Source organism: Myotis nattereri (assembly GCF_964212035.1).
Source record: "Myotis nattereri genome assembly, chromosome: 1".
In the NCBI taxonomy this organism is placed as follows: domain Eukaryota; kingdom Metazoa; phylum Chordata; class Mammalia; order Chiroptera; family Vespertilionidae; genus Myotis; species Myotis nattereri.
In genome coordinates, this window is record NC_138075.1 from 220,781,221 (window position 1) to 220,853,309 (window position 72,089).

Here is a 72,089-nt window from a genome sequence, read left to right on the forward strand (position 1 = left end):
TTTAATTGAGTGGAAGGGCTGGTAATTAACTGCTTATCTGATTTTAATCATTTTCTTCCCCCAGTCAGTTTGTGTGTAGAAAAATACTCAATCTAACACATCACAGAATATCCCAGTCAATTATTTACTCAATTTTTATAGTGGAATAAGCATTGTTTAGTAATCAGAAAAACATCTGTGTGTAGTGTGCCTGCGTAAGTTTAGGCAGGTCATTAAATTTCTCTTGGATGCATTCTCTTTATGTATTAAAAAGCTGGAATGAATACCAACATCCTTTAAAGATTTTGAGGGTTAAACAGAAAAGAGCAAAACATTTCAATATTACATCCATTCCTAAAGCTATTATTTTGCAGACACTGCTAACCTTTAGGAATGTAAAGCTGAACTAGGCCTTTTCATTGATTTCAATCAACTCACAACTTAATGGATGAGACACGTACAAACAGTGACCACAATCTGTGTCAAGGGTGAATCAGCGTTCTACCTGGCCAAGGATGGAACAATTTCCTGGGCGAAGGACTTTCCATGTTAAAACAAGAAAGCCACATGAAATCAGAGACAGGTGGTCACCCTAATGATATGTGCTTCCACTAGATTTTGTGCGAGCAAAGAAGAGGAGCATATTTGACTTGGTCAATAGGGTTTTAAGGATTCACCAAAAAGATATCACATTTGAACTTGAGATTTTGAAGATGAAGTTTGGATTTGAAGGAAGCAGGCTTCCTGGAAAAGAAAGGGGCAGATACTGACCACCAAGTATTAGAGCATATCAAATAGTGTGAAAATAATCTTATCACCGCAACCCAGGCTGCTAGTAGCAGAGTTGGCAGAAAGAAAATGTCAAGACATTGGGTAGGGTTGGCAATGGAAATCTAGGCATTTAACCTTTGGGCTGCAGACAGTATTTACTAACTCTAACCTGGAAGTAACATCGTCAAATAGGTTTAAGGAAGAGAGTTTTGACATTAAAATATAGGATGGGTTGGCATCAGGCAAGTTAGATGACTCAGGACCCTATTACATATAAGTTTCCCAGGCATTGTGAACAGAAAAGTATGATGAATTTAGGAAAAAGATGGAGGTTGAGGTATACAATTGATAAGGCGTAGTGACCTGTTTAATGTAAAACACAGGGGACAAGAAGCAGTTGAAGATAATGTCTAAGCTTTCTGATGATGGCTAAAATAGTGAATGGTAGAGCCATTCACAAAATTAAAAATATAGGAAAAAAATGGAAGTGATTATGGGGTGCAGGGTGGGTAAAGACAGTCAACTTATTAGCTACATTGAACTTGGGGTGCATGCCTGATCTTTATTTGGTCAATGATGTTTAGTTGGTAGTCACAAATGTAGGTTGAAGCTGAGCTTGAGGCTAGAAGTGAAACTTTAAATAAAACAAAATATCATGTGCACAAAAGTCATTGTTTAATCTGTGGATTTATGTGAGGTCACCCAAAGAGATTCTGAGGGTTAGAAGAGGAAAGCGCTGAGCACCGGGCTGCTAAGGGAAGGTTTCTCTCATTCTTTGTGGCTTTTCATTGACTTATTGTCAGGAGAGACAGATTCTCACCCACAAACACTGAAGGATTTTGAAATATCTGGTTTTAAAGAAATTGTCTTTGATGTTAATTTTGTTCTGACTTCTCAGATTTGTTTAGGGGCAACTTTATTGTTCTCATATTCACTCTTATCCAAAAAAAGGAAGAAAAAAAAAAAGATTTGATTAAAGTTAGTGGAGCTGGAGAAAAACATACCAGCAACTAATTATGTCACACTTTCCTAAAAGTTCCCTGAGTTCATTTCTTGTTATTTTGGGTCTGGGTGAAAAGAGACAGCAACTGAAATCACCTTTTGGTTGCTTGGCCAAAAACTCAGCTTCCTACGTTTAACTGAAATAAGTGTAACTCCTTTTTGAGCCAAGAATTAAGGCAGTGAATTCAGCCATCAATTCCCATTGCACGTGATGTGAAATCTAACAAATTTTTAAACAAGCACTCTGGAAACAATTAAAAGTAAGCAAGCTGCCCTGATCAAAGGCGGCTGATGTTTCAAATGGCGTTTTTGGTCACCCACAACTAGTCTTCCAGAATGTGCCTTGCCCTGTTGGAGCCTGGAGCACACAAAAAGAAAGTTTTTGTCGTCCTGCCCAGTGTGAGTGTAAGGCTGTGGGTCATTAGGAAGCAAACACATTAGGACTAAAAAAATAATAATAATTGTTTGGTTTATAGTCCCTTGGGGCTTCAGCCTGAATCAGACCTTAGCTGTGGTGTGATAACATTACATGCAAAGCTCTATGAAAAGTTTGCTGATATGTTACTGTCAGAAGCACATGGGATATTATTAAGTTCCCAAACAAACATGCAACTTGTGCTAACTTCAGAAAGACAAATGCCATCATACTTACAAAACATACTTTGTGTTTCCATGCAAACCTGGGAGATAGAAATAAACATGTTTTGTGTATCATTTCAGCTCTGCAAATCCTCTTTGTTCTGGACACACAGTTTGGGTCCCTGGGTGATCTTGATCTCGCAGTCAGGAATCCTCCACCTTTGACAGTGCGTGGCCAGAGTACGGGGGTCCATTTCACGCTGGGTCCTTCTAAGGCAGCCGTTCTCAACCTGTGGGTCGCGACCCCTTTGTCAGTCAAACGACCCTTTCACAGGGGTCACCTAAGACCATCCTGCATATCAGATATTTACATCATGATTCATAACAGTAGCAACATTACAGTTATGAAGTAGCAACGAAAATAATTTTATGGTTAGGTCACAACATGAGGAACTGTATTTAAAGAACCAGAAGGTTGAGAAGCACTGCTGGGAATGTTTAAATGCTGATTATGACTTTGACAAGACCCCAACTTTGGATTACACATGTATAGTTGGTGCAGGGAACTCTTAATATGATGCAATAATAATACTTTTTAAACAAAAAGAAGGATGAGGCAAGGCCTTTTGGCCTGCATCCATGTCAGTAAACACACTTATGAACTTGTAGTGGTGGAAGGAAGTGTAACTATCGAGCTCAAATTCTCACTTTACGGAAGAGGGGAACATGGCCAAAAGAATTTGAGATGACTTGCTGAAGGTCAGAGTTAGTCAGTGGCAGCTACAGGACTGGAGACTGGGTGTTTGAATTTCCACTAACTTTCTTTCCAAGGCATCCTATTGCCTCCATAATAATAATAAAAACCAAAGTCCAAGAAATATTTTCTATGCTAAAAAATACTGTACTATATATAAGCAAATTAGAGTTCACTGTGTTAGTACTTAAATTTAGTCTTCAAAAGTTCTTAATCCTCAGGCTTAACCACAAGCACTGTCACATTGAATGACCCCTTGAAGAGAAATGCATTATGTGGTAGATTGAAATAGTGATCCTAATCCCACCTCCCCCCCCCCCGAGTATTATTGCATATCCATGCCCTTGCATCATTCTTGGGGTGGATGGATTATTCTTCTCTCTATCTTGACTTGGGGCTTGATGTGTTTTAGAGAGTTAAGGATTGTCCAAATGTTCAGATGTTAGGAAACATGATGGTAGAGGCTTGAAGTGCAATTGCACAATCAAACTTGCCCTTCTTTTTCCTGCCTTTCCCCATGAGAACATTCCCGGGGTAGCCATTGATCTTACGCAGAATCAGAGTTAAGTACAGTCAAGTCCAGCCTAGATTAGTTGACCATAGATGTGTGAGTGAGAAATCATTGCTTATTGTGAATGCCTTTAAGACTTAGTAGTACTAGCTGATTAAAGAACATTGTTATGATAATAGTGACTGATGTAAACTATTTTCAGTGTGAATTCACATATGGGACACTCTTCTTTACTTTCTAAGGCAGGAAATAAATGAAGCCTTGACTTCAAAGACCCAGATCTAGGTAATAGATGTTGCCCAATGGAGTGATGCTAAGTGTTCACTTATTCAATGTCCCCTCTTTGCTTTACATTCCTGAGAGATTAAGAGTGATTTTTAATCATTCTTATATATAGTTCTCTTCACAGGGAGTTTGTTATGGACAGAATGTGAACCTCCCCTCCCATATCCTGAATCATACGTTGAAATCCTAACTCCCAACATAATGGTGTTTGGAGGTGAGACCTTGAGGAGATAATTAAGTTTAGATGAGGCATGATGTTGGGACCCCCTGATGGGATTGGTGTCTAATGTAAAAGAAATGGAGATAGGGATATATAGATGAGAGAGAGAGAGAGAGAGAGAGAGAGAGAGAGAGAGAGAGAGCAAGCAGAGCTCTCCATGTGAGGCCATTGAGAAGTCAGCTGTCTGCCAGCCAGGAAAAAGCTCCTCACCAGGAACTGAATCTGCTGGCACCATGCTCTTGGACTTCCTAGTCTGTGGACTGTAGGAGATAAATGTCTTTGTTTAGCCACCCAATCTGTGGTATTTGTTATAGCACCCCATGAGGATGATGTTGAGTTCAATGATGATCAAGTGTTAAAAAGCATGATCCTCGAGGGTGTAAACTTCTACTTCTTTACAAATTGAAATTTCCTTCCAAAAAAAGAAGAAGCAGAAGAGATACATTTTATCCAGAGTTACATTTCAAGTGATGTTTTTGTACCCCATTATGGATTGGCAGCCTAGCTGCCAGCAGCTGGAGGGTCAGCTGTGTCCCCATTATGGATGGGTATCTCAGCAGGGTGGGTGGAACCCAATGATTAGGAATCCAGACCAATGTATAGAAAAGATAACAGTGACTGGTGGTGGGAGTGCCTAGAAAGTATTCTAAGGTCAAACAGGGCCTGCCCCTTAGGGGGTAGCATGGCTTTGATCAACAGGACAGTAATAGAGTCCACACATATGAGTTGGGCATATTCTGGGCCTGGGCTAAGCTCTGGGGGGTAGGATTCTGAGCAGACATCTCCCCTCCCTTTGGAGGACTTACAGTGTGATGGTGATAGAAGGAAATGACACAAGAGTAGATGATATTGCTATAATGTGGTTGGTGATAATACAGGGATAGGCATGGCTACCCCTTCACTTCCTCTGGTCTTTCCTGAAATGCCACTGTCATCCTGAGTCTCTCCAGGCCCCTTTATAGAAAATCGCATCTCCCTGGATATCCCCTGTCTTCCTACCAGCTTTACTTTTCAGTTCAGAAACTTTGCAACACATTTTTATTTTACTTATTTTTCTAGTTTGCTCTCTTTCTCCCCTACCATAATGTAAGGTTTCTGGATAGAAATATTTGCCTGTTTTACTTTGTTGATATTGTTATTATTGTTTTACATATACAATAACAATTATTGTTATTCAAACAATTATTGTCTAAAAGAATGCCTAGCATATGTAGTTCTGGGGGAAAAAAAGTCAAATGAATGAACTCATAAGAAGTTAGAGGTATGTAGAAGACCATCCTGCTTGCCTCAATTGAAACTTGGAAGTTTCCACAAGGGAGTGATGCTGAAACTGAAGCTTGAAGTGTATTTAAGTATTAGATTTATGTAGAAAATCATGGCCTGTTCTAAGACAATCAGCCAGTCCCGTGATGGGATTGTGTGCGCACAGTCAAATTCCCATTATTCGTGATGATGTTGTAAAGGTGGAGAATTTTTTCATCCTGGGTATACTTCGAAGCTTTTTCTTTATCTGGATTTGTTGCAAGAGCAAGTAGATACATAAATGACATTGTTTTCCTTAGCCAGATATTTGATGAAACTTATTTACCTTGGCATCAAAAAAGTATTATGTGATAGGCTACAGATTCAGGAGTTAAAAGTAGAAATGCTCATTATCAGAAGGATGGTCCTGAAGGGCAGAGGAAGCCTTGGGTTTGGGGAAGCACGTTAGAGAAGTGAGGGAGAGAGTGACAGTCCATGCTACAAGTCCTCAGTACTGGAACCACATGTGGGAGTCTGTACACCTTCAAAGATGGGGGAGGTAGATTGTGGTGGTGCCCTGCTCCCTTGGAAGAGAGGCCATACATTGAAGCAGGGATGGAAGTATCCAAACAGAATGATTAGACCAAAGCTAATTATATTTTAATTATGAATGCAGAGTATTTTAATAATAATTCCATAATCATATTGAAAGCTTACTCTCTCTGGGCATATGCAGGCTCATTTGATCCTTGTAATGATCCCATGTGGCAAATGATATTTTTAAATTGTTTCTTAAGAGGGAAATGAAGTTAGAGAGGTTAAGTACCATATCTGACATCACTCAACTAGAATGCAGAACAGTAGAAAGCATTTATGTAGTCAAGATTTTTTTTCCCCCATTTGGTAGCAAATAAATAATGAGCATCTGCTAGACTTCAGCTAGCTCTAGGACTATATTGTGAATAAAAATGACACATATTTGCCCTCATGGATCTATACAACTAAGTGAAGTCTAAATTCCTAGGCTGTGGACACCTTCAAGCCATTAACCTATGCGCAAGAGGGAAAAGAAAGGGATAGATAGGATAGAGTAGAGGGGAGGAAAGAACCATTTGCGGCTGCATTTCTCCAGACAGGAAAGACATGAGAAAGTAAGTATTGTCTTGATTCAACAGCTAGTAGGGATTCATTAATTTATCTAGTCCATTGATTCAACACATTTGTATGGAGTACTTACTTGAGATGATTCAGGCCCTGATCAGGATGCCTAGGATATAGTCATAAACAAGGTGCTAAATCAGTAATTCAGCAATTTCAGGTAGTAATAGAGGCTGTGATGAATAGTGACTAGGTTTTCTGAGAGCAGCATTAGAAAAAGGATCAGGGGAAGCTATCTCAGAGCTGAGATCTGAATCCAAGAAGTCACCCAGGAAAGAGTTTTTCCAGGCAAAGGCTGGGAATTAGGGAAGATTTATTCCAGGCTAAGGCTCTATGCAGAAAACGTTAAGGCATAGTGTTAATAATAGAAGTGGGCTCTGGAGTTCAGGGGGCATTTAAAGGGCAAGGGGGTAGCCTGGTATGACAGGGAGAATAGCCTTATCACATACTACTTTGCTGATGAGAGTGAGGGGCCATCAATGTAGGGAGATGATGGAATATTTTTCTCTTCAAATTATTGTGGCTTCTCTCTCTGAAGGCTTGTACCCCACAGGAACGGACATAGGCTGTATCTCACCTTTCACAGATAAATAGGAACATCTCCTGTTAGGCCCAGGAGGAGAATGTCCTCAAAGGCCTTATTTTTCTGCATTTGAAATACTCTAGGTTTGGTCAATAGTAGGGGCGTCCACAGCACTGGCTGAGGCCAAGTGTTCTTTTTGGTGTGTTGTATATGATTTTGCAATTGGAGATTACATAGCACATTGTTGATAAGATCATTAATGGTTTTTCTAGTAGTTATTAATTGTTTTTCATCCATTTATAAATTGTGCCTCTGCAAACTGGCCCCAGGGTATAAGTACAGAAACTGAGCTTTGATTATTATAATAAGTAAAGTATTATTAACGAAAGCAATTACAGTTAATAGCTTCAACGAAGGAAAACAAAATGATAGCCTTTAGTGCTTTCCCACTGGGTAAACTAGATTAAATTACTTGCAGAAAAGAAAAATCTTTATTCCTGGTCCCACCAAACATTATAACTAGATGTTGCCTGTGGATATTTCTATCTCCTTCATTCAGAAGCAGAAACTAAGGCTGGAGCTATACAAGGTTATTGCTAAGTAGTTGCTCTGATGAGGCTAGAAGGCAGCAATCGGGATTGGAATTGGGTGTTCTTTTCCCCATGTTATAGATGGATTAACTGGGTTTCAGAGAGTTTGTCTAACTTAACCGCAATCTTGAAACTTAAAAAGTAACCCAGTGGAGATTAAAAACCTAATCAGTCTTCCTTCGCTCAGGATTTTTCTACTGTTTTCTTTGATCTGATCCAGTAATAATATGTGACATTAACATTTTTCTAAAGGATTAAAAATGGACATTCTCATGTATTATGCTTCTTATTTATTATAATTTTCTACAAATGGTAATGCAAGGTGTTTACCTTTATGGTGTTTATCAGTGTGATCAGAGAAGGCTGCGTGTGATTTGAAGCTCAAATGTTCTCTAGGAAAGTGAGGCTCAGAGAGGTTATGGGATTTGCATCTGATCACATAGCTGTTAATGAGAGACTTGATATTTGAACTCAGATCGTTCTGCCTCCAAACTTCAGTCTCTTGCCAAGAGAACTCAAGGTCACTCTTTGCACAAGGCTTCTTTTTTCACAAACAGAGTATTCATTCTGAAGGCAAAGGCCAGCTCAGAATATCTGCCAGCTCCCAGCTCTCTTTGGACGTCATATAATCTGCATTTCCCAAGGCCCGACCAGTCGTTGGCTATTTATGGGAAACTAATTCTAATATAATAACTCATGCTTTGATGACTTTTGCTCCTGCCTGTTCACATAGTTCCTGACAGTCTTCTTACTTGTGTTTGGAAGTCCAGTTCATGAGGGGCTCAAGGATGCGTCTGACAGCTAGATTCCCCTCTCAGAGTTTGCTCACCTGCTCCCAGGTCCCAGGTAAACATCCTCTGATATCTGAAGGTGGTCCCCCAGCACCACGGGTACAGGTATCCTCTGTGCCTGATGTTCTCTGTGTGAGGGCTCCATGTGCCAGGAAGGGGGTCCTCTCCTTCCTCCAAATTCTCATCTGTAGAATTGTGTAGAGAGCACACACAAGTGCCAACATGGAATTAAATTATAAACTTGTTAGCATTTTGATTGCAGCGTCCAGTTTTCACCCAGGGCTGAAAGGTAACCTAATCCAACATTCCTATCTTGAAATACCAGGTGCCCAGTGAAAGGCTGCCTTATTACCCATCCAGTTTTAGGTGGAGAAGTCTGAACAGAGAGAGCAGAGACCAACAGCGACCCCTACTCAGTCTGCTTATCACAAGGAAAAGGAGGTTAAGGTGACCCCATTCCTCCCTGAGCATAGGCAGCTCACGCCAAAAAGAAGATGAAAGAGAAGGAATGGCTCGGCTGCCTTTCAGTGAGAAACTACATAGTGGAGATCCCAAACCAAGTGACATCAGACTGTCCGCATTCCCAGCCAACAGATAGGTGGCCCAGTCCTAACAAGGAAGGCAGTGGAGGGGTGGTGGTGGAGAGACAGAGACAGAGATAGCCCTTCCAGAGAGGATACAATTGCTACTGGAAGGTCCTTCTTCAGGGAAAACATGAGGGCATTTTCAATCCTTTCAATACCCACATCGCCGCATCCCTGCAGGTGCCAGACTCTCATCTTCAACTGAGTGTGGAGAATATTCCTCTTCCCGGGTCACCGTGCATTGCCCTGCAGATCAGCCCTTGAAAATGGCGCCCTCCCAGAACTGCCCCTTGCCAGAAACCCGTGCTCCTCACAGCCTAGCAACAAGCAGAGACAACACACAGCGGCCAACTCTGGATACTCTGCCTTTTCCTGCCTCACAAGGTGCATCCTCTGCCCTTGTTTTCCAGTCTTACGTCCTCTTCAAGTTCATCATGAGATTAGCATTCTTTTACATTTCTCTCCTCTCCTTCCTTAATTCTCTGCCCTGGCATTTGCCATGGCCTCTGTTTCCCTTGGGAAAGCACAAGCAAGCATACACAGACACAAAACCAGCCCAGCCCTCACATCAGAGCGGTGCTGTGTTCCAGGGTGAACTTTCATCTCTTATTTCTACCTCAGCATCTCTCCTCCTAGACTGAAGTTTTCTTTGCTTGCTTGCTGGCCATTTCATTATCAAGGTACGTACTGCCTACAGTTCCTGCAATAAGTGCTCAAAACACAAATAGATGTAGCTCAGCTCTGGCCTTACGGCCCCTACACATAACTGCAGAGACAGGTAGGTCAGCAAACATTTGAAACAAAATGTGATTTGGGATATAATTGGAGTATGAACCCAGTGAAGAGGCAGCACAGCTGGTGGGTAAGGACAGGCTTTCTGAGTCACATTCCAGCTCTGTGATATACGTGTGTATGGTTTAAGGCAAATCACTTATATCCCTGTTTCCTCAGTCTCCTCACCTGGAAAATAAAGTTATTATCAGTACCTCCCCCAAGGGGTCATGGTGAAGATTAACTGAGTTAATTTATGAAAACATGTCTTAGAATTGTGCCTGGTACAGAGTAAGTGCAGGGAGGATGCGCTTTCATTAACTGACGATGGAGGGTGGGGAGAGTGATAAAGTGGATGGTGTGGGGGGCTGCCCGTGGATGTCTTCTGTAAGAAGAGAATATTGGAGCGTGTTTTGAGAGGAGAGTTTGGTTTTGCCTGGTGGGTGAGGTGTGGAGGGAATGCTGGTTAGAGATGGACATGAGCCCAAGGATGCAGTGTGAGAAAGGCTCCTGTGAGCATTGCTCCTATTGGATGTGGCAAGAGGACAAGAAAGGTGTGAAGAGATGCTGGCAGGAAAGGAATGCTGGGAATAGGCTGGAGCCAGATGTGGGTGGTTCATGCATGTCATAGAGAGACATTTGTATCTCATCCTATAGAAGACAGGGAGTTTGGGGGAATGTTAAGTAGGTTTGCTTCATCTGACTATGACTATGGCCGCAAGCAATGGCTTTGCTCTTTAAAGTCTTGGAGTGGTGAGGAAGGGCACTTTCTAAGGATTCTTGACCTTCGAGGTGTGTCCATTCTTTTGTTCAACGACTGGCTCCTTCAAGCCAGCCAATTCCTGCCAATCACCATGGGTTACAAAAATGAACCAATTTTCTGGATTGAACTAATGTTTCAGATTGTTTTTCCTCTCTTCCCTCAAAAACTCTGAGGGATTTTCATGCAGCTCTTTGCCTTGGTCATGTTCTTCCTTGCCCTTCCTTTTTGGCGGGCATCCAAACTTCATGGTAACCAAGCAGAGGCTATGATTTTTGGATGTCTTCCCTTCTGCAAAGTGACTCACAAGTGAAATGTGCTTTTTCTCCAGTGGAAGTATTATGACCCTAACATTTGATCCAGGACTTGAACTAGTGCAGATGACTGGAACTCTGAAAAACTGCATGTGAGTCCTCTCCATCTTCCAGGGAGTGGAGGCGTCTATGTCTAGCAATGAGAACTCTGACTCCCTAGGTCTCTGTCACTGGATCTTGTTTTTTTTTGGGTTTTGTTTTGTGTTTTTTTGTACCTTATAAAGACTGATCATAGATTTGTTGAGCATGACTCATCCCACACAATGCATCTCTCTGCTGTAATGCCCCAGTACTTCCAGAACAGCCACGTCTTAGCAATAGCAAAGGCCATTTTACACAGTCCGTGAAGGTATTGGAGAAACACTGAGGGGTGATCTCATTGTTCACGTGCAGATGGGCCCCAGTGTTAGACCTCGGTGTGAGTCCCTCACGTGGCCCAGGCTAGGGTGATTGTGTGCATGCCTGCATGCACACATGTGTTTGGCAGCAGAATTATGGATATGGATGTCATATTCTCAATAAGAGTTATTTCTCTTTCCATGTGTTGCAGAGCTCTTATCTTTATGAATTCTCAGTTCTCTTCCTATTTTGAACTAGGTGTTTTTCTTTCTGTGAAACGTCCTCCCTCTAGCTCAATGCTGCTAAAAAGAAGTAACAAAATGCAATTATTTCTCTTTTTTTTTTTTTTTTTTTTTTTTTAGTAAGTGTTTATCAGGAAGAATCTTAGTGTCGTTAGATACTATATTTATGGATACGATGATGTGATCCTCTAGAAAAGATCATATTTTACTTTCCTAGTACTTGGCACAAGGCTGAATATGTAAATTAATTAGTGATTACTTCACATCTATTAAAAATTTGGAGCTTATCTCTTTAAAATATAAAATATACATTTTTAAATTAAAAAAATTATTTTATCTATTGGGGTAATATTGGTTAATAAAATTATATATGTCTCAGGTGTACAATTCTATAATGCATCCTCTGTATATTGTATTATGTGCTCACCACAAAGTCAAGTATCCTTCCATTACCTCTTTTCTATCTCCTCCTACTCCCCCGTCCCCTCTAGTAATCACCATACTATTGTCTGTGTCTATGTTTTGTTTTGTTTTGTTTTTCTCTTTGCTTAACCACTTCACCTTTCTCACCCCTCCCCTAACCCTCTCCCTTGTGACAGCTGTCAGTCTGTTCTCTATATCTGAGTCTGTTTATATAAAATATCTTTCTTTTGCTCTCAAGTTTTTCTCTTGAATATTATGTATATGTACTATAATGTCTTAGTTTTCTTCTGAGAATGACATTTTTATATTTTTGACATGAGGAAATAACTCATATTTTTGTGATCTACCATCCACACTAGAGCATGCAAGAATATTAATATTTCTGGATATTTTAGTTGATTTGAATTGCATTGGCAAGCAAAGGGAAGCAGTGGAGTATACAAGTTAAAAGCTCTGGTTTAGTCTGTCTTGCTTAAAAACCTTGCTCCTCCTCTATCAGTGGAAACTTAAGTAAGTCATTTTACTTCTCTATCCTTCAATGTTCTAATTCATAAAATGTTTAAAACCCACTACTGGAGCCATATTGTGAGCATTAAGCAATTTAATTCCCATCAAGGGCTTTTAAGAGGAACTGGTCCAAACTAAGCAGTCTGTAATTGCAAACTGATATTTAGTGCCTCGACTAAAATCCCGTTCTGTCATCTGTCATTTGTATTTCTTCCCCTAATTCTGTAATGTCTAGACTAGTGCCACTACTAGGAGCTACAGATAACAAAATCTAATGAAATCTCTAGTCAATCCTTCTTTAACCTACACACCAACCTTTCTTCTGGCCTCCAAGCACAGGATGCAGCTGCTTATGAAGAAGCCAGATTTCTAGAGGATTAAAAAGACTTTCTCTTTAATCCACATGATCTTCTCATCTCATGACCAAACCAAGCTGATGGTCTGCATCATAGTGTTCCCTGGAAAGAGTTATAACACTAACATTTATGGAGCATTTACTGTATTCTGGGTACCAACATACTGCTCTAAGTACTTTACATGGGCTTACGAGCTTTATTCTTGACCCTATATGTTAACTAATATTACTATCCCCATAACATAGATGTATTTAGTCAAAGCACACAGGGTAAATAGATACCAAAAAATGACTGCTGGGAGATGGAGATTATATTTGGATTAAGCAGTGTGTTGGCAGTTTGAGCTTTCTACTCTGTTTCCACCCCCATTCTCACTCCCAGAGAACAAGGTAATCATCCCATGAGAATCAAGAACATGTCTGGTTGCTTGACAACCCAGTGATTTCCACAGTGCCTGGCACATAGTAGGTTCTCTGTAAATGTTTGCTCAATGAATGAGCAAATCAGGTATAAATATCTTTGAATTATTTTATGAGATTAAGTAGTCGAGATACAGATTTAAGGTAAATAATTGGGTAAACTTTGCAATGGGTCTGGTGAAGGTCATGGAGAAGAATAAAATATTGAGTTTATTGAAGGTCTACTGTGCTCTAATCTCTGTGCCTGACACGTTTTTGTTCATTATGGTTTAATCCTCAGAAATTTATGGGATGAAGAATAGAATCTCCCATTTATATCACGCCAGTCCTTTATTACCCTTGGCTTATGTTTCTCCCAAATAGGAATAAGAGCAGAGCACAACTGTGTCCTCTGCTTTAAGCCTCAAAACCACAACATGACCAATTGCGTCATACTCTATGTGATAGGATAACAAGAATAACAGTAGTGCTAACCAGCTATGTAGCTTTCAAAGTTTCACAAACCAATTTTCCAGCTCCTGTGGGGTGAATGAGAATTTGCCCCGTGAATTGCTGTTTACCATGCCCTTGGCTGACGTGTGTTTTGAGGAATTTTTGTTTTGTTTCAGGCTAGATTCTGAGAAAAGCTGACATAGTCATATACATTTAGGGGAACCCTCAAATGAATTTTAACTACACTGTGTAGGTCCATAACAAAACAGTACAACCACGAGTTGTTCAGATGGCCATTAAACCCACTTGATCTTACTCCAGATGTTTCCTGTATCGCATGAAACAAACTCTTGGAGAACAGTGCATTTCCCCAAATTTTCCTGTGTTTAAAATTTAGGTACTAAACAGACATGGTCAGTGAAACTATAGAAATCAAAATTCAATTTATCATCCCAGTTGCCCCCCGCAGATGTGTCTCCTTGCCAGGTGTCAGATCCATTACTGCTGATACAGTGGCTTTTCAAAAGACCCTCTTTTCTGTTTTTTCTACACTCTGATAGAATTCCTCTCTCTTCATTTCTGGCAGCTGCTTTTATGACATCTTGAATCATGCTTTGGAGAGGTTAAAAGATGGGTCGGTTTTACTTTTCCTCCTGCCTTTCTCCATACAAAATTGCTTATGGATTAACCCTGGAGGAGGAAAACTAAAAGGCTATTGATCAGGTTGTCTTCTGGTCTTGGCCTAAGTACCATCAACATTCCCAAGCCTGAGAAAACCATGACCCTGGCCTGAGATGATGACTTTGCCTTCCGCTGTCTGGAAGCCTCAAAACCCACACCCATTTCCTCCCCAGCACAATCATCTCATTTCAAACCTCACATTTCAGGTTTGGGAAATGACAAATCAGATTTTTGGAAATGCCAGACTTTCAGGGTTGAGTTTCATTTGATGGCCAATGATATTCACTGTTTGCTTTTGCCCACCTCTCACCCACAGCAGGAAACACTTTTTTATACTTCTCTAACATCACAGACTATATCCCCCCTCCCATTCTGTCCCAAGAGTTGCTTTATATACTATTTAAAATTTGTTTTTAAACACTACATTTTAAGTAAATATTTTATCTGTACAGTTTTCTCAGAGTGGTGTTCTGCAACGATCTCTAGAATAAATGTTCGTATCTCCCTCCAAAAAAGTATATGTTGAAATCCTAGCCCCCAGTGTGATTATGTTAGAAGGTGGGGCAGGCCCTCATAGTGGGATTAATGTCCTTATAAAAGAGATTCCAGAGGAATCCCTTGCCACTTCTGCCATCTGATGACACAGCAAGAATATGGCTATGAATCAGGAAGTAGACTCTCACCAGATACCAAATGTGCCTGTACCTTGATCTTGGACTTGCCAGCCTAGAAAATTGTGCAAAGCAAATATTTATTGTAAAAGCTAGGCTGCATATGAGCCCAACTGGTGTGGCTCAGTAGTTGTGCATGGACTCATGAACCAGGAGGTATAGGTTTGATTCCCATGCCCAGGTCGCAGGCTAGATCCCCAGAGGGGGATAGTCAGAAGGCAGCTGATCAGTGATTCTCCGTCATCATTGATGTTTCTATCTCTCTCTCCCTCTCACTTCCTCTCTCTGGAAAAAAACAAGGCTAGACAGGCTATGATATTTTTGTTTTAGCAGCACTAAGTCACAATTCCAGACAGACTTCAAGACATGGAAAAAGGATCTATATCCAAAGTAGTGAAGGTGATGCCATTCCCCTTGTAGACTTGGGTTATGCTAAATAGCAACACACTGTACTTTTACATGTTTTACATGTTTTAATTTATTTGCTCTATTGGTTTCAATTGCTTTTTAAGACAATTTATTTGTATTATTTTAAAGCATTGTGGTGTCAACAGAGGAAACACACGGAGCCCAAACAGAGTCTCTTTAAAAGTAGCATCTGAAAGTATTAGATATCAAGTTTTTAGAACATAACCTTTATTTTCAACTTCTCACATTATTTCTCTTAAGTAGATTAAGATTCAACTGGCTTATGACAAAATGAGAGCAGGGCTTGTTGTGAAAGAACATGAATCTGTGATATAAGACCCACTGGTGTACTTAGATGGCTTATGACATCTATTGAACAAGAGAAATGATATCATAAATACTTATGACTCTTGATATTAGAGAATTGTTTAAAGAAATGTAAGATTTTTTTCTTTGGGCATTTTTGTAACTCAGTAAAATAGGGCCAAGCCAGTAAAAGCCATAATTTGATTAAATTGGTCAATGTAGGCATTCTGGCTGAGTGGTGCTGATTTCCCAATGACTATAGGCAGGCTTGATACTTTTATTGATGGAATCGAATAGAAAATGCTTATGTCTTCAATTTGGTTTTGATCTTGATTTTATAATATAAGGTTATTTGAGCAATTGGAATTAATTCAGGGAGTTTTACTTGCCTTCCAATATTATTTTTTACCACGTATCTAATCCAGCTGTATTCTCCACTTACCAATTTCTTTAAAAGTCTGTCCACACACTGGGTTTTCCATGCTCTATTTTGTTACAAATGTCTTTCCCTCTGTAAGTACCACCCTTGCCCTGTTTATTTGCACAGAATGTCTTACCACACTGAGAAGGTGAGGAAAGCAATCTTTTATTTGAAAGAGATGAATAGGTAATATTTGAGATCATAGTGCTTTGGTCTCTGTAGATTCATTTCATAGAAACATTGATATATGAGTAGGAAAATAATCCATTGGTTATTCCTTCCTACCTGAGCCCTGCTTGCTGGCTGATATAAAGTGCCATGTGATCAATTTAGTTTTAATTTGTTCAGGCAACTGAGTTCCTAATGTTTCCTATGAGAGATTCATCTCTGTGCTTAGTGACTCAGTAATTTCCTGGTTAAATTTTTTTTCCATATCATGTATGTGTTCTGTATACATGGATCACCCTTTTTAATCTCTTTATCTTTGTGATAGTTGCATATCATATGCTTCAGATGATGTTAAATGGTTCTCCCATACTCTTTTCTCATTGGGTCATAGGCAATGTATACTTAGCTCTGTTTCTCTACTTTAGTAAGTTAGTTCCTAAAGATACTCATGGTGAGTTTGAGTTCTCACTGATTTAAAAACAGATTTCTCCAAGAAATTACTCTGTCCTCCATACTGACATTAGGCCTTTGCAAAGTCTGTCTTTCTTTGCTGTGGTAAGTGACCTCCTGCCATGTAGATTTTTTTCTTACCCTTCACCAGACAGACTCATAAAATTCAAAGTTTAAAAGGAACCCAGTGAGCAGCTTGCTCAGTGGTAAGAATTTAGTTGTAGAAATGAGAGAAAAAAAAGATTACTGGTGAAGTTGAACTCTAGATTAAATTTTTTAACCATTTCTCATCAAGGTTATTTTGACAATTAACTGAGTCAAATATCTTTTGATCAAATACGATTGTCATTTAGAAAATAAGTAACTTAGATAGAGAATCTTATTGTTCAGTTGCATCATACATGGGGAATAGATTATAAAATCAGTGTTTAGAGTGAAAAATTAATCCAAAATTTCTATTGAAAAATTCCATAGGTTATCTACAAAGTACAAACAGTATTAATGATTGGGGAAACTTCATACAAGTATTTGTCATAGGTTTGCTATAATGCATTGGTTATATATATGCATGATGGCTATATGATGCAATCAACACACAGGAGTGAATTCCAACCAAATGGTCAATTTTAGGCAAGTAAAATGGGCATATTATATTACATATTATACTTACTTTGTAACCCATATAGCAATTAGCACAAGCAGAGGACTTTTAAAGCCAGTGTACAAACAAATGCATTCCTTTCTTATTGTGTTAGAGTTACTATAGTAACAAAGAAAGCTGGATTCTCTGTTCATCTTGGATCTTTGAGTGACTGCAGTGTGAAAGTCTCCCTGCTAACCTATGCTGGTCATTGTTGAAATGAGCATAAGTGAAAAATACATTTTGTATTACAACTGAAACCCAGGGGTTATCTGTTACTTCAGTGTTATATGGTATAATATATTCATAGTGACCTATGAATATAGGGCTTGTTCAGTAGCCCAGTCAAGTCAATAATGTTCCAGGCTTTCCAACCCATTTTTTCTCAGTTATTATGATCATTTTGACTTTTCCTTCATCCAGGTCACTATACATAGTTGATAGAGCAGCTCTAAGAATCATATTCTTGGGTTATTTTCAAGATAAGAATGAGAAGATCTTTAGTTTTATCAGATAGAACAATACTCTTTCATTATATTTCTGCAAATATCTCCTTGGTCATAGCTAGCTCCCATAGCCTCTTCTAGCTTCACAGGAGGCTACATATATCAGGTAAAGGGAATGAAATTGTTTTGATTGACTTAGTTGTATCATACTTTTCTTTTCTTGCTGGCCACATTATAATTCCAAATGAACCAGGATTCTGTTAGCAAGACTCTTTGAGTAGGGAACTAGCAATGCCCACCATACTTCTCATCCTTTCCTCCCCATTCCTAGCTATACTTGCTTATTTGAGTAAGTCACAGGACTTACACTGGGATTACTGCGAAAGTACTATCTGTGTACTTTCTGAATACCAGTTTGTCCTGCCACTCACTATCAATCCTCTCTATTTGTGTTATTGCCTCTTTGTTCTCACCCACCCCAAACAGTCTTGATGTTATCTGTCTATATATGCATATCATCCACCTTATTCAGATGTATTCTTCCTTAGTATTTGACATATAGAAGATGATCAATAAATATTGTTGCAGTGAATGAATGAATGGTTATATGGTTTTCAGAAAACCGTTCTGAAATGTTGTGTTATATCATAGCACTTCCCTGTGCAAATACACCAATATCTCCCTTTTCTCTGTGGTAAACAACACACATGTTATCTGCCTTTCAGGAAATCTAAAACTCAGATCTACTCAACTTCAATTCTTATTACTCTTCAGTAAGTCCCCTAAATTTAATCCCATGATGGTCTTATCACAGTCCCATATGAACTACTCTATTTAGTGACATTTGATATGTGAAAGTGATTTATACAATATAAAATAATACAAAAAAGAGTGATTCTTTTGAGTAGCTTCATGTCCTTGTACATTCTTATGTTTCTGTCATTTGAAAATCCTTTCTTTTCCCATTCCCTTTCCCAAAATATTTGTCTTTTGGCCCTCCTATTGCTGACATTATCAGCAACCCACCTACACCTCATAGCACTCATCTCCACATACTGAAAACTGATATTTTTAACATCCAGGACTCTCTACCAAGAACAGATTTTTTTTTTTTCTGACTGAGGGATAACATCCCACCTGTGTTAATGCCTCTGGGATCAGCCCTTAGCTAATGACATATGGGGAACTTGTGTATAAATATCTTAACTTTCTCATCACATAGATGGCATAACTGTGAGGTATGCTGGACATGATCTGCCAGAATACCCATTGGGATTAAACTCAAAGTTGTCCACAGTAATAACCTGTGTTTTGTCATGTATTATTATTATTATTATTATTATTATTTTACTTTTTTTACTTTACCTGACTCTCTTCCTTTTCTCATCTCGCTTCTCTATCATTACTTTCTGGGTGTCTTTCAAATAAAGCCCTTAAAGTCAATTCCTTGTCTCAGTGTCTGCTTCCAAGATAACTCAGATTAATATATTAGATCAACCCAGACTCATAGCCAGGTTAATACACCTCCCTTGAGTGACTTCATTCATGTGACTTTCACTGATTTTTAGGCCAGTTTTCATTTTCTCTCCCACTTGTTGTTACTTATGGTCACTCATTATTTTTCCTTCCAAATATTTTTGTACCTGCTTATACTTACAATATTCTCAAAATGTTCTTTGTACCATTGTTTATTCTCTTCAATAAATTCTTCAGCTTCCCTGTGGAAGTTGTTATGCTTTATGGAAATTCTATATGACCTTAAACTACCTGGCCTAGACTTGACCACTGAGAAGGTACCCCACAAGTGCTCTCTGGTTAATTGGTTATTGCAGGTCTATGAGATATCATGAACTTCTGATAATTCAAAAGAAGCTGTAACCCAGGATTTTGTACAGAAACTGTTAAATCTAGTTTTGCAACTCATCAATGCTTCAAATTATATCTGAGTTCGGATGCTGACTTTGGCAACTAATTATTGGCCAGTGAATTTGGAAATGTCAGTTAAGTTCTCGGAGCCTCAGATTTTACATTGGATAAATGGAGCTAATTACCTCTATCTTATAGACTAATCATGCCATCAGAGTATATATAAAAAGTAAAAAGGACAGATATGATCATTGAAGGAAAGACAGAATACAGCAATGGATGGTATAGACAAGGTCGTGAGAACAGCAATAATACAGAGATATGTGACCAATGAGATCATTAAAACTATCCAAACAACAGTGGAGTCCTTTACAGGATTAGGAAGTCTTAAACTTCTTTTCAAAATTGGTAACTACAGGAGGGGAGTTCCAGAGGGCAGCTCGTTAAGGGAACTTAGTTTAGAGACACAAAGGACAGAAGAAACAGAGGAAGAGCAGCCACACTCAGAGAAAAGAGATTATGACAAAGATTACAGGTCTTGATCTGCTCTGATCAATAACTGGGCAAAGCCTGAGTCTGAGAGTCCCCCTAACTAACTCGGAGTCTAGTTTTGTGAAAGTAGAAATAAATATAAGGAAGAGAACCAGAATTAGGACCAAGATTCTGATTCCAGCCACCTGTCTCTAGGGTGAGGAGAGAGGAGTACATAAACAAGACCATGTGTGATTAAACATGTCTGTGAATTATTATAAGCATGCCACAGAAAAGACATGTTTTGTTTTTTATCTCTTTTGCTGTATAATTTTGCTTGTTTATATCACAAATATTTATGGGAAAGAAACATTAAAAAAACAGATCTGAATTTATTATTCAGAATCTACTGTATCAAAGGATATTCCCATCATTTTGTTGGTCTTTGACTAACTCTTTAAGATCACTGTTTACAGAGTCTCTATTGTCACCTAGGGGAACGTAGTCTTCCTTTGGAAAAATCTGTGGAGACTATCTCTCTTACTACTTTCCTACAATTATTATGAAAAATACCTTAGTATATTCTAAATGCTAAGCATAAACATTATGCCAAATATGGAAATGCAACAGCTATATTCTGATGATGATGCCACATATTGATCAGTGAATATTAGTCCCAACTGATTGCTGTTTGAAAACGATAGAACATTTAATGAACATTTATGGTTAAAATCCCTTTTTCTTAATATATATCTTGAAAATCAACTTCAAACTGAGCACTAGGAGTGAGCTATTACACCTTTTCTGTTAATTCATTGTTCAGAAAAATGTATTTGGGCAATTCTCTACAAAGGGACATTTGCTTTCTCTATATTCTGTTGGAGCTACATTCTGATGACCTTCAAGGCCAGTGGGATTCTGATAAATGGTAATTGAGATGGGAGTGGACTTTAATTGCATGTCTAGAAGAGGACTGCTGGATAACATTAGTGAATATATTATCATTTTATGGAAATGCAAAAATATCCAAATGATTTAGTTCTCAGGACTAACAAAAACAAATCTTTCATTTGAAAATCAGCCTGATAATTTATGTTAATAGAGTCAATTGACTCCTGTACTCTCTGAAATAAACTGTTATAAAATGTTTTGCAAAAGACCCATGAGTGCACTATAATGTTAACTTACAATTAAATTCTGACATATCTAAGGAGGAAAATATATCTTTCAAGTAAAGAACCTCCTATCTATTTAATATTGATGCCTTCCCTTATCCAGTCAAATATTCATTATGTCCTGTTATGTGCCAGATACATTGTAAGTTATGGGAGATATAGAGAAGTGAAGGAGATGAGTCAGAGCCCAGTACAAGAGACATATAATGATTGAATACTGTTTGATAAATATAGTACATATGTTTGGAGTGACCAACTCTATGGCCTGAGACTAAAGTTGGATTCTGAGAAGTCTTCTCAGCAGAGGTGACACTTGGGCTGTGTCTTGAATTTTAGGGTTTGCCTTCCCAGCCAATAACTCCTACTCATCCTCAAAGACATAGTTCCTTTCTTATCTTTGGGGCAGATTTCTCTTCTCCATATCCTAGGCATGTCCAAAGAATACCTGCCCTTGGGAATCAGCCTTTTATCTGAAAGGTCATCTTTGGCACCCATTAAATCTGTTTCCTGTGTTTCTTTTCACATAACATATTATATATATTTTTTCTTCATAGTCATAATAATCTGATTTTAAGTAAGATTTCTGTTTATCGGAAAACTAAGATGGCGGCATAGATAAACACCAGGAAATAGTCGCCTCCCACAACAATTGAAAATTAGCCCAAAGGACGGAGCAAACATCGTCCAAAACAACAGGAAGGCTGGCTGAGTGTAATTTCTACAACTAGAAGAAAAGAAAAGCACGCTGAGAGCCAGAGGAGCTGCGGAGGCTGAGTGCAGAGGTACTGCGGCGGCTCGCGCTCTCGGAAAGGGGGTGGCACCTGAGGACGCGGCTGTCTTTTTGAATCACAAGCTCCCGACTGCTCTGAACTCCGGTTCTGGGAAGTCTCTGGGGACCCAGGACTCATACGGGCAGAGGCTGCTCTCTCAGGCGGCAGCGGGCGACTTGGGGGCGGATTTTCCTCGGAGGTGCTTGCAGCCATTGCCGGGACACTGAGACGCGCGACTCCGGGCACAGAGAATCAGCCATAGCTTCTTTCCCCGCCCTTTGACTCCCTGAGACCCCGCCCCACCCGGGCTGCAGCAGAGGCTTTTGCATGTGAATGCCCCAGAACTTTGCAACCTGATAATTACCTAACTGCAGCCGGGCCAGCCAGACCTGCAACTTCCAAGAGAAGGCCCAAGGCCCCACAGCGGCTTGCATTGCTTCACAGCTGAGCCTCTTCGTAGTTCCTGCTGTGTGGCCTCAGGCAGGGGCTGAATTAGCACCTCCTTAGATCCAGGAGCCACTGTACCCAGTGGTCAGAGGGGGTCCATTCTCCCACTTCAGACACAGCTGCTTCCCACAGCCAATTGGCCTGGAGGTCAATTCCTCCCAGTGATCCTACAACAATCGAGGCACCAAGAGTGCACCAAGAGTGTCCACCCCAGGTAACTGGGGAGGCTGAGCCACTGGGCCCTACAGGACACCCAGCGCGCAGGCCACTCTATCAACACAGGGAAGCAGCCAAAATGCGGAGACAAAGAAACAGGTCACAATTGGCAGAAACGGAGGAGGCCAGACGACTGGATATAGAGTTCAAGGCCACGTTTATAAGGTTTGTCAAGAATTTTATGGAAACCGCCGATAAATTTAATAAATCCCTCAAGGAGTATGGTGAGACCATGGAGGTCATGAAAAAGGACCAATTAGAAATTATGCATACACTGACTGAAATAAAGAATACTTTACAGAGATCCAACAGCAGACAAGAGGATCCCAAGAATCAAGTCAAAGATTTGAAATGCAAAGAAACAAAAAATACCCAACCAAAAAAGAAAAAAGAAAAGAGATTAAAAAAATATGAAGATAGTGTAAGGAACCTCTGGGACAACTTCAAGCGTACCAACATCAGAATTATAGGGGTACCAGAAGGAGAGAGAGGGCAAGATATTGAAAACCTTTTTGAAGAAATAATGACAGAAAACTTCCCCCACCTGGTGAAAGAAATGGACTTACAAGTCCAGGAAGCGCAGAGAACCCCAAACAAAAGGAATCCAAAGAGGACCACACCAAGACACATCATAATTAAAATGCCAAGAGCAAAGGATAAAGAGAGAATCTTAAAAGCAGCAAGAGAAAGACAGTCAGTTACCTACAAGGGAGTACCCATCCGACTGTCAGCTGATTTCTCAACAGAAACCATGCAGGCCAGAAGAGAGTGGCAAGAAATATTCAAAGAGATGAATAGCAAGAACCTGCAACCAAGATTACTTTATCCAGCAAAGCTATCATTCAGAATGGAAGGTCAGATAAAGAGCTTCACGGATAAGAAAAAGCTAAAGGAGTTCATCACCACCAAACCAGCATTATATGAAATGCTGAAAGGTATTCTTTAAGAAGAGGAAAAAGAAAAAAGGAACTCTTACCATTTGCCACAGCATGGATGGAACTGGAGAGTGGATAAATACCACAAGATCTCACTTATTTGTGGAATTTAATGAACAACATAAACTGATGAACAAGGACTGATCCAGAGACGGAGAGGCATTGATTGGACTGTCGGGCCTTGGAGGGAAGGTAGGGGAGGGTGGGGGCAAGGGGGAAAGATCAACCAAAGGACTTATATGTGAGCATATAGGCCTAACCAATGGACATGGACAACGGGGGGGGTGAGGGGGTGAGCGGGGAGAGGGGGGATAGAGGGTACACATATGTAATATCTTAATCAATAAAAAATATTAAAAAAAAAAAAAGATTTCTGTTTATCAACTTACAGTCTCTTTTGTACTCTTTTATAAATTCAATGAGGGCAGGGATCTTTCCTCTTTTCTCCCAGATTGCCAACCCCATGGATAACACATTAACTCACAATGGGCATTCAACAGATACTTTGAGTGGGATATAAAGAATCTGAGATGCTGATATCAAACAAACACAAAAATAAACTATGATTTTTTTTTTTAGCTCAAACTTATAGTGATTAAAGTCTAGTTAATGTAGAAATTGTATAAAATAAGATACATACAGACACACACACCCATCAGAACACTGGGGGAAAAACTGAGAAGAGATTTACAATAAAATATCAGGGAAACAAGTCCAAGAACAACAGAGGGGAGGAGCACATTCAGCCAAGGAAGGAAAACATACTAAGGAAATGTGAGCAAGAGACAGCCAAATACCTCAGAAAAGTCAAATCAGTATGGACAGTCATTAATCTTTGTCTCACATGTCAATTCTTTTTTAGGATTAGATAAAAAGAAACATTTCTCCTTTTAAAGTGAATTGATGTTGAGCCTGAACACATATGTGAATTGACCCTCAGTTCTGCTGGTGAGTTTCTAGAGATGTATGCTACCATTTTCCATGATCACCTTTTGGGGGCATTATTATAATCTAATATTGGCCATATTATGCATATGTATCTTCAAATATTTACCTTTTACATTTTTATATGTGATATTTTCTCTGTGAAAATGATGCTTCTCATAAAATATCACTTTTCCCTATTAGTATAGGCATAAAAGTTCATTAACTTATTCAATTACTTATATCTATGTCATGTAGCTGCTTACTGGAGATATGGAAAATTAATAAAAAGAGGTGATACCTGTCCTTATAAAGCTTAAATTCCAGTACATCAGAGATGGAGACAAAATAATTGCAGAATGGACTATATACATTCAAGTACAGTAAATACTATGAAAGAGAATTATGGGTTAAGGACGTGTGTAACAGGATTGAGACTTGGAGAAAGGAAGAGCAGGAGTATGCTAGATACTGTGGGAGAAAATAGGGATGAAAAATGTGCCTGATACAGGAGAGTGTAAGTCATGAAAAGGCAAGGCATATTAAAAAAAAATATGAAAAATTCATGCTAAGTGAAATAAGCCAGTCAGAGAAAGACAAGTTCCATATGATTTTACTCAAATGTGTAATCTAATGAACAAATAAACTAACAAAGTAGAAACAGACCCATAGATAGAGAACAGACTGACAGCTGTGAGAGGGGAGAAAGGTTGTGGGGCTGGGTGTAAAAGGTGAAGGGATTAAGCAAAAATCTATATAATAAAAGCCTAGGTGGTCTTCGCGCCCTCGCACGCGATGTCTTCACAAAATGGCCGCCACAAAGATGGCCACCACAAGATGGTTGCCACAAGATGGCCGCATGCACGGAGGAGGTGGATCCCAGCAGAGGAGGCTTGTCACAGTAGGGGAGGGCATTTGGGGGTGATCGGGTCAGCAGGGGAGCAGTTAGGTGTCAATCAGGCCAGCAAGGGAGTGGTTAGGGCAGGCGTGTGCAAACTTTTTGACTCGAGGGCCACAGTGGGTTCTTAAACTGGACTGGAGGGCCGGAACAAAAGCATGGATGGAGTGTTTGTATGAACTAATATAAATTCAAAGTAAACATCATTACATAAAAGGGTACAGTCTTTTTTTTTTTTTTTTAGTTTTATTCATTTCAAAGGGTCCGCATCCGGCCCGCAGGCTGTAGTTTGCCCATGGCTGGGTTAGGGGCAATCAGGCAGGCAGGCAGGTGAGTGGTTAGGAGCCAGCACTCCCAGATTGTGACAGGAATGACTGACTGCCAGTTTAGGCCTGATCCTGCAGGACATCCCCTGAGGAGTCCCAGTTTGGAGAGGGTGCAGGCTGGGCTGAGGGACACCACCACCCCTCCGCCCCCCCCATCCCCGTGCATGAATTTCATGCACCGGGCCTCTAGTTAAAAAAATAAAAACCTCATAGACATAGACAACAGCATGATGATTACCAGAGGGGAAGCAGAGTTGGGGGGGTCATAGTAAAGGTTATAGGGGGCATAAATAGTGATAGAAGACTTCAGATAATATATTATAGAATTGTATACCTGAAATCTATATAATTTTATTATAATGTCACCAATGTCATCCCAATAAACTCAATGAAAAATAAAAATCCTACTACAACTAGAATACAGAAACTGAAGAGGAAAGTGATATAAAATTAAGCTGGTAGGGTAGGCAGGGGCCAGATTGCATATGATATATCACAACTGTATTAAAAGATCAATCTCTCTCCTGTGTAAAGGCCTGATTAAGGTAGAAGAATGGAAGTTGGGAGAGCTACCTGGAGCTAATGAAATGTTTCTGGTGAAATATAGTACTGGCTGGTGGCTAGAGTGGCTATGGACTAGGACTGGTAGATTGCTATGCATTAGAAGGAGAAATCGAAGGGCCTGGCATTGTTTTGGGATTGATGATATAATACATGTATTCAGTGATTGTTCTGGCATAGAGTAAGTCCTCCATGAAGGTTAGCAAAATTTTAATTATTGTAATTGATGCAGGATCCTGAAACCTCTTGACCTACTGAATATGAAACAGTTCCTGGAACTTGCTGCCAAGTGAATAATGATCTAATACTAGGAGAAGCAACCCACTAGATGGTTCTGAGGCATCCTTTAAACTAATTTTGAATGACATCTTTCACAGGGTCACCCTTTTTCCAGTTGAACTTGCACTCTGCCTCTGCATCAAGGAAATCTTGCTCAGATGGATCAGGGGTTGCTATTCTGTGCTGATCCACAGATAGCATGCAGGATGCATTCATGGGTTCAGCTGCTCCTGTTGCTAAGAATCCAGTAACTTTGTCTTTAATAACATATTTATACTAGAAGTTCCTGTTTCATTCTTTTGGCATGTAGTGCTTGAAGTCTTATCAACAAAGATCAAATTTTGTTCAAGCCTTTGGAAAACTACATATTACATTCCATATTCCAGCTGCACCACTGGTAAGTTAACTCGTGAATGTGTTCCAAACAATGGTGTATTGACAGCATAGCCCTGAAAAATAATTGCCAACAACCAAAATAAAATTTCAATTAATCAACTGTGAAACTTTCCGTTTTTAATAATGACTAATGGCCATGGTAAAAAGGACATTTCACAAATTTCTTTATATTTTGAAGTTCTAAATGACACCTAGTTCTTGAGAAATCTTAGGAGAACTTTATAAATAAAGGTGTAAAGTGAGTGCCCACTTGCTAGAACTCAGATTTGCTTGATGGGAGTAATGTGGTTGAATGGACAGAGAATGAGAGGGAAGGTCAAGAAACACTAAAGGTCTTCAATGGATGGCTTCTGAGCTTATAACATTTAGCCTAAATTTATCTTGATTTACATATATGTAGATATAAATCCTGAAAAAATGGGCTTATAGACTTCAAAATCTTAAAATATGACAAAGCAATCATTTCAAGTTTTGGCATCTTCAAATTCCATGGTAATGTTGGAGAGTGAATTTATTATCTTCTACTGTCATGTTTGCTTCCTAATGCCATCTCATTTTATCATAGTCAATAGTTCAAGCATTATGTGCAATATGTGTTCAGAAAAAGTCACTCTTGAAAGAATGAATGTGCCAGCATTTCTTCCTGAATGTGATCAAGTAGTTTAAGCCCTTCCACAAAGAGGTCTTTAATGAAATCACCCAGTGAGCAAAATCTTAACTTGCTACAACTGAATGGAATAAAACTACCACTACTAAAACTTAAATATGGCATATGTTCTCTCATTTTAAAAAAAATTATTGCACTTTCTCAATGTTCCAAGAATTAATCTAGGCAGCACAGGTGCAGCAGTAAACAAAACCATCAAAAATTTCTACTCTTTGGATCTTGCGTTCTAGTGATGAGAGACAGACAACTTTCCTGGGTTGTCAGGGAAGGCCTTGCTGAGAAGGTTACATCTGAAAAGAGATTTAAAGAAGAACCAAGCTCTATAGATAAACACCTGAGGGAAAAGGAGTCTGGAAAGGGGAAATGGCAAACATTAAGACGTTGGGGCTTTGAGAAACAGCTAGGAGATCAGTGTAGCTGTCCTACAGTGAAATGATAGGAAGTTAATAGAAGATGTGGTCATAGAAGTAACTAAGGTCCTTATGGTATAGTCATTTGAAGACCACTGTAAGAACATGGCCTTTTACTACGAATGAGATAGAAACTGCGGCAGATTAAGAATGGTCACAAAAATATTGACATTTATTCCATGGAGAGACAGGTTGTATGTCCCCTTCCATTGAATGTAGGTAGACCTTGTGGCTGTTTTGACTAACAGAACCCAGCGGCAGTGGCACTGTGCCAGTTTCTGGGCCCAGGTCTTTACAGACTGGCAGCTCCTATTTCCCATTATTGGGAATATTCATTTTTGGAGGGCTTCACTCTATGGGAATCCCAATCCACATGGAGAGACCATGATAGGCCATCTGACCTCCTATCCAACTGCCAGCATCTATTACCTGCCAAATGGAATGGGTGAATTATCTTGACTCCAGCCCAGTCAAGCTTTCAGATGATTCCAGGCTCAGTAACTATCAGTTGTCATACACAACTTGTGTGGATGACCCAAGCCAGAGCCACTTGGCTAAGACCAGTCAACAAATGAATTTATGGGACAGAATAAAATGTTTTTGTTTAAAACCATTATATTTTATTGTAATTTATTATGCAGTAAATAGATAGCCATAATAGTACTTGTTGCAGGTTTCTGGGTGGAGTCATAATCTGAATTAAGTTTAAGAGGCCAATTCTCTTGCTTTGTGAAGAAGGGATGGTGTCAGACAAAGTAAAAGTTGATAGATTGGTTAGGAGGCTGTTATGTTAATCCCAACAGGAGAGTAGAGCTGGTGGACAAGAGTTAATATGAAAGTAGTAAGAAGTAGTCAGATTCTGGATATGCTTTTAAGAGAGAGACAACATAATTTGTTAATGAATTAACTGTGTGGTGTAAGAAAAATAGTGGAGTCAAGAATGATTACAAAATTTTTGTTCAAGGAACTAAAAGAACAGCTTTGGAAGCAAGCAGGAGAGAGAGTTTGGGGGATACGATTTTGGTTTGGGGGATATTAATTTTGAGATGCTTAAGTTAGACATGTATATGGAAATAACAAGTGGGCAGTTATATATATGTTCCAGGAATTAAGTGAGAATATCATGCCAGAGCTAGACATTTTGTGACTTCCATTAGTGACTTCATAAGATCACAAAGAAAGAGCCATAAATAAATAAGAGAAGAGGCCACAGACTTTTGCCCTGGGATACTCCTACTTTAAGTGATTGGAGAGAAGAGAACAAATCAGAAAAGGAGATTAGGGAAGAAAGGCCAATGGAATAGATGTGGTGTGAAGAGAGTGAGGACAAAGGAAGAAAGTGAATACAAGATGAGAGAGGGGATAGCTCTCAAATGATGCTGACAGTTTAAGTTAAAGGAGGACTGAATTGACCATTGGACTTAACTATGAGTGACATGGTGACCTAGACAAGGAGCTCCAGTGGAGTCCTGGAGGCAGAAAACTACTTGGACTGGATTTATAGGAAAAGGGAGGAAAGGAATTAGAGATGTAAACGTAAGCAATTCTTTCAAGGAGTTTTGCTGTTATAGGGCAAAGACAAAGAGGGATTTCATTTGAAGGAGTGTGGTTAAGAGATGTAATAGATTTTTTAAAATATATATATATATATATATATATATATATATATATATATATATATATATATATATTGATTTCAGAGAGGAAGGGAGAGGGAAAGTTATAGAAACATCAACAATGAGAAGGATTCATTGATAGGCTGCTTCCTGCATACCCTTCAATGGGGATTGAGCCCACAACCCGGGCACTTTCTCTGACCGGGAATCAAAACTGTGACCTCCTGGTGCATAGGTCAATGCTCAACCACTGAGCCATGCTGGCCAGGCTAAATAGAGTTTTGCTTTGTTCTTTAAGATGGGACAAGTAACAGCATGTCTATATGCTAATAGGAATAATGCAGCGGAGAGAGAAATTATTGCAGGCTTAAGGGGATAATTTCTGCATCAATATACTTGAGAGGAAAGTTTATCAAAGGTATTAAGAGAGATGACAGAATATATTGAACTAATACCATTAGTGGATAGATGGAATGGTGAGATTATTTCTATTTTATAAGTGAAATACTATGAAAATTTAGCAGCTGAAGTGATACTGGAAGCAAATATGTTGGATACTTGAGGAGAGAAGAGAAAGTATGACATCATGGTACAGGAGAGAGGAAACCTAATTACACTAGGGAAATCTGTTCTGATTTCTGGGCAGCATTGAAGTTACTGATTGTGGACTTAAAATGAGACCAAACAGCATAGCTCTGGTCACCATCTATGTTTAGCTGTGCTGGTACAGATGCAAAATATAATAGAACTTGGGATAGAATTGTAATGTGTATACGATTAAAAAGGAATGAGGAAAAGTTGAGCCTGTGTGCAGGGGACTGATAATAATAATTATTCATGAAATTATAACTGGAATTTTATTGTACTGTATCATAGCTTAAAAAATTTTCATTACATAATATTAGAGATGGAAATATGAGTTCTAACAAGACCTCTCATTGCCATACCATCTTATTTCAACAAAACTCTCAAATTAATTTGATCAACATTTACTGAGTACCTGGTCTGTGGATGATAAAAGATTATGGGCAGAGAGCTTCTGAGAACCATTTGATACCTAGGCAGGAACGATTGATTTTTTGACACTGGTTACAAAGCCATGGTCTTACTCTGGGAATTCTTTAGTACTCATTAGAGAGGCATTTTCATGACTGGAGTTAGCATCCACTTAGCATTCATTGTGAGCTGAGACCTTTATGGAAAATATAAACAACATTCTCCATTTTTTATGGGGTTTTATAGGCTACCCTGTGTTTTTGTCAAGTACCTAATAAAGTCAAGAAGAACTTGTTCTAAATTGCTATTGTAACAATGAGAGAACTGGGATTTTGCTACTAGGACTGCTAAGGAAGTTCTTTAAAAATATATTTGAATTTGAATCTAGCCAATGAGTTCACTTCTTAAATTATCTTGCTTCAATAAAGGTTACTTTGTCTGGAAGCATATGCCTCCTGGAATCCCGATTATCCTAATGACTGGCCCATTCATCATCCCTAATTCTTTATTAGAGGCATATTGCATTTTCTTCTTATAAATCTTTATTCTGATCAAAGAGTCAATTAAAGAGAGATGAATCTTTTTTCCAAATAAGAAAGTATCTCCTTCTTCAACTGGAATTGCAGTTGTAATTTTATTTTTGAATCCAGTAGTAGATGCTAGAGAAAAAATAAAAGGAAAAACCTACATAATATCATTACCAACACAGCCATTTGGCATATGCATTTACCTTAGTAAAACTACCCTAAATATCTTATATATTTTCTTTCTTTCTCTGTCTACATGATTTTAATTTCTGTGGGAGTTTTTTCAAAAGATTTATATTCATTGAATAAATAGTGGCTGAGGGTTCTTACTAAACTTAGAATGTCTTTTTCATCTCTGAATTTGGCTCTCTATTTTACATTGTATTCTTTAACTTCTATGCTTGCCAGCCTCCCTAAATTGAATTGCAAGATTTCTGAGACTTGGGTATTATTTAAAAGACCCATTTTCTCTTGCATAGATAGAAATACAACTCAAAAACAAGGTTAAAGCTTTTTGCCTATAAACTTTGAAACAAAAATTTGAAAGTGTGGCATCCAATAGCTCTCTGATGAGGTTCCCTTTTTAGCTTTACTAAAACAGACCATGCAAACTGATGTTTCAGCATTAAACTACAGAACCTAAATTCTATTGGAAAGCACCTTCTCACTGCTGCTCCCCAAAACAGGCTCCCTTACAGTGTTCTTATTTGGATCTGAAAGGAACCTTGCAAGAAACCTAAAAGATACTTGACTTCAACTGCCTAATTTTTCAGTTGAGCTAGGAGTTTTGAGACTACTGAAGCTTATAAAGCTAACTCAGGAACAACAGGCCCTAATCCATCTTTTGATTTGCACTTCAATATTCTTTCTGGTACACCATTCCAGAATGAATAACTAACTACACTGCTCATGTCTGTGCATTTTAGAATTCAAATTATACTGATGCAGTTTAAGATTACTGGTAGCTGGGCTTTTGGAGACCTCTAATTTGTATTACCATGGCTTAATTTTAGGAACATCTATAATGAATATCTGCTAGATGTTCACTGATAATCAAAATGTCTGGTATGCCAGGTGGCTAGGATTGGCGATAGTAAAGGTAGCAGTTAGGAAAATATTTAGAGAGAGATTAGAAGCTTCCCAGGAATGATTTAACCCTTAAGTAAGAGAAAGTCTAGAAAAAGTCCTAGAAATTGTGGGTCATAATGTGAACCCTGATGAAAAGAAGGAAAAAAAAAATGACACCTACTAAGAAAGGCTCCTGGTGGCTAACTGAACCAAAAAAAAAAAAAGCAATTTCTGCAAGGGGACATCTCATACAAACTGCGCTTCTCCAAGAAGCCTGTGCTAAACTGCCTGCCTGCACTGTGTTTCTGCAGTCTGGGCCAGCCCTTATAAAGTTTTCCTGGAATCCTATTTCAACCAAAAGGATGGAAGCTGTCTTCATTTAATCACAGCTGCTGGCTCTGACAATCAGATCAACTCTATGCTGACCAATTAGGATAATGCCCTTTTGGCCAATCAGACTTCAAGGATTTAGAGCCTTCATTTGCATGAGGATGGTCCAATCAGTGACCAGAGGTGGAGTAGTCCTGTCCATATATGCCAGCTCCCCTCTGGCTCTGAGAGCACACTTTCCACATGTGTTTTCCTGGCTAGAGCTGAAACACTGAAGATATCTTGCTGGGATAGTGCGGTGAAGACCATGGAGGAACAGAGAAGAGCTGTCTAGCTGGAGAGGGGCCTGGCCCCAGGGTCACCTGGCCCCAGAGCTGTTCCACAGCCATGCTATTTTCACAGACCTGTTATATTACAATTGAGCTGCTTTGCACTGAATAAAGTTTTCTTCTTCACCGCACCACGCGAATTAGGGATTCTTGTTGGTGTTGAATTGGTGCCAACAACCATTGATTGACAATAACTAGACAGGGCAGCCATACCTTGGAGATGCCTGAGGCTCCATGTTCAATGTCAGTTATAGGGGAAGCACCTGTGTCACACTTACATGGGCACAAACCTTTTGGCATTGAGCATTGGCAACTTTGGTAGGGGAAGCATGAAGCTTAGCTACAGGTCCCTTTGTTGTCCATGACAGTGACCTCTCTCTTGAAGAGGTCATGGATATGTCCATGTCTTGACTACTATAAGTAATGCTGCAGTGAACATAAGGATGCCGATATCTCTTCGGAATGGTAATTTCATCTCCTTTGGATAAGCACCCTGTGGTGTAATTCTGGCTCATGTGGTAGTTCCATTTTCATTTTTTTGAGAAACCTCTATACTGTTTCATAGTGACTACAGCATGAATTGTATTCTTATTTCCATTTTATATAAGCACGATTAAGTAAGAAGCTTGCCCAAATTTACACATATCTATTAGGATCCAAATAGTGATTTTAATTAAAGAAGTATACATAAAGATAACAGAACAAGAATGTCATAACAAATAAGCGAATTTAAACTCAAGAAAAGGATACTAAAGGGAAATTCAGAAGATTAGAAGCTATTTTCAGGAGGATGGATGTGTTCAGAGAGAGTTTACATTAAGGAAGAAATGTCTTTTCAGAGGAAGAATTTCTTCAGAATTTCAAGAAATAGGAAATTATTTTGAAAACCTATAGAAGAATTTCATTATTGTCCTCCTGTCTTTCTGGGTATTATCAGACCACTGATTAATGACATGTACTATGTTGATAATCATTAATACAGAAGCTTCCAACAATGCTTCATTCAATTCCTAATTTACTATTTAATTGAAATTAAGTCATACCAACATGCTCAAAATAGCAATTGAGCTAGAAATTAAGAATATTATTAAAGGCATTTCTTTCTTAAGGAGGAATGTCTGCTAAGTAGAGCACAGAGAAAGCATTACCTACCAGGTTCTAACCTCTGAAATAGACCAAAGCTTGAAAGGAGAGAAAATGACTTTTGCACATCTCAGTGGTGAGCCCTGAACTAAGAGACCTTACTCCTGTTCCAACCTGAAAATTTTACTCCAGCTCCAACCCAACTGCTAGAAAACTACTTTTTGAATCACAAAAGAACTTTAACATCTTACTCATCTCACTCTCATATATGACTCTCCTTGTGTCTAATGGCCACAGATTCATTAGTACACACATACCACCCAAAGTCCTTGCACTTGTTAAATTCCTCTTATATCCAGAAATGTGATTTAGAATTCCACTTGTTCTCAAATTGAATATGGGAGAAGGGACTTATACTAGCATCCAAGTGAAAGTGAAGTAGATCCATGTATTGATTGAAGAAAAAACAAACTTAGTGAGATTGCTGAGAATGAAAAATCAGAGGGAAAGGAAAGAATGAATAGGGAAGTCATAAACCTCCTAGCCTAAAAGGAAATGAGCATTTGATCAAATTGTTGTTTTCTTTACAAAAGGAGTTGTAACACGAGGCAATGCTAACAATAAACTATCAAGGAGACTTTTTGTAGTAAATAGATGCTATGAGCAAATATGCTCCTGTTCAATTTTCATAGGAAGATACAATATTCTTCTTATTCTTAGGGTTCTGTTTTTTCCCCCTAAAATGTGAAATTATTTGCATTATTATCCTGCTGAGTGCTTTAGCTAACATACTTGAATGTTATATATTGACATTTTGATATTAATCTTGCTGGAAGATCTTTTCTGAGGATTTCTTAACTCTTAGAAGCCAAATGCAGTTATTGTAAATTAGAAGTAGACCATCCCCTAAACCAGCGAAAGGAGGAAAGGGTGAAATTTGATGGAGATCTAACAATTATGTTGAGGCATAATCCTGTCTTCACATAGTGACAAGAGGCTGACACTATAAGAAAATTTGGGGGAGATACATGAGAACCCTTATTTCATTAAATATTAGTATTGGAATTTTTACCTTGACTAGGATTGTCAAAATGTGTCGCAACTGAGTTCATCTGTTATCAAATGCCTCTTCACATTAGCTTGCTGAAACACCCTGTGTGGCAGATGGCAGAAGACTGAAAGGTCAAACATGGGATATTAAATGCCAAGTTTCTGAACATCTGGGAGGTTAAAAAAAATAAGAGAAGAGGCAAGAAATGTAAATATATGTAGGTGTCATAGGCTTTTTTCCCCTTTATATTAACATGACAAAGTACACTTCCTTGCAAGTCAGCCAAGGGGATTTTGAGTTGGATACAATACATCACAAGAGAAGACATCCCTCCTTCCCCTGATATACCTGCACAGATGATTTATTTGCCTCACCCTCAGGCAATGAGCAGACTGATGGTGATGGAAGTCATCAACATGTACACAAACACCATCTGTGCAGAAGCTAGGCTAATGAGCAAAATACGCAGGGGCTGGTGAGGGACTGAGGGAGTGAGGAGAGAGGGCCATGTGGTTGGATTTAACTCCAAGCGGTCCAGAGGTGGACCTTCATACAAAACGATGAATCTCAGCCATGGCTGTTAGGCTTACAAGGGGGGCTGTTTTTGATTTTGAATGCTCATACCCCATTCCAGATGAATGGATGCCAAATCTCTAGTGAGGGGTCTAGATAGTGTGATTTTCTTTTAAACTTTTCAGATTTTTTTATAGGCAGTCAATTGTGAGAGACACTACCTGAGAAGGGAATGTGCTGAGTTTCACTTTGCTCTGTAAATCCAGGTTTGGATTCATTGCTTAGGATATTGCTAGTCAATTGTGTTCCAGGGACCACCAGTCTCAGATTTGCTCATAGTAGGTACTTAATTTTTTCTAGAAAATATCAACAATTAATATAAGAATTAGTTGAGATAATATAAGTCGAGAGATTGGCTTGTAGCCTCGAGCAACAAAAATTGGCTAGCATTATTTATAGTTGCTCCTTATCTATCATGTGTCCCATACTTATGAATATATATGAAATTAGGTAATGGAAAGTAAAAAACAAAAGATATGAATTTACCATTTTTCAGTAAGTATTTATTTTGTGTCATCTCTGTTCCAGGCATTGTGAGATTTACCTGAAATTATATAAGATAAAAATGGCACAATTCATTTTCTTAGGGAGTTTGTCAACCAATAGAAAAATGCAGATAAATATAATTCAAGGTATATTTATTTAAGCAACATATGTAAATACATTATTACTGCATATTTTTGATTTATAAGGAAGGAGAGACCTCTATATAGAAGAAGATGTGTTTGAAATGGGGGCTGAGAACATGGATCAGGATCCACCAGAATATAGTAGGAGGTCCAGGTAGTGTTGTGGATTCTACCTGAACTAAATGTAGCCCAACAAGACTGAAATGGAGGAGTCCATAAGATGGCAAGGCAGATAAAATTTTTAAAATACTGTATTAATAAATCAGTGGGAGGGTCTGAACACTTTCAAGCTTCATAGTATATGCTGATCTCTGTCATGTTCCCCACTTCTTCCATTTGATTAAAAACGGTCAAGGTTTTACCAGAAAATGGTCCAGAATCATCTTCTACAAATTCCATCTCTCTGGATTCCTCTACTCTGGAAACCAGCATCAATTCTCAATTTGCATTTCTATTCATTTATTAAGAAACACTTGAATTATAATGCATATAAGTATGTATGTTTTAATAACTTCCACTTTCTTCTCAATTTATTTCTGCATATTTTAAAATTATAAATCAAAATAATGTTACCTTCTAGCACTTTCTCAATGGTTGATTTAAAAATAAATTACTATCTACCCTCTATAGGTTTCTCACCTGCATTTTCTTCCCCAAGTGTACAATATTTATTTAAGTCATCCAACTTTCCTTTCACATCACAGATTCTCCTTTCACTTCCCTGTGGAAGTGAATTAGAATATCACAAATAAGAAAATGCCAGTAGGCTCAAGATAGTCATTCTAGAGTTTTGTTTTGCCTTCCCCCCCCCCCCCAACTCAAAAACAAAACAAAACAAAACACCCTCATGCTAAACAATTGGTTTTACTATAATTTATTAGGCCCTCTTTCTTAATCATAGTTTTTTCTTATTCCTCATTACCTTCCTTTTCCTCTTCCACATGCACACAGCAGAAACACAGGATTGTATAAAATGAGCCAAGTTGGGAACTAATCAAACAAGCGAGGTGTGTTACAAAAGTTGCTGAAACTACTTTATTCACTCTCAGAATGAACACATTTGATGGCATGGGAAGGGGAAGTGGGGAAACTGATAAAAGGAAAATATAGAGGAAACACTAGTAACTAGTAACTGTTGCATTTGTTCCAACCCTGATCTCACTTTTGTCAAGACCCCAAGCCTCATTACCCTGATGGTGGCTGAAATGCATGACATCCACATTTTAGTCCTGTACACCATGGCTTTGTTTTTATAATGAAAACAGTAGAAGTAGATTGAAGGGACAAATCCACAAAATATGTATCTGCTCCATGAAGAGGAATTATTTTATTTTTTATTTTTGAGGATCCCCAATGAGTTTCAGAAGGATCCAAGCAAGAAGGAGAGCAGGAATAACTTACATGCTTGAAAGCCTTTTTGACAAACAACAACCAAGAAACATGCACTCTGCGCACATCAGTAACAGATAAGAAAGGCAGCTGTTGGACTGGGCTCCTCCTCCCACTAGATGAGGCTGCCAAGGGGGATACTCTCCTGCAGATGTTTCCCATGTTCAGGTGGGGAGTGAGCTGTGCAAGCATCACAGTAGGCATTGCAGTAAATCAGACAGCATCTCTTCTGGAAGAAGGCCAAGCTGTCCTTAACATTGTTAGGGACTACTCCCTGGTAGCTTAGGGAGCAGGGATCCATTTCAAACATTTCCAGGAGCATCCCTCAAAGCAACTTTTTTTTTTTTTTTTTTTTTTTTGCATGAGGGGGTGGGTGTTGGAGTAACTTCCTGCTGATGTTATAAAGGGAAAATAAAAACCCTACACTCATCCCTCTATAGACTCTGACTAATAGTCTGGAAAACTAATTCTTGGTCACAATTCATAGAGTGAGATTCATCTTGACTTTCACTTTCTTCTCCATTCTTCCCTGCCTCCCCTTACAAAGCAAATGTTCCCACAATTTGTAGTTGGGTGACGAATGGCAGTATAAATTAAAGCAAGATTTCAAGGTAATTCACACAGCATAGTGTTCGTCCAATGGAAACTATGGTCTATGAAGCAAAATGGACTCCTAGGTAACTCATGAGTGTGAATAATTTATTTGGTTGACATTAATGGGTAAGGGGGAAATCTGGAACAAGTTATCCGATGCAAAACCCTAGAGAAAAATTATGGGCTTTATTGACTGACAAGTCTGGATTTGAGTCCTAACCCCACTATCAATTAGCAGTGAGAAAGTGTGTGAGCTTCTCCAAGCCTTCAGTGTCACGATAAAATGGAGGTGGTACTTCTTTGTAGTATTATGTATCCTTTATAAGATAATACAAATTAACAAATTAAACTAAAAGAGTATTTAGTTTCATATTACTGCTGTAACAAGTTATCACAAATTCAGTGATGTAAAATAACACAACTTTATTATCTTACAGTTTTGGGGATCAAAAGTCCAAAATCAATCTTACAAGGCTAAAATCATGGGGTTGGCAGAGATGGTTCTATCTGGAGGATTCAGAGGAGCTTATTTCTTGCCTCTTCCAGCTTTTAGAAGCTGTTGTCCATCTTTCCTTGGCTTGTGGCCCCATCTCTTCAATCTATGCTCTCATCATCACATTGACTTCTCCTCTCTTTAACCTCCTACCTTCCTATGAGACTTTGTGATTATATAGGACCCTTGGGACAATCTATCTATCACAAAATATTAACTTAATCATATATTTGAAGTCCATTTTGCCATGTAATGTAACATATTCACAAGTTCTGAGCATAAGGAGGTGAATCTCTTTGGGAGGGGGCATTATTCAGCCTATCACAGACACTTAGCACAGGTATTAGCACAAATAGGCATGAAACCAAGTTCATCCCCTGTCTTCTGTTTTACCAATATTGGAGTCAAGATGAACCTAATTTCTCTTTTCCCCAATTCTTATCACCTTGCACACACTTCCCAGAGGTCCGAAAAGAAATGCTGAAGAGATTCTGTAAAAATAAAATGGAAAAATCTTAAAAAACTCTAAGGAAGCAGAATTCTTGTACTAATAACATATATTTGTTTCCTCCTTTGGGTCTTGTATGTTTTCTGTAACTGAGTTATGTTTAGAAACTATCTTGATGAAAACCAAATGATGTAGTCAACTTTGAGTATAAAACCATCATTAGCAAAGAGGAATTTGTTCACTCAATGTGTCCTAACACTAGTTACAGGAAAACTATTTGGATTTTGAGAATGAGAGAATCATCTTCGTTTTTATAGTTCATGAGAATCTGGACCTTGTGATGTGAGGGAGTTGGAGCTGCTAGGTATTTTCAGCCTCTGATTTAATATTCTTTCAAATTTCACTGACATCATAATCATTTATCTTCAACAAATCCAGAGGGAGGCCAAAATAGTTTTAGTTTCACTCTGTTTTAGTGGAAATTCCTATCCTTTTGCTGATGTCCTCTCTAAAGCATCATTCATACTGCCATTATATGAAATGAACCAACTAAATCAAAATATTTTTATAGGGGAGTAGCCTAGGGAAGTGAAGGAAAAAGCATGCTGTACTTCTCATGCTGGGCTATTTTTGGATGGCCTTCTTCAAGGATCAATTTAAAGCTAACTTCTACAAAAAAGCTGTCTTCAATGAGGCAGAAAAATATACAGAACCTCACACATACTTAACAATCGTACGCAGCTGATTGCACCTGACTTATCTGTACAAAATATAGAGTTTATTCTCCATATTGTAATAGCTACCAGGAACAGTAATTATGGATATAATGCATGATTAATTAACTTACTCATTTATTTATTCACTATTTCATCAGAGATCTTTGACAAACCTACTATTTTTTTCATTCACTCATTTATTTACTCCTTCGTTCTTTCATTCTTCCATTTTCCATCTTCTAAATGGAATTATTTTGTGTATTTATTAATTCATTTAACAAAACTGCATTGAATACCTTATGTCCATTCATATTGTGTTGGGTACTAGAGATAGAAACAGAAATCAAATGTTCTAGCAACCTTCCTATTGGCCCATTCTTCAGTTCGAAGACTCTGAGAAGCAGGACCAGATGTAGGGTGTTTTGTTGATGATAATTTTAAATTTAGGTTAGGTAAACTGTGTTAACAGAGATAAAATTGTGTTGAATATTGGGAATCTGACTTCTCAGCATCCAAATGTGTGGGTATGCATCCATAATTATTACATCTTTGTTGAGCAGTGCAAGCTTATAGGGAGAGTTTGTGCTCAAAATCTGTGCCGTGTGTATTGATCTGTGATTAATGATTAATTATGTTACTCTCCCCAGAAACATGTGGATCCCTATTAGACACCTTGTTTCTATCCTGGTCAACATCACTGTGGAAGACATTGTATGGCACTGCCTCATACTTCACTGGCTGCCGAACAGTGAACTAAATCTAGTTTGAAAATAGGACTGGCTGAAGTTCTCTGTGCTCCTAAGCAAGGTCAGTGTACCTTGTTCACGTCTGTGTTCTCAGTCAGTCTTTGCCATAATGACATTTCGCTAAGAGAGCCCGGGCTTGGTGTTGTTGCCCCTCCTAATAAAATCAGGCCACCATTTCTATCTTAGAGATCTGATTCAATCCCATCCCAACTTGTCTTTCCATTTAGAGTCTTTCTGCTTTCCCCCAATGCTCAGATTGGTCCATGAACTTCCTTAATTCTTAACATATTTTATTTCATTTTTCCCCATTTGTTTTTCAATTGAATTTATTGGGTGGGGTGACATTTGTTAATAAAATTATACATGATTCAGACATGCAATTCTATAATACATCATGTGTATATTGTATTGTGTATTTACCACGCCAAGTCAAGTCTTCTTTCCCCCTCTACCTTCTTCTATCTCCCCACACCCACCCCTCTTCCCTCTGGCAATCACCATACTGTTGTTTGTGTCTTTCCTTTTTTCCTTTGTGTAACCCCTTCACCCTTCTCACCTAGCCCCTAAGCCCGCTCCTCTGATAGCTGTCAGACTGTTCTCTGTATTCGTGCCTCCACGTTGTTAGTTTATTTTGTTCACTAATGAACAAAATCACATGGTACTTGTCTTTCTCTGACTGGCTTATTTCACTTAGCATAATACCGTACCTTATGTTGGGGTGGGTGTAATAATAAGAGACAAGTCATTCCATTTGGAAAACCAGTCATAGATTATGGAGAACCAATTAATCACTTAGAATTTCAGGTTTGAAATATTTATTTTGGAGAATGCCAGCCTTAAAATCATAGTCTTTTAAGTCTGGTCAAATATATTTACTGAGAAAAGACTGCAGTAATTTTCAAGTGAGGTATAACATAAGAGATAACAACAAACAAAGAAATAATTACTAAGGCATTTCTCATCAGTCCTCTCTCTGCAAATTGCATGGGTGTGTGCATGCATGCCATTCATCTGGAACAATTGTCTAGGTTTTTGGTTCTGCTTTGGAAGCTAAGGAATGTGTTGAGTTTTGGAATTCCTTTCATGTGGAAGGAATCCAGTTCCTGAGGACTGTTGACAATGGATAAACACTGTGCGAAAAGGCCAAAAGTAAGACTTCCAATTTCAGTTTACTTAAGTAACTTGATGGGAAGCACCCAAAAGCAGGGTTTTCTAGAAGTATGACAACAGCTTGGGTCAAGAGATAAAGAGTTGATATAAATTCCACTTTAATTAGTTTACGTGTATTTTCCCAGGGAACAGAATTTGCTAAACAATCTTCAATGTATTTTTGCATTGGGGTATCAGCTACTCTTTTTCTTTCTTTGTGTTCCAATATCAATCTCTACAAAAAAATTACTTTGTGCCACAGATATGCCATGAAAACAGAAACTCTGTGACACAATTTTATGTTACTGGTACTGATTGATACCTGGTGATAAGTGGAAAGTTGACTGAGTGAATAGATGCCTGAATTAATGATAAATGAATGAAATGCTCTTGTCTGGATTTGGAGTGAAATCAGTAGTTTTATAAGATTAAGCAGCCCCATTTTAGATGAATATTAATTTTATAAATATTTTCTACACATATGTTTAGGGCAGAAAAAATATTTAAATGCTCTGGTTTGTTAATGATCAGATTAGGAGACAGAGAGTTGGTAGTAAGGAGTTACTGTGAAGATATTAGAGGAGGGTTATAGTAGATGTAGTCAGAGGAAATGAAGTAAGATTCTATTTTGTTGTTGTTTCTTTGTTTTCTTCTATTTTATTTTACTTTCCTATCACTCTCCTACCCAAAACTTCCCAATGATTTTCCATAGATCTATAATAAGTTCCCAATTATGTAGCCCTCAGCCTGGCTTAGAAAGCACCCTCAACCTGGTTGCTGCCTACATCATTGGCCTCATCTCATTCCATATCCTACTGTGTCCCATGTTCTCTCCTCGAGGCTTTTGTACTGGTTTTGCCTAGAATGCTCCTCCCACACCTTCACTTTGCTCAATCCTGCTCTATCTTCCAGTCTCAATTTAGTTAACTCCTCAGAGAGGCTTTCCTTGAACATTTTCCAAATTAATCCCCCAGTCATTCATATCATATCATTCTATTTTAATTCTCTGCATAAATCTGAACATGTTGGAGATGTCACATGCTTGCATCTCAGCTAAGGCTGTCTGAATTGCATACCAGTGACGGACACTCAGTAGATGTTCCATAAATGTTTGCTAAATGCATTAATTACTTTATTAATTGAGCTGAATAATTTTATATTCTTAATCTTATCCAACCCATTTGATGATTCCCTATAATATTATTCCTATTATTATCCATAAGTAAATTTCTTAATTCTCCAGAGGAAGACAGTGACTATTACAAAGTGGAATACTTTTCCCACATTATAGAGGTAATAAATCACATTATTAGAATGTGAACTAATTCTAAGTTGAATTCTTTTGTCATAGTCTTAACAAAACAAATTGTTGTATTAACATTTTTTTCCCAAATATACCTTCAGTTGTAAAGGCTTGTAGTAAAGTACATGAAAGTGTAGAATCTGGAGCCAGACTGCCATGGTTCTAATCTGAGCTCCTCCACATTTTGGGTGTGTCAATGTGCCTTAATTTGAAAAGTTCTAAAGTGAGTTATAATTCTACTAGAGGCCTAGTGCATGAAATTCATGCAGGGGTAGGGTCCCTAGGCCTGGCTGGCAATCAGGGCTGATCTAGGCCTTCTGGCTGCTGACTGGGGCCTTCCTTCCCCAGCTGGCAGCTGCCAGCTGCCAGCTGCCAGCTCCCAGCCTGTACCCTCATTCCGTGCTGCCCCCTGGTGGTCAGTGCCCATCATAGAGAGCGATCAAACTCCCAGTCTCCCAGTCTAACTCCCGAGGGGACACTTTGCATATTAACCTTTTATATATATAGATTAGCCAGGATGGTTTGAGGATTGAATAATTGAATATATCTAAGCATTTACACCAGAACTTGGCACATCATAAGTGTTCTGTAAATACTATCTACTGATTATTATCTTCATTATTGTCATCCTTAGTGTATGATTTTTATAGATGGTTCAATACCTCTCTAATAACTAGATATTAGTAATAAACTATTTTCAACATTTTAATATAAAATATTTGTCATAAGACAGGTCAACATATATATGTATCTATATTGTAAAGTGAATGGTTGTAACTATGAGTACAGGTATTCTACTTTCTGACACACATGGCTCAGGTAAGTGCTGTGAAATTTTTGTTGTCATGGTTGTTTTGAACTATAAAAAAGGTCCTCTCTGAAATTAAAAGACATATAATTTAGACTTAGAGACTACCTTGGAAATGACATCAGTCAACTCTCTCATTTTTTAAGTAAGAACACTGATGACAACAGAGGTGTGAGGTCACAGTTAAAGTCACACAGGAAATAAATACGTGAGTCAGAATAGGAGCCAGGTTGGCCTGAGACAAATTATGGTGCTATCCAGCTTCACTATGCCACTGCCATGCCACCATGTCATTCTTGATGAAGAAAAGTTTTTTTCCAGTCAACTAATTATCAAAATGTGTGTAATTTATCAAAATGTAAGCATGTTAGCAAAATTTTCTTAGTCCTCTATGCAGAGTGGAAACTCAACAAATACTCAATCAAGACCCCTACATTCCACTGCCCTTCGGTAAAATTGGTAATATTTATCCCATAGCAAGGTAGGGAAATACCTTTTTCTTCCAGGATAATTTCAGGTCATGAGAAGCAGCCTATATGCAGAAGAAAGAAAGGATGTTGAAGGATATGAGATCGACTTTAAAGAGTGTGTCCTCTCTGGTGCCTCTGACTGTAATTAGTGGCCTGAAGCTACTGGCCACAGCAGTCTGGGCCTTCCTACAGCAAACAGCTGTCTTCCTTTTTTAGGAAGATCTATATAAGGCATGCAAACCACATGGGTTTCCTTTGAAGCAGCTAGAACTTTTGTCAATATCATCTTTTATCTCTCTCTCTTTTGCTTCAGACCCTCTGCGAAGAGATCATATGAAAGAGGGAATCAAAGGCAGCTTCTGGTGTTACTATTTCCCAGACAACTTTCTGGAATTCTTAACCATGGAGCCAGATTCCTGACAGTCATGATGTAGTTTGCACTGGTGTTTTCTCCCTGTGCTCTCTGCATATGTGTTCAGGCTGTGTGGACAAAAGCCAAACAGAGCTTTCACCCCTGCCCTGCGTTTTCATGAGTTGAAGGTCCATGTTGTCCTTGCTTGCTCTTTCTCTTTCCTTGAGGCATATCTGAGGGTTCGCAAGTAAACACAAGTAGACAAATGACCTCTCTTTCTCTATTTTCAGCAGAACTTTAAAAATCATTCTACTTTAACATATCTTCAGAAAGCATTGCAGTTAGTTCAAGAATCTTGATCACCCTTTTAATTGTGCCACAGAGAGAAATAAATGGGGCAATTTTGCCAGGATGGTCATTGTCAAAACCAAACACAAAATTTGTATGTGATATCATTCTAAAAATTGAGCATTATCAAGGAAAATAATTTTCTCCCAAATACCCCACTTCTGAACCTAAAATGAGCCTCAACTGTGAGAGTATATTTTTTGTTGAAAGTACAAATCAGCTTAGAAATGGACTCCAGTCACTATTCTTGGTTGTGTTCAACAGAAAACTATTCTGGTTAATTTAAGGAAAAACTGGAAATAGTGAAGAAAAAGGTTGAGGAACATGATTCAATCTATGTGCACACCCACAGGAAAATAATAATGACTCATGTCATGCAGGCAAGGTCACTAAAGCCTTTCCTACGGGTGGATGCTGTTCTATGTGCATTAACTATTTCAACCCTGTAGTCAGTATAATGGGATAATGACTATTATTATCCCCACTTTACAGATGAAGAAATTGAGGCAGAGTTGCAAAACCTTTTGTCTCAGGAAATTAATCCATTAAATGGCAGAGTTGAAGCAGCAGTAAAATCTATTCTGGGAGCACTCCTGCTTCTACTACACACCTGACAGTGTTTCTCTGACCATCATCATTACTGCCACTAAGCACTGGGCACCAGCCTACTGCTCTGCATCATTTGTTCTAGATTCCAAACTTGGCCATGGGTACTTTAAAGCCATGTCTTGTCTCCTAGGAGATTAAGAAGCAAGTATCCAGCCTTTGATGGTTGGACTCAATACAATAATTTCTCAAATCTGGGAATGAAGTTCAGAGGCTTAGCAGCCAAAAGAGCCCAACAGGCATAGCAGTCTCTTATAGTAACTTCTAATAACCTTGGATAAAAAAGCTAAGTCCTGCTTAACAACTACCATGCAATTTAGTAAAATTGTGACTGCGGGTAACATTAATTGATTACAAATGTAAATGACCTTGTTTCCAAAAGATATCATTTTGAATTCTATCCCAAGCACAATTTTTAATCAGTAAAGAGAATAATTATATACTCTGAATAAGTTCTTTTAATTCTGTTGAGAACTAATACTATGGGACTTTGATTCTAATTCATAGCAATTTCTTCCAATATGAACTTGAGAGTTAGATAGTGCAAGAAGTGAATGGAGGAAAAGGGCTGAGAAAGGGAGCAAATGAGTGAGGCTTTTACTGTAGAATGCTTTTGACATGGTCCAGTTACCGCGTCACGACTTCATGTTTCTTAATCTTGGCAATAGAATAAAGTCCTCAGCAGAAGGACTTTTTTCAAGTCCAAAAACATGACACTTCAGAGCCCAAACCATAACTTTTCTTTTTATGTCTACGGGATTTACAGTGTTTGCAGATGGAAGTAATTTAATACCATGGTGATCTTTCATCTAGCCTGTTTCCTTTCAGTGACCTTATGTTTACTATAAGAAAACACCAACAAGGTGTCTGATTTCTTCATGGAAAAATGGCAACTATTTAAAACAAAAGGATTTTGTCCAGCAAAATCATAAATCTTTCACTGTTTCTGTAATTTAACAAAACAAAAAAAAGACTCATTTGTTCTATGAGGAGTGTTTGCCTGCAAGACAAGGCCGATTTGACTTTCTCATAAAAAATGCATTTTTTTGAGGTTGGGGAAGATAGCAATAGAATAAAAAGTCACTGTTCTATCTATGGCAGGAGAATCAAATCTTATAATTTCTACAGCTTTCTCTCAAATGTTCCATAATTTATTGTTCTGAAAGAAAACCCCAGAATCCTTCCTGGCAATTCCCAGGATGCTTTGAAAATGATAGCAGGTTCTTCATGCCCTTCACACATCTTTGCTTGAGCATGTGTGGTTCCTGCTGATTTTAAAGCCTATGCTGCACCCCAGAAAGCAGACTCTTCCTGGGATGAGAGAAGCTCTTGGTAACCACAGTAACACACCTTTCCACGGACTCTTCCCATTGACATTTAATAGGTTGAGTTATAAATAATGGAATGAAATCTTTCAACAGAAGACCAGAAGCTGCAACTGGAACACTTAGGAAATGGATAACAGCTGCCTTGAATGTGATGAGATGCAAGATGCCTTCTTCTATCAGAGGCAATTTTTCCAAGAAGACAGAGAACTTGAATCTGGAGTGTCCATTCTGTTTGCACCATAGATCAGGGAGATGAAAATGCCAAATACTCTTATGAAGACATATTATAGACTCTAGAGTGTAGATTTTGGCCTCTCTGTATAAATAACTCTTTCAGGAATTATTTACAAATATGTGTTTTCATGATATTGAGTGAGTCCTTGATCATGGTGAGATATATTATTTTAAACAGCAATTATGCGTTGAGTCATGTCAACATGTTCTGATCCTTGGAAGTAGCATAGAGAACAACACACTTGGGAGATACAGACAAGGACAAAGCAATGTGTAAGCAGATCCTGGAAAGCTGACTATGAGTGAGTGACGTGGAAAGTGGGGGAAAGTAGGGAGAGAGGGTCCCAGGCAGAGGAAATAGCTCAGGCAAGGACTTAAATGCAAAGAAATCATGGTGTGTTTGAGAACTGAAATTGCTTCAGCATGTTGGTCTCTAGCCAAAAAACATATTCATTCAACATTCAAAATTACCTTTGTGTTTTGTTTTGTTTTTACACTATAGCAGAAAGTGGCCCAGGTGTTTAGAGTATGACCATCAGCAAACCAGGGAATGTTTTTTTGTCCTTGTGGAGCATATTACACAATCCATCCCCATTGGTCCCCTCTTTCTTCTTCCCATGTAGGGAAGAGGGAGTGATTATATATATATATATATATATATATATATATATATATATATATAGCAATGGCAATCACTGAAAAACCTATTGTCTTAATATTTTGAGGTAGAAGCAAATCATCTACCTTTAATTTGTTTCAATGGATGTCTGACATCAACAAAAATTAATGGGGCCTTCTAAGTACTATGCTGGGCCCAGGTAGTAAAAAGATGAACTTGAGCTATATATAGAATCAATGCAGTCCCAATTAAAATTTCAGTGATATGTTTTGTAGATATTTACAAACTGATTCTAAAGGTAAAAAAAAGTATAGCCAAAAAAATATTTAAAGAGAAAAACAAAGTTGGAGGATTAACACTATGCAACTTCAAAGACTTACTATAAAGCTACAGTAATCAAGACAGTGTGGTATTGGTGAAAGAATAGACAAAGAGGTCAATGGAAAGCAACAGAGCCCAGAAGTAGACTCACTCAAATACAGTCTACTGATTTGGATAAAGAAGCAAAGGCAAACCAAAGGAGGAAAGACAGTGCTGGGACAACTGGGCATCCACATGACAAAAAAAAAATAAAATAATGTAGTCACAGACTTTATACCTTTCAAAAAATCAGCTTGAATGTATTGTGGATCTAAGTATAAAATGAAAAACTATAAAACTTCAGGAAGACTACATAAGAGAAAATCTAGGTGACCCTGTGTTTGGTGATGACTTAACACCAAAAGCATAATTCCTGAAAAAAATGTTAAGCTGGACTTTAGTCATATTAAAAAACTTCTGTGAAAGACTCTTTTAAGAGACTGAAAAGATAAGTCACAAGATAGTACAAAATCTTTGCAACATACATATCTGATAAAGGACTGTTATCTAAAATATACAAAAATACTCGACACTCAACAAAGAGAACACACACAGGACAATTAAAAATGGGCAAAAGATATGAACAGGCACCTCAGCAAAGAAGATATACAGGTGGTAATTATGCATATGAAAAGTTGTTCAACCTAGTATGTGATTAATAATTGCAAAATACAACAATAATGAGATATCACTATAAACCTAGAATGGTAAAAATTTAAAACATTAATATCACCAAATACTGCCAAAGATGTGGAACAATGGGGACTCTCATTCATTTCTGGTAGAAATGCAGAATGGTACAGCTACTTTGGAAGGCAGTTTGGTAGTTTCTTGTAACTAAACATACTCTTACCATATGATCCAGCAATTGGACTCCTTGGCATTTACCCAAATGAGTTGAAAACTTACATCCACACAAAAGCTTGCACACAAATGTTTATGGAAGCTTTATTCATGACTAGCCAAACATGGAAACAGCCAAGAAATCCCCTCAATATGTGAATGGATAAACAATGTGTGGTATATTCAACAATGAAATATTATTCAACAATAAAAAGAAATGAGCTGTCAAGCCACAAAACCATACACAGGAAAGTTAAGTGCTTATTGCTAAGTAAAAGAAACCAATCTGTAAAAGCTCCATATAGTATGATTACAACTATATGACAGTCAAGAAAAGAAAAATCAAAACAATAAATGCAGTAAAAAGATTATTGGCTGAAGAGGTTCAGGGCTAAGGGAGGAGGGATGCATAGGTAGAGCAGGGGGCATTATTATTTCTGTGATAATAACATAGTAGATATATATTATTATACATTTGTCAAAACCCAGAGAACTTATGACACAAAGAGTAAAGCCTAATGTAAACTAAAGACTTTGGTTGAGAATCACGTGTCAATGGTGGCTCATGAATTATAACAAACTGGAGGCCCGGTGCGCGGATTCATGCACCAGTGGTGTCCCTTGACCTGGCCTGTGGGGATTGGGCTGAAACTGGCTCTCCAACTTCCCCCAAGGGTCCCGGATTGTGAGAGGGTGCAGGCCAGGCTGAGGGACCCCACCGGTGCACAAATCCGTGCACCAGGCCTCCAGTATGCATATAAGATCTTTGGTTAATCTCTTCCCGCCCTCCTCCCTCACCCTTCCCTCTGAGACTCACCAGTCTGTTCCATGTTTCCATGCCTGTGCATTGAGTGTCTGACCCCTGGTGGTCAGTGAACATCATAGCTACCGGTTGAGCGGTCACTTAGGCTTTTATATATACAGAAGTGCCACATTAATGGGAAATGTTGATGGGAAGGGAGGATGCAGGTGGGAGTACATGTAAACTCTGTGCTTTCCACTCAACTTTTTTTTGAACATAAAACTACTCAAAAAAACATTATATATTTAAAAAGGAAAAAAGAATAGGTAATTGTCCTTGATTTTGAAGAGTTCCTGGTGACTTAGGATGTCTGTCTGTCTTTTTACCTATTTTTATGTCATCTATTGATCTCTCTATATGTTTAAGCATCTAAAATTATGATACGTGTTATAATAATGGAGGGATAAAGACAATTCTGTATAAACATAGGAAGCATAGGTCAGGATTAACTGACCCCCCTGTGGTTTTGTGGCTAACTCCAACAAAGAACTAAGGAGAAGATTTAACATTTGTATTGGACCATGAAGGATGAATAGGAGCCCACCAGGTTAAGAAGAGTAGAATGCAAAGAAATATCCTTAAGCATGGTGAAGAAACATATAAGTCATTCTGGAAAGTGTAACTAGAGCATATATGTGTATGAGCATAATAAAGGATAGATGAGTTGATTATAAGTCTGGAGCCAGGCTGTAAACAACCTTCTAGTTTCTGTGCATTGAGTTCCTACTCCAAACAGGCACTGTGCCAGGCACTGCCCATGCCTAGTGCTACAAGCACTCATAGGAAACCTGAAAGGCAGGTATTACTAGCTTGGTTTGACTACAGAGGACACTGTTCTCAGGGAAACGTGCTAACTGGCCTGAGTGTCAAGGCCGATAGTTAGTAAGCTTCAGTGGGGCTGATGAAAGGGAACTCCGTGTTGATAGGTACAGAGGAGATCATTTCGGGGTGCTTTTTCAGACACCTGCACAACTGTCCTTCATTTAACACACCAAGGTGATTTTGGGTCCTCTTCTTGAGCTGGAATGCCAGCTCTAGAATCATGGTAATAAGGCGCTCTATTCCTCAGATATTGAGGGACTGAAAATAAAGAGAAATCACAGTTGTAGAGGCAACAATGATATTGCAGAGGTTTATACAGCAGCAGTGTATACACTAGTGTCTTAGATATATCACGTGTGTGTGTGTGTGTGTGTGTGTGTGTGTGTGTGTGTTGGGGGGATAGACCAATGAAGACACTTTTCTCCTGGAAAGGAACCACATAGGATAGGATTTATAGGAAAGGGTAAATAAGATGGAGAAGAAACGGGAAGGGTCCCTTCCTCTGACACCATCTCCACCCCATGGAAGCTGTTGGTGATCTCCTTCCATTCTCACCATTCAGAAGATGGATAAGGTGCTTGGCTATCTCATATGGTGACATTGGTACCTTCCTATTATACAAAGACAGAGCATTTGATAAACCCTTTCTATGTGCCACACATTCAATCTTATTTTTACAAATCAATGAGACTCTAAGTAGTTCAGGTGATTCAACAAGGAATAGTAGCAACAAGATTGAAACACAAATTTTCTGTCTCCAAAGCCTTAGTCATTCATAGGAACTAACCTGTGATTTTGGGTCAACTTAGAAATATCTTGGTAGTTGACCTGAATATTTAATCTTGTATTAATTATTTTCAGGGTGGTGAAATTATTCCAATTAAAAATTTCTTTGATTGTCCATGTATGTACATACACACTAACACATTCAAGCGGTTTCAGAACACATTTTCTTGGATCAAATAATACTAAATGCTTGTCTCCCCCATTGGGATATGAGTTTTAGCAGTGAAAACACAATGTGTAAGTAGCATGTAGTATAGTGTCTGGTATATATTAATGCTTAATAAATATTTATTGCATAAACAAATCTCCTTTCACAAGACACTTTCCAGAAGTTATGCAGATGTCAGGCAATGACAGCCTCTGGTTACTTTCTTTTTATATCAGAGGAGTTGAGACCACAAATGAGGCAAAAAATGGCAGTTACAATTTGTCACTCTTCGTCCAGTAGATCCCACTTGAGCACCTTCACTGCAATCCCATCTCTTTCCCTAAAGCACAGCCATTCTCTCATCTGGCATTTTTCTGTCCCTGTTGTCTTGATGAACTTTTTTTTTTTACATTTTCTTTTTTTCTCCATCATAATGGGATGTTTCATCAGCTACAGCTGCCCTTTACAAATCACCCTTAACCTTCACTTCTCGTATTCACCCTGGCTTATTGCACTATTGGCTCGATGCATCTGGCACTTAGAGACTTGTCTTTCTAATCTCCAGGATTTAGGCCCTTCTCTTGGGGCAACTGGGATTTTTTAAGTTGGTTGGGACATAAAGATGTCCAGACAACTCCATAGTGTGGGGCTTAATAATACAAATAGACCACTCAACTACACTCATTTGATTAGTAAAAACAAGGCTTTACCACTGAGATCCCTGAGAGGGAAATACATTTTTAGCAAAAATAATTTTATGTTTATTTAAGGTATGAGTTCTTTAAAGAAGCATAAACAGAATCTTATTTTTAAAATGCTTTCAGCAAACTTTTAGTTGTATAGGGCGATTGTTGCTTCTATTGATATTATAGCTAATTTTGAAAACAAAGACAAATATCTTGGATTTTATGGAAGTTGTTTTAAACTTGTTCATAATTTGTAAAGAAAGCCTAACTTTTTGTTTTGCATACAATTATTTAAATAACCATGTGATGTGCATACATATGATTAATGGGCCATTTGTGAGAGCTCTTTCTTTTTGTAAAAAATACCAGAAATACAGAGTTTAGTTCATTACTGGTTTAGGAAACATCTTCCAACATTATAAATTATTTGGATAAGATAACATGCATTATGTTTTTTCTCTGGAGAGCCAGGCCACTTTGAGCAGAAAACAGATTCTATGGCCCTCGGCCCACAGAAACGCTGTGGGCCTCTCTGGCAGGGCATGAAGGAGTTTGATCCTTGGTCTAATTAGGCAGACTCCCTCTGGGACTCTGCTTCGAAGTCAAAGTGAAGGCTTGCCTTGTTTCCTCACAGCGATGGGGAAATCCATTTCAATTCAGCAGCATTCCCTTGATTTAAACACATTTGGGGACTTGGAAACAGAGCAGAGTAAGCTCAAGGGTTACAGTCTGAAGCTGCCAGTTAGAACAATTGGCAGGCACCCCTCCTAAGCTTTTCGGTCTAAAGAGGCTGCTTCCCTCCCACAAGGAAGAGGCCAGAACCATATGGCCCAAACCCCAGGTGGCTCCCCTCCATGGCTTGTGGTTTCCCTGAAACTTATTTTCCAAAGTTGAGGCCTGCCAGCAATTCCATGATGGCTGATACATACGGTCATGGTTTTGTAGCTGGTGGGGAAGATAGACATACTATTCAATCCCAAAGACATAGGTGTGTGTCTACAATGTCTCAGACATCCTCCTCTGAAGGAGAAGATAAAGATGCCATTGTGCCCACCTTTAGTGCCTTACAGTTTTGTGGTTTCTGCTGTTGTTGTTGATGTGCTCATTGATCTACTCCTGTCATATAAAAAAAGGAAATTAGGGGCAGAGGTACTCTGATATGTCAGTAGCATGGGAGATTAGAAAGCACCAAATTTGGAATAATATGACTCTGATACCTGGTTCCATTGCTTAAAAGTTATGTGCAAAAGTAATAAACTAAGCAAATGCTTCTCAAACACTGTTTTGTTCACATTACTAAGTTGTAAGGATACTAATATAAATAAGATATGATCCCCATGTTCAAGATATTTACTCTATGCCATCTGAGTTCAACTTTTTCTCATCTATTGAAAACATTATTATAATAAATACTGCTCCTTCTATCTCATTAAGCTATTTTGAGAAAAAAATTGATAATATACGTGAAAATGTTAATTATAAAAGATTGTATGAATACATCTAGTAGATTTAAATAGTTTATTATGTTTAAGTAATTTTCAAGCTTTGGAATTTCCAAACTAGTATATTTTGGTATAAAAGGAACAAATGCTGAACTTTCAAACCACTGTTTTTGGTTTTGGTTTTGTTTTGTTTTTTTCCTCTTACAGCAATAGTTCTGAAAGTGTGGTCCTGGGACCAGCATCAGTATCACCTAGGAACTTAGTAGAAATGCAAATTGTTGGGCCCTACCCAAACCTAATGAATTAGAAACCCTGAGGATGAGGTTCAGGAATCTGTGTTAATACATCCTCCAAGTGATTCTGGTACAACCCATCAGCTCTTCTTGTGTTTTGCTACTTAAGCCATCATGCCTTTTCTACCATTTAGGGTATTGCTTTTTCAAAGATCTCTTCAGGTATAGAGTTTAGAAATGAGAATAAGTGGATATTTAAGGAAAGTCTGATTTATGCAGAAGGTAACTTCCCATTGCTTCATCTTTCATTGATCAGATTAATTCACCAGATAACTACTGAATACACACTATGTACCAGAGGTTACACTCAATTATCTTTTTTTATAGCTTTCTGTCTCCCATACCTTATTCAAATGACACGATACTCAGTTTTTTTTTTTTTTTAAAAAAAGGTTAAAAGACATTCTGACATTGTTCTTAAGAACTGGAAGACAACTTTATTCATTTTCTGCCCAAAGATCCATTTTGTTTGTCCCCCTGTTTTTTATTGTTCTTTCCCCTTCGATAAAGAGCCCAATAAGACAGTAGGGGCCAACATGTTGATGCATTTTCCTCGTGTTCATGAAGACTTTACTGAAAAATCTCCATGGGAAGCTTGACTTTGTCTTGCTGCAATTCCACAATAACCTGGTGACCTTGAAGAAGGAATTCTAGCTTAGAAGTTGAAACATCTTACTGCCTGCCAAAAGCAAGTGGGACCAGCTCTTTGGGATTTGGGGAGATTTTTCATATTTGGAGAAGCATTCCCTTGATTATATCCTCTTCAGAGACCAGAAGCAAGGCATTCAGACACAGCTGTGTGGTGGAAAGCTGCCTGGACAGATCCTTCATGTTTAATTAATTGGCCCCACACAAACCTTTGTGAGAGGGAGACTTCAGAGGAGTGGCTAGAACACAGGAGCTGAGCTTCAGGTGCTCATTCCTTTGGTTTCCAGCCCTTTGTCATTTCTACTCACTCTGATAGAGAATTAATTTGAGGAAAGTAAGCTGAAGGCTTCCTTTGTCCAGTTTCCTCTTTCTATGTATCCCAATAACGCATCTGCTTTCCCTCTCTGAAATTTTCAGTTCTTCCAGGAAGATGGAAACAGCCCAATGAAGCTGATATACAGCATGTCTAATGTTTCTCTCCCAGGATGTCAGGCTTATGTAGTGGCCATATATAAATATCCTTTAATGAATCTCTTTTCATTTTATAAGGAAATTACCTGCAGAAAAGCACAAAATAGTCAACATTTAAGATCATCATCAATTAATGGAGAAGTTATTTTGTATACAGGTGAAGGGGATTGTAGGTTTCGACTGTCTCTAAAGTCACAGTAAAAAGAAGGCTAACAGAAGAGAGGTGAAGATTTAATACCTAGAGTGTTATCACTAAAGAAGAAGTTGTTTTACTTCCACAGAAATCAGTCTCATCTAAAAATGAGAGTTACAAATCCTCATTATTCCTCTTCTAAGCACTTTTCAACTATCAAATTACTAAATGTACATTAAAACCTGGTGATGGTTAATTATGTGCCAACTTGCTGGAGCCTCCGGTTGCTCAGACAGTTGGTCAAACATTACTCTGGTTATATCTGTGAGGGTGTTTTTGGATGAAATTAACAGGTGAATTGGTAGACTGAGTAAGCAGATTGACTGCCCTAATGTGGGTGGGTCTTGTCTGATTAGATCAGTGGTTCTCAACCTTCTGGCCCTTTAAATACAGTTCCTCGCCGAAACCGGTTTGTCTCGGTGGATGGAGCATTGGCCTGCGGACTGAAGGGTTCCAGGTTCGATTCCAGTCAAGGGCATGTACCTGGGTTGCGGGCACATCCCCGGTGGGAGATGTGCAGGAGGCAGCTGATCGATGTTTCTCTCTCATCGATGTTTCTAACTCTCTATCTCTCTCCCTTCCTCTCTGCAAAAAATCAATAAAGTATATTTAAATAAATAAATAAATAAATAAATAAATACAGTTCCTCATGTTGTGACCCAACCATAAAATTATATTCATTGCTACTTCATAACTGTAATGTTGCTACTGTTATGAATCGTAATGTAAATATCTGATATGCAGGATGGTCTTAGGTGCCCCCTGTGAAAGGGTTGTTCGACTGCCAAAGTGGTCCCAACCCACAGGTTGAGAACCACTGGATTAGATAAAGACTTGAATAAAACAAAAAAGGCTGAGTAAGGGGGAACTCCTTCTGACTGACTGACTGAGCTAGGCCATTGGTCCATTCTGGGCTTCAGTCTGAGATTGAAACACTGGCCCTTCTTGGTTCTGAGTCTGCTGGTCATCAGACTGGAATGAACATTGGCTGTCCTGGGTTTCTAGCTTGCCCACTGCAGATCTCAGCACTTGCCAGCCTCCATAATTGTGTGTTATTTTCTTATAATAAATCTATGCCTTCCAAACAGACATACCCTACTTATTAGTATTCTGTTTCTCTGTAGAACTCTGGCTAATAGAAATGCTGTATTGTAGGTACTATTTATATTTCCATTTTACAGATAGAGAAACACACACAAAGAAGTTGGTAATTTTCTGTGATGGTTTAAAGAAACATTTACAAGTTTTTTAATATCCCCCCTTTAAGAGGTGAAGCTTAGTCCCTCTCCCCTTGAGTTGGGCTGAACTCAGTGATTAATTTCAGTGATTAATTTCTAATGAATAGTATATTGTGGATGTGATGGGCTATCCTCTCAAGACTAAGTTATCAAAACCTCTGCCATGGGCCCTCTCTCTCTCTCTCTCTCTCTCTCTCTCTCTCTCTCTCTCTCTCCAGTTATTATGCCTGTGAGCAACTTTTTGAAGTGGCCCATATAGTGAGGAATTGAAATTTGCCAACATTCACAGGAACTTTTCCAGCTTCTTCAGATTAGTCCAATCTCATGAGAGATCCTGAACCACACCCAGCCAGCTAAGCCTCTCCTGAATTCCTGACCTTCATTAATTGTGCCTAATAAATGTTTGCTGCTATAAGCTTCTAAATTTGGGAGAGTTTGTTACACAGAAAGAGATAACAAATACATTTGTCAAAGGTCACACAGTTCATAAAAATCAGAACCAGGATCCAAACCCAGTGTTCTCCAGAGTTAGTGTTTGTAACCAGCACCTCCTGTTGTTGCTCTTAATGACAAATCTACCATTACTATCCACCCCCAAACTAACTCTGACAAAATAAGAGGTCACAGACTCCATAATTCCCTTCAAATCAGGCTTTTCATGGATCTTTTTTGAAAAAAAAAAAAAAAAAAGCAAAACAACATTAAATCAAAGAAATTAAATTGACTTTCTTCTTTTCAACATACTTCAGAGATGTTCTTATCAAATTTCACTTAACAGATGAAGGATTGAGGCATCATTGTGCCTAAGAGACTGCCTAAAATAGGGTTGAATGCTTGTCATTCATAATTTCTTATTAAAAATACTATTCAGTGAGATACAATCTCACTAATTGAGGCTCTGCTTAATTGAGATCTAATTTAATAATTTTCTGATATCATTTTCATGGAGTAATGCAGGGGTGACACAGTAGTGTCCTCTTCCCTAGAGATACTTCTTGTGACAATATAATAAGCTCAATGATGGATTACAATTCCCTGAACATTTCTTGCTTCTCACCTCCAGGCTGCTCTCAGTGCTACAGAGCCCTTCATCCTGGCACTCTCTGTATCTATTTAAATCCAGCTGCCCACCCTAGCTGGTTTGGCTCAGTGGATAGAGCATCGGCCTAAAAGTCTTGGGTTTGATTCTGGCCAAGGGCACATACCTCGTTGCACATTCCTCCCCAGCCAGGGCCCCGGTCAGGGCTGGTACAGGAAGCAACCAGTCGATGTGTTTCTCTCACATCAATCTTTCTGTCTTTCCCTCTCTCACTCACTAAAAATCAATGGAAAAATATCCTCAGGTGAGGATTAACAAAATTTTTTAAATAAATAAATAAATACATAAATGAATGAATGAATGAATGAATAAATCCAGCTGCCTCCCTTCCATTCTTCAAGACTTAGCTACATAGTCAGTATCTTCTAAGATGCCTCTTGTTATCATTTTACCCACAATTATTCCTTGGATTCCAATAGCAACCTAAATAGCATAATGCAGACTGAAAGTGTATGGTTTTTTGGGGAAAAAATTGTGATATATGGGATGGGGCAAAAGTAGGTGTATAGTTATTCATATGGAAAATGATGCAATATTAATAAATAATAATACAAAAGAACCTCTGTGTTCTGCATATTCACAACAGTAAACCTACTTTTGCCCCATATTGTGTATATAATAGCTGTGTGTCCTTGGGTAAATTTCTATCGATCAAATGGAGATAATATAAGTGTGAGGTTTAAATGATTATATAATTCAGCATGACACCTGACATATAAAAAGTCCTTAAGAAATATTAGCTAGTATATTTATTGTGTTAAGTACATATCTCAAAGTATGCAAAACTTTCAATTACTTTCTGTGTTAGAATAGGTGCTTTTTGAATGAACTGAAGTAATTTTGGTGCTTTTGTCTTTGTAGCAGTCATGCTGTAGGAGAGGAATTTTTTTCATTTATTCTTATTGCTACTTCATTTTAAAATATATCCCCACCTGAATTCCTGACATTTGTTTCTACCCAATCTTGCCAAATTTTTTACATCTTAAACCTTGAGCCCTAATGACTTCCCTGCTCTCTTTCTTCCATCCCTGTGCGAATTTTGTAAATTATTCATACTGTGCCTTTCACATTTACTCCAAGGGCATCAGACTTAACGCAGCGCTCATTTCCTCTAATTCTCCTGCTCAGTCACCTCTGGTAATTCACAACTTCTTCCTTTGGTTTCTCCAACTCCAATCTACTATTCACAGTGCAGATATATTTATTTCTCCCCAAATAGCTCTTATCATATTACTCCCACTAAAAATAATTTCTTGGCTGCCCATGTCTTAAAAATGGGAAATTTCACAGATTTGTTCAGGATCATAGTGAAGACACATTGCCTATTATTACCTATTCATTCACTCTCCTCTATTGAAACCATACGGTGCATGCTTCTATAACATACTCCCACACTTTTCTGTTTCTAAGCATTTAACCATTCTCTTTTCTTTTTCTACAAAGTCCTCATGTCCCAACTCTGCCTGTGGAAATAAAATCTCCTAAAGACCATCTCAAATGTCACTTTCTCCATAAAAGCTTTCCCTTTCTTGCTCTTTCTCACATCCAGATTCTGTAATTTCTCCTTTGTTGTATCATCATAGCCCTTTGCACTTTGTTTACAAAATTTATCTTATGCTTTAGGTAGTGGGATTTTGTCTCCTTCCCTAGTAAATTTTAAATTCCTTGTACTTTAACCACCTCAATAATAATCTCCCTTCTGAGGTTAAGCACAGTGCTTAACTTCAAATGAAGACTCAGATCCTGAATTGAATTGTATTACTTGGTTAAAATTCTTGGTAATTGTCAGTATAATTTGAATTATATAAGCGTAGTATAAAATAAAATCATCTCATTTCCCACAGATTTTTGACAAGTGACAAATACTCTTGCTGTTTAGGCACCTCTATTATAAATATATCTACCTAAATGTCATTACCAGGTGGATAAATTATTTTTGTGTGAATGTTTGGGATCAAAATTGCTGTGTGCCTCCCAGTTACTGGGAGACCAAAACTAGCCAATTCACAATAGACTTTCAACAGGACACTTCCCTGTAATGATAATTGCTTTTGGGCCTCAAACTAACTTATTTGCTGGGTTTTTTATTTGAAAGTCATTTCTTTTTAGGACCTGAAGGGTTTTTGCACTGCCTGGGGAATTGGTCAGCCGCCTTTAATTAGAAAAAGGCCAAGATATTCAATATACACTAATATCTGTGATATTTGTGATAGGGCCGGGTCAGGTGAGGAAAAAACGCAGGTTGGAGAAGGATGAAAACACTCATTTTTTACCTTTCTTATGATATTTTACAAGTCTGTAGGAAAAAGTAAAAACCAGGCATTGTGGCTTCTCTTCACCAAACAGAGGACCCTGGGTAGATCAGTGGTGTGTTGGCATGATAGCTGGCCAGCATGGAAAGCACTCTGCAGCAACATGAAATCTACAATTGTATCAGGGGTCGGGAACCTTTTTTCTGCCAAGAACTATTTGGATATTTACAATATCATCCACAGGCCATACAAAATTATCAGCTTAAAATGTAGCCTGCTATATTTGGTCAAACTCACTCTTAATGCCTTGGCAGGACCAGACCAAATGATTTCATGGGCCTTATATGGCCCCCAGGCCAGACATTCCCTTCCCCTGGTTCAAATGAAGAACAAATGGTACCAGGGAAATAAAATAAAGGTTTTTCAAGTATGTTTTATTATTTTTTTAATTAGAGTTTACATCCACATTTGATCCAATAATTCTTAACCATAATGAAAATGGCATGTACAGAATTCCCACCAGAAGTATCTACAACACAAGAGACAGGTTTGGCTCATAACACAAATGCCCTTGACTCTTGGAGGCAACATTTGTCTTTGAAAATTATTAAGTCCTTCAAATTTTGTTAATAAATCTATTTGAAGTAAAAATGTGAGTTGAAGAGTATATATCATTACTAGTTACAAAATAAAAATGGTGCCCAATTTTGTTTACATATTTTGGGTTTGTTATTTTTTTTCAGGGTGCTTTATACCTTTATACAAAAAGAAAAGAGGAAATTATATGACTTGGAAATATCAAATTATCTTTGAAATGCAAGTTACTTTTTTAAAAAACTTAAAACTAGGGATTGGGAAATAAGCAACACAATTTTACTTTAAAAGCAACATTAACCCAAACACAGATGTTTTTTAAAAAAAAGAAAAGAAAGAAAATTGCCTTTTACCCATCTATCTCTAGAGACCCAGAGATATTATCAAGGATTGAAATAATTAATTATCACTAAAGGACACCCTTATCAAATATCATTTACATCAAATGTGTTTTTTTCTATATTTAATAGTCAATTAAGATGTAAAAATGTGCCTGTTAAGGAATATCACAACCATGTTAATAGTGAATCAAGGACTTTATAAAAGGCTAATCTAGGAGATCATTCCAAATTTGCTTACAAAGGAAATTAGCATTGATAACCATCTTTCTGCCTGCAGAAGAAAATGAAATATATTATTTCCATATGTGTCTCTAGCACCTAAAATATTTTAATTTAAGGGCATCTTAAAATAGTAATTCAGCTTTCTAAAATTGTCACATCAGGAGAAGATTGTTTGCCTTAGAAAAGCAGTATTCACTCTATCGGTTGCTATGGTAAGTATCTCTAAACAATATATTCCTTACTGCATTTAATAGTTGATTTTGAAATAAAAAAATAATGGAGGCCACTGAATGTAAAACTGATGATAATGAAATGCAATTATTATTTTTATGGTTTTCAAAGTATCTAGTTATGTTGCCATTAGTTTTCTTATTTTGCGTATTGCATTATATTAGTGGATTTTCTAGAATTATGTTGCTATGAATATATTTCTTTAGGGCAAACTTATAAAGTTTTCACTCTCTTTTTTCTATGTACACACATGTATACACACATTTATATCAAGTTGTATGGGTGTGTACATGTGTATGTGTAAATATATATAATTTGATTGAGGTAAAATTTATATTCAACAAAATACATTCATTTAATTATATAAGTTAGTAAATTTTGAAAAATGTATAGAATGTTGTATCCCTCACAATAGTTGAGATATACAACATTCCAACAAACTAAAAATACCCTTGTTCTCCTTAATATCAATTGCTAAATCACATTCCAGATGAAGTGAACACATCTACTTTCTGTCACTATTGACTTGTTTTGCCTGTTCTAGGATTTTGTAAGTATGTACTATTTGGTTATTTCTTCATTCACCCATCATAAAGTTTTTGAGATTCATACAACTTTTGTTGTTATTCAATGGTAGTTGATTGAATGAATAGCACAATTTATCTATTCACCTATTGATAGATAACTAGGTTGTTTCTAATTTGGAAGTGAGATAATTAATAAATCTAATATGAACATTCTAGTAAACAAATTTGTGTGGACATATGTTTTCATTTCTATTGGTACATAACTAGGAGTGGAAATTCTTTCATTCAGAAGTGTTTATTTAAATTTTAAAGTCCCTCCCAAAGCAGTCCTCAGATACTCCAAAGCGGTTTGCACATTTTACACCCCTCAAATGTGTAATAATTGCAGTTGCTCCACTTCTTTACCAAAACTTGCTATTTCCAGTCTTTTGATTTTAAGCCATTTTAGTGAGAATATTGTTGTCTCCTGTGGCTTTAATTTTAATTTCCCCAAAACTAATATTGCTGAGTATTTTTCATGTGCTTATTAGCTGTTTGAGTATTTTATTTGGTAGAGTGTTGTTCAAATTTTTGCCCATTTTTAAAATCAGATTGTTTTCTTATTATGAACTGTTTATATAATCTATATAAAGTCTCTTATTATACATATGCTTTCCAAATATTTTCTCCCAGTATGTGGTTTATCATTTTATCTTCTGCATAGTGTCTTTCAAAAAAACAGAATTTTAAAATTTTTGATTAAATGTAATTTATTTCTTTTGGGTCTAGGTCTAAAAACACCTTGCTTTCCACATCACAAGGTGTCTTTTTATGTTTTCTTCTAGAACTTTTAGGTATTATGTTTAGGTCATGTTTCATTTCAAAATCAATTTATGTATATATGTATGATAAGAGATAAGGTTATTATTTTTTTTTTAAATATGGATATCTAGTTCCAGCACCATATATTGAAAACAGTTTTCTTTTTTTGAATTAAATTACTTCAGTACTTTCAACAAAAATCCAGTGTTCTATTTCTGGAACATACACTGTTCTCTTATTGTGTATTTCTATCCTTATGCCAATATCACACAGATATTCTGTTCAGACTTAATTTTCTCCTTTTCTTCTGAGGCTCTGATCACATGAATGTTAGGTTTGTTGTAGTTCCTGAGATGTCTGTGGTCTTTGAGGTACTCCAATATTTTTTCTATCTGTTTTCTTTCTGTTTTACAGAATTCAGTGGTTCTCAACCTTCTGGCCCTTTAAATACAGTTCCTCATGTTGTGACCCAACCATAAAATTATATTCGTTGCTACTTCATAACTGTAATGTTGCTACTGTTATGAATCATAATGTAAATATCTGATATGCAGGATGGTCTTAGGCGACCCCTGTGAAAGGGTCGGTCGACTGCCAAAGGGGTCACGACCCACAGGTTGAGAACCGCTGGATTAGATGGTTCCATTGGATAGGTTTTCCAGTTTACTGATTTTTCTTCTGTCATCTCCATTCTGTATTTGAGTCCACCTAATGATTTTCTTGTAGTTGATGTTGTTAGTATACTTTTTTTAGTTCAAAGTTTTCGTTTGATTCTATTTTATGTTATCTGCTTCTTTACTAAGGGTTTCTTCATTTCTTTTTTCCAAGAGTATTTGCAATTCCCTGCTAGAGCAATTTTTTTAAAGATGTTTAATTGATTTTGAGAAAGAGAGAGGAAGGTAGAGGGACACAGACAGAAAAATATCAATGTGAGAGAGAAACGTACTAGTATATTGGCTGCCTCCTGTACACGCCCTGTAATTTATGCTGTCTAGTTTGAAGAAAGAGAAAGGATGTATCAGCAGAAACAATTTTAAATTGACTTAAGCATTCCAATATTAACAGAGACCATCAAATTTCTTGGTTTTTCTTTTTTAACATAACAGATAATAGATAAATAGTTAAGATTTCCACTTTTCTATCCTATTTTTTGGACCTCTATTTTCAGTCAACCTCTGCCCCTAGAAGTAAAAGCAAAGCTCTCCTCATCTTCTCTTGCAGAAGATGTCAAACACTATTGCTACAAAGTATTTCACTTGTATTTGAAAGGTAGTTGTCTCATGTTTTAAACCATATAAATAAGAGACCCCTTCTACTATATGAATTCTGGTGCCATGTGTTAAAATACTCTATTTTTCACCGCTTTGCACACTACAGGTTTGTTTTTTTTCTCCCAGGTAGATTATTAGCTCTTGGAAGGAAGAAATAAAGCCTTCAGTTCTTTATCACCATCTCATCTGTTATATGGGCTCAACTTTAGAAGCATCTCTGCATAAGCTTCCTGGCTCTCCAATGAAAACACTTGTATCAACCCTACTTAGAATTACCAACACTATGATTTCCCTCATAATACCTATCATTGCACAGAAAAACTAAGAAAGCGTACATTAAAAATAAAACGCATATCTACAACAGTTATATATAAGAGTTTTCTGGGCGAGAATGTCTTTCTATAATCACAAAACAGAACATGTGGGGTCTGATGTGATTAACTACAGCAAAACAAAGACTCAGTATTTGTTGAATATTCTTTGGAGATTTCACTCATTCTTATTTCCTCAAAACATCAAAGAACTCATAAACACGGACAACACTGTGGTGATTGTGGGGGGTAAGGGATGGAGATGGAAAAAGGCATAGGAGGAATAAATGGTGATGGGGGAAAATAAAGATAAAATAAATTTTAAAAAAAGAAAGTGAGCTAGGAAACAAACAAACAAACAGATGAAACCTATAACCTGATGAGTCCTACACACTTACTTCTACCTTCTGAATCTAGCCTCCAGTTTGTAATGATATCTTAGATTTATCAGTGCTAACATCCCTCCTTCTAGTATTCTATATATTAGCACTTACCCAGGGAACAATAATGTCCTCTTTTACCCATAAACTGCTTGTTGGCTTATTTATCTCTATTTCCATAGTATTTGTGTTCTTGAGGCATTCATGTATGCTGTATTAAATCAAATAAATTGTCATGTTAAAAGAATATTTCTGAGAGAAAATACTATAATATTTCCATATGAGTATTTATATTTAAGTCTGACCTTAATGCCTCGGACTTCACCATTAGCACAACTTCTTTTCCCTTGTCTACATGAGAAGAAAGGACACATAGTCACTGCCTCCATCTTTATACCATCTCTCCCAGGACATAAGCATTTACTAAGTACCTTTCCTTTTTGCTTGTCTCTGGCTCCCCTTGGTTGTTTGTTTATTTTGGGGTTTTTTATGACCTACTTCTCAACCTTATAATCACTTCATTACCTTCTCTTAGGCATTTTCCAAGTGATTCCTATTTCTGTATCTGCAATAAGGTATAGAAACACAAAGTGGAATAAATACTCCAAGTGCATTTGAAAAAATCCAGTTTGTTTAAGCAGTTATAGAAAGAGTAAGAAGACTCTGGGTTGAGGTTAGCTTTGGGGACAAAGCTTTAGCCACATATCCTAGTCTCATAAGTAGATCATAGTCAAAGGTTGCAACCCACAACCCAGAACCCTTTCCCTGCAAGTGCACCACTGAAGACACCCCACTGAAATGCTAATGAGCTTGCCAATGGCTCCTTTATTTACTAGTCAAGGTCCACATGTAAGCCATAGGCTCGGTCCTGAGAATATGACATTCAACACTTGATTAATATCATTTGAACATTCTATGGCATCCATGGGTGAAGCCGCTATGCAAATATTGTCATTACTATAAATAAGTTAATATCACAGAAGAAATATGGGGATTTGTTCTTGAGGACCCAGAACAAAAATGATAAATGAGGGAAGTTGGTGAGAAAAGCATTTTTTCTTGGCCGGTGATCAAGAAACAAAGCTTTAAACAATTGAAGGGAACTTACTCTAGACGTGTGCTGGGAAGCAAATTCAGCTAAATATAAATCAAAGGAGTTTTCCTGATTGTAATTCAAGAATGCCACAGTATAGGAGGCAAGGGAGCTTGCCGCAGGAAGAAACAAATATTTCTTCCCAATAGAGAGGTCTTTGTGATGCATGGGTTTCTCACTTCTATTCTTACATTTCTTTGATGCCTACGGAGAGGCACAGTGTGGTGACAGACAGGCCTTGTGGAGCTCTGGCTAAGAGATTGGTGAGAACACTGCCTGGGGAGGCAAGCGCCAGCTTTGCCATTAGCCGTGTGCCACTGAGTTACTTATTGTCTCTGTTACTCAGGCTTTTTCGTCTCTAAGATGAGCAAAGTAATAGTAGGAATCCCAGACTAGTCAGTGCTAAGCACTGTCCTCAGCCTAGAGCAAATATTCAGTAAGTGTTGTCTTCGTTGTTAGTTTTGTTATTAGACTGTTTTTCAAAACCCATTTCCATATGGCTTTCTGGTTGGCTCTAGTTTATTTTATTAGCTCATTCCCAGTCACTCACTTTGACCCTTGCTTGAGGTAGTCTGGGAAATTCTAGACATTTCCCTGATCACAGTGGATTTTTCATTATGTGTTTGCATATACATGCTTTTCCCACATATTTGGTCTGATAAATGCCCACTGCTTATTTCAGATGCAGTTCTAACTTTACTTCTTTCTTCCTTTCCTCAAACACCACTTCACAGATTAAAGTTCTTTCTGTTTTTTGTTCTCCTAATTCATCATCATCATCATCATCATCATCATCATCATCCTCATCATCCTCATCATTATCATCATCATCATCATCAATCATCATTTGCGCAATGATACCTGTTACATTCTTTACTCCTTTTTCAAATGTAAATTCTTTGAATGGAGGGACTAAGTATCATTTATTTATCATTGGGTCTCCCGGAACCTAGCACATTGCTAGGCACATGGAAACACTCTGTTTGATACATGAATGAATTGTGTATAATATGATATAGCAATGCTCAAAAAATTAACATAAAATATTAGAAAAGTAGAAAATCAAATGAATATTTAGAACCAAAGAATAGAAAATAGAAAAAATTTCAATGAGCCCTTGCCAGTGTGGCTCAGTTGGTTGGGTATTGTCCACTGCGCCAAGAGGTCACTAGTTAGATTCCTGATCAGGGCATATGCCCGGTTGCAGGCTCCATCCCAGGTTGCATGCAGGAAGCAGCCAATTAATGTTTCTCTCTTATTGATGTTTCTCTCTCTCTCTCTCTCCTTCTCCCTTTCTCTCCTTCTCTAAAGTCAATAAAACATTTTTTTTTCAAAAAGAAACAACTCAATGACATAGAGTTACCTTTTTTATTAATGCCAAGAAAGCTCTCTAAGACAAGGTATTAAAAATCATGTGGACACACTTAAAACAATTACGTATTTTTTTTTTTTTACTTATGATGACACTAAGCATTTATATAATAATCCAAATTATACATAAATATGAAAATACAAAAGAAAAGTACCCCAATATGATAATACAGTTGGCCTGCAGGGGTCCTCAAACTACGGCCCGCGAGCCACATGCAAATACAAATATTGTATTTGTTCCCATTTTGTTTTTTTACTTCAAAATAAGATATGTGCAGTGTGCATAGGAATTTGTTCATAGTATTTTTTTAAACTATAGTCCAGCCCTCCAACAGTCTGAGGGACAGTGAACTGGCCCCCTGTTTAAAAAGTTTGAGGACCCCTGGCCTACAGTGATAGAATTAGAGGTGAATTACATTTTATATTTTTCTGTAGTTCCAAAATCTGTACCAAAAGCACTTATTATTATTCAGAGTAGAGACGACTCATGTACCTTTTTATCCTGAGGTAGTGTTCTACAATTAGAAATATATGAGTACCTTATAAAATATTATATTCAGGGATTTCCAATTGGTTAAAACATCGTAAATAATTAGAGGTTCAATATCTTATCAGGTTATTATTTTTCAAACCTAGAAAAATACATATATCTCTTTAATACTGGTTATATATTATCCTGGCTATGGTATCTTCTCATTTCACAATGTGTGATGCATACCCAGCTGCTAAATCTATAAACATATATTTAATAGGCAGGAGGTCTGGACGTGTGCTGGTAGTTATTAAATTGAATTTGAAATCTATAAGGGACAGAGTAAACCTTCGTCCTTGCTCTTCTTTGTAATTACTAAATTAAATTTTAAATCTATTTGGGACAGAGCAAGCCTTAGCCCATTATATATATAAATAAACAGGCTGGCTCTCAGAGAGGGAAGGAGATGTATGCAAAGTTACACAGCTCTTTAGTGGCATGGGCAGCACTAACTTGACAGTCCATGACTCTTTGTACTTATGCAACATCATAGGAATAAAGAGGGACTTTAGGAAGTTTTCCCTACAGCCATCTCATTTTACCGATGGAAACCTGAGGACTTACAGTGACCAATACCAGTATTTTCCCCCAGATGACATAACTTTCTAGAATACGGTTAGAATTAGCAACCAGGTCTCTGGTATCTTGACCATTGTGTTCTCTTCTGTAAGAGCAAGGAGTTAGGCTAGCTTCTTACCAATACCACTGTTATTAGTAGAAATGTTGAAGAGGGCTTGAACCAATACTTGCATATTATTTGAGCATCAAAGTCTAATATTGTCCTAACCAGGGAAGGACAATTATATATCAAGCAAAATGTTCAGTATCTTTTTTCAGAGTTTCTCTGAAATTCTGGTTCATATAATTTATTTTCCTATGAAACAATGATCTATGGCAAAGCCCATGGAAAATGTATAGCTTCTAATTCATATATAGCATATATATGTATGTGTATATCTTACAGAAGATATTTTCCTAAGATCTTTATATCTACAAAAGGTATTTGTGTCTGTTTTAAGTCTTGATTGATAAACATAGGCTAAAGTGACCACTTGACTTATTCTTCACATTAACAAGGAGGAAAAATGTAGCTGGAAGAAGCTCTGACAGGTGGATGAGACTGAATTTCCATAAAAACTAAATCAGGATTGGGTCTGTGATGTCATAAAAATAACAGGGTATAAAAAAATCAAGGCCCTGAGTTCTAGTTACATTCCTCCCCCAAATTAACTTAAATATCTAGAATAATTCCTTCCAAGATTCCCAATGTGGATCTCTTCATAATTCAATAAAAGAATTCATGGGAACTGATCATTTTTTTTAAGTCCCTGGTAATACTCCCCAAACCTTCCATAGGAGCGACCTCTTTTAGGCAGTCAGATGCTTATCAAAAGCCTTTGGATATAACAAGTGATGCAAAGATAGTAAGGCTGCAGTTCAAAGGCATTAAGGAGGCAATATAGATGAATTATCACCCAGTAGTGGGCAAGTTCCTGCCTAATATCTGGTGGTGCCTGATCTTTGCCTATATCCTAACACCCTGTCTGTGCGTAGAGCCCTGCATATGCAACCAGAACACTTTCTTTTTGCTTCAGAGACAAGCAGGTTCGGGTAGATGATTATTCTGATACATAACTGGGTGTTTTCTAATTGAGGATAAGTTTTTATATAATCAGTTTCACAGAAAAATTAGTATTAGATAAATAAATTGCACCAATTTGAAGCCAAGCTCTTTTCTTATTAAAAGTTAAATGCATTTTGTTGAAAAAGGAAGGTGATGAAAACATATGATTTGATTTTAGAATCTACTCCTATATCTCTGCCATCCATTACCTCAGCCATTATCCACTGAAAAACCTTTGTTCTTAGGAATATGCTGAGATCATGTCACTGCCCTACTTAACACTGCCAATTGCTTCCCAGTGCAATCCAACAAACCCTTCCTATGGCCAGGGAGGCCCTCTGAAATCTGGGCTTTGCCTGTCTACAGCGCTAATTTCATACTCTCCCCCTTACTGTGCACTATGTTCCAAGCCCACAGGTCTCTCTTAGTCCTCAAACCCCCCACACCCCCTTCTGCATTAGAAGCCTTGTAGTAGCACCCTCTGCCCAGAAGGCTGTTTCCCCAGGGCTTTGCCTTCTAGACATTCAGGCTTGTGTGCAGATGTCACATTCTTAGGGACTCTTCCCTTGTTCTAAGGTAACAGTACCTTCCTGTCCACTCTGGAGTCTCTATCACATCACCCTTTTTAATTTTTTCTATGATTCTTATTATCCACTTAGAGTTACGTGAACTGTGTACTCACTTATTCTCTTGCTACCCCTACTCTCTCAACACACCATAAGCATCTGCAGGGCAAGGCCGTATCTTTCTTGCCCATCTAGTACCTACAGCACTTACAACAGAGCCTTCTACAAAGTAGGAACTGGATAACTAGTGTTGGAGGAAGGAAGGAAGGAAGGAAGGAAGGAAGGAAGGAAGGAAGGAAGGAAGGAAGGAAGGAAGGAAGGAAGGAAGGAAAGAAGGGAGGGAGGGAGGGAGGGAGGGAGGGAGGGAGGGAGGGAGGGAGGGAGGAAGGTTATTGACATAGATCTGTTAACTGGAAATGCAAAATTGAATGTGTTCATAGTCTTTCACTTGAGTCTTTTCAAATGTACCAAATATTTATCATCATTTAAGCCTGTAGCTCCAGGGCTAGGAATTAATCCATGTGAAATTCTCTATGATATGAATGGTTTTGAATATCATTTGTCCCACTTACAAAAGACAAATCACTGAAGTAGTAAATGATAGAGGGTGAGTGCAAGAGGAAAAACTCAGCGTTCTTTTGGACCTTCTTGTCAGTGTCTTTCTTCTTCCAATGACCTTTTTCTTAAATCTATGCCCACGTGTCAGGTTTTATTTGTCTTTATGTTTCTTACTGAATCCTATCTAGTATACTTTTTGTTTCCTACAATACACCAAACAACTAATTCTAAATTACATTTTCTACTCTGTGGCTGGCTGCTTTGCATCATTGGAGTAGGCTCAGCTGAATGGTACAATCAAAGGCCTACACATAATTAGGAAAAAAACTCTACTTTCTCCATTAAAAAGAAGACTTGCTGTCATTCTTTGCTATCATACATATCTTATCCTCTGATGCTCCGGAAAGCTGAATTTTTCAAATCTGTAACACTTCTTCAGTTCTCTGGGTTTGATTAATAATAATTGTCAGCCCATTAAAATGGATTATGATGATTCCCAAGGAATTGGTTGTTAACATAATTAACAGCTGGCTTTACTTTCAAGACATTAATCAAAAGAGCAAGTTGCTGGAAATGACCAGGTTCTCACAAATGTTGATAATTAGCGAAGCCATTGAAGTTGTGTGACAGTGATTCCTGATGCTGTTATCTGAGTGATTGTATCGCAGCTTTTTATACTCACTACGTGATGTGTTCTCTCAGGTGTTATTAAACCAATAGGCATTTGAATGAATTTAATTTAAAAGACACAGACTCCATATTTTCACTGTTTACTTTTGAACTGAATGAAATATTAAAAAATGTAAAATGACCATGATACACACTGTATAATGTTCTCTATTAATAATGGTAAATAAATTTCATATATGCAAATTATCCCTATATTGCTCCAATAGAGCCTAACTAGCTCTATCATCAAAATAACATCGTTTTGAGAATCAGGAAAAACTTTACCATTATCTGCTCATATCACATACTATATTTGTATATAATGAAAATAATACATGAAAGAACTTAAGGAAGGACTAAACACACAGTGGAAGTTTAAAGCAATCACCTTACCAAGAAAGTGAAACCTCTCTTGACATTTTAGAATCTTTGCTTCCAGTATCTTTATGGGCCTAAACTATTTTGTTTATATTATAATTATACTTTGTGTGTAATTTTATTTCCTGCTTTCTCCTAACATTATCACATGAAATTTCTCTGTTAAATGAGAGAATTAATAAAATAGCATTTAATTGATACATATATTATTTCATAGAAAAGATATTTTACATTTTGTTTAACAATTGCCATAAGGCTGGGGCCATGAATTTCGCTTTAATATACAACACTGTAATAAGTATCAAAATCAGGGAAGTGAATGTCTTAGGTCTTTTGGTACTTTTGTGCCTGGATCTCAAACCAGGATTAATTACTTCTATTCCTGGTAGAGTTGCCAGATTTGTCAAATAAAAATACAAGTCATGTCCATGAGTTCTCGAGGGAGGTGGATGGAGATAGAAGAATGCATAGAGGGCATAAATGGTGATGGGAAAAATAAAATAAAATGTAAATAAAATAAAGTCACTTAAAAATATAAGACACCATTTAAATTTGAATTTTACATAAATAATGGATTTTAAAAATATGTGTCCCATGGAATGTTTTAGGTATACTAATAATGCATAGGAAATACTTATATCCCGCAAA